General features: G+C 34.3%; 6 protein-coding genes across 6 annotated transcripts; 3 read left to right on the top strand and 3 right to left on the bottom strand.

Annotated features, from left to right (window-relative positions):
* Positions 1-17,045: 17,045 nt before the first annotated feature.
* LOC133334117 (sarcoplasmic reticulum histidine-rich calcium-binding protein) lies at positions 17,046-17,780 on the bottom strand. Its single transcript, XM_061542413.1, has one exon. It carries the CDS (start codon positions 17,778-17,780, stop codon positions 17,046-17,048), a length of 735 nt encoding a protein of 244 aa, XP_061398397.1.
* Positions 17,781-20,504: 2,724 nt separating this feature from the next.
* On the top strand, positions 20,505-23,366 carry LOC133334115 (eukaryotic translation initiation factor 3 subunit K). Its single transcript, XM_061542411.1, has 3 exons — positions 20,505-20,590; positions 20,726-21,165; positions 23,212-23,366. Exons 1-3 carry the CDS (start codon positions 20,520-20,522, stop codon positions 23,364-23,366), a joined length of 666 nt encoding a protein of 221 aa, XP_061398395.1. The 5' UTR covers positions 20,505-20,519.
* Positions 23,367-23,870: 504 nt separating this feature from the next.
* LOC133334113 (uncharacterized) lies at positions 23,871-25,480 on the bottom strand. The gene is made up of 3 exons (XM_061542409.1): positions 24,918-25,480; positions 24,582-24,825; positions 23,871-24,149 (listed from the first exon to the last, which is right to left on the bottom strand). Exons 1-3 carry the CDS (start codon positions 25,478-25,480, stop codon positions 23,871-23,873), a joined length of 1,086 nt encoding a protein of 361 aa, XP_061398393.1.
* Positions 25,481-27,513: 2,033 nt separating this feature from the next.
* Positions 27,514-39,876, top strand: LOC133334114 (integral membrane protein 2C). Its single transcript, XM_061542410.1, has 3 exons — positions 27,514-27,627; positions 37,760-38,486; positions 39,685-39,876. The coding sequence occupies exons 1-3, from the start codon at positions 27,517-27,519 to the stop codon at positions 39,813-39,815; spliced, it is 969 nt and encodes a 322-aa protein (XP_061398394.1). The 5' UTR covers positions 27,514-27,516; the 3' UTR covers positions 39,816-39,876.
* A 7,625-nt stretch (positions 39,877-47,501) lies between these two features.
* On the bottom strand, positions 47,502-49,019 carry LOC133334116 (uncharacterized). Its single transcript, XM_061542412.1, has 4 exons — positions 48,813-49,019; positions 48,337-48,736; positions 48,157-48,235; positions 47,502-48,075 (listed from the first exon to the last, which is right to left on the bottom strand). The coding sequence occupies exons 1-4, from the start codon at positions 49,017-49,019 to the stop codon at positions 47,502-47,504; spliced, it is 1,260 nt and encodes a 419-aa protein (XP_061398396.1).
* A 620-nt stretch (positions 49,020-49,639) lies between these two features.
* On the top strand, positions 49,640-52,272 carry LOC133334112 (RCC1-like G exchanging factor-like protein). The gene is made up of 3 exons (XM_061542407.1): positions 49,640-49,739; positions 49,809-50,088; positions 51,285-52,272. Exons 1-3 carry the CDS (start codon positions 49,640-49,642, stop codon positions 52,270-52,272), a joined length of 1,368 nt encoding a protein of 455 aa, XP_061398391.1.
* Positions 52,273-72,089: the final 19,817 nt, after the last annotated feature.

Here is a 72,089-nt window from a genome sequence, read left to right as displayed (position 1 = left end):
AAGGACTAACCAAGGCGTGGATTTATTAAAGAATATTTTTTCAAGGACTAACCAAGGCGTGGATTTATTAAAGAATATTTTTTCAAGGACTAACCAAGGCGTGGATTTATTAAAGAATATTTTTTCAAGGACTAACCAAGGCGTGGATTTATTAAAGAATATTTTTTCAAGGACTAACCAAGGCGTGGATTTATTAAAGAATATTTTTTCAAGGACTAACCAAGGCGTGGATTTATTAAAGAATATTTTTTCAAGGACTAACCAAGGCGTGGATTTATTAAAGAATATTTTTTCAAGGACTAACCAAGGCGTGGATTTATTAAAGAATATTTTTTCAAGGACTAACCAAGGCGTGGATTTATTAAAGAATATTTTTTCAAGGACTAACCAAGGCGTGGATTTATTAAAGAATATTTTTTCAAGGACTAACCAAGGCGTGGATTTATTAAAGAATATTTTTTCAAGGACTAACCAAGGCGTGGATTTATTAAAGAATATTTTTTCAAGGACTAACCAAGGCGTGGATTTATTAAAGAATATTTTTTCAAGGACTAACCAAGGCGTGGATTTATTAAAGAATATTTTTTCAAGGACTAACCAAGGCGTGGATTTATTAAAGAATATTTTTTCAAGGACTAACCAAGGCGTGGATTTATTAAAGAATATATTTCAAGGACCAACCAATTACCTCATAACCGACATCCTTCCATCATGAAAACCTTACCCTAATTATTATTAAATGTTAACGATTAAAGGTAATCTTATCGTATGTGTGTTTGTGTGTGGGGCTGAAACCTTTTGTCATTTCGGTGTTGTTGTTGTAGCTATTGTTGTTTACAACAATTGAACCGTTTCACACCCAATTGAAGAACGAACAACTCCATTAATTGATGTGTTTTGTACACATTTGTGAAATAAAAATGGCAATTACTCTCATCGGTATCTTTTCGTTCCTTTCATTCATTCAAGCCAGTGACTGACTGGCTGGCTGACTGCCTGGATGATTTCCATTGTACTTTGCCATGCCATTGTTACCATTGATGCGGTCAGCTCACACACACAAAATCAATGGGAATGTAACACAAAAAAGGACAATGGCAAATCAGCAGGAGGCCAACAACGAGGGAAGTATCATCGTCATCATCATCACCATCAGTATCTTCTACAACTACAATGGTTGAATAACCATTGTTGTGGCTGTGCTATTATGGAATTGTTATATCGGTACTTAGGGCGAAAAAGAGTGAACCTGGAAACATCCTCAAGCATAGCTACAAACATGTGTGTATTCCATGAATCTGTCTGCATGTGTGTGCGTGTGCTTCTGTTGGAAGTCACTTTTATTTGTGTGTTAAAGGATAGTTGCCTCGTTATGCAAATTCGAATGTATGTTTGTCTTGACGTGTCTATTGCAGGCAGTATTGATTTTCCCGTAATCACACAGAAGATACCATTCGAGTGCATTCCCTAATTGGTACACATTTTGCAGAGTCCTTTGTTGACATTAGAACAGGGAGATATAGGGGCAATTTTAACCTTGGTTGGTCCTTTGAAAAAATATTCTTTAAAAAATCCACGCCTTGTGTGGTTGGTCCTTTGAAAAAATATTCTTTAAAAAATCCACGCCTTGTGTGGTTGGTCCTTTGAAAAAATATTCTTTAAAAAATCCACGCCTTGTGTGGTTGGTCCTTTGAAAAAATATTCTTTAAAAAATCCACGCCTTGTGTGGTTGGTCCTTTGAAAAAATATTCTTTAAAAAATCCACGCCTTGTGTGGTTGGTCCTTTGAAAAAATATTCTTTAAAAAATCCACGCCTTGTGTGGTTGGTCCTTTGAAAAAATATTCTTTAAAAAATCCACGCCTTGTGTGGTTGGTCCTTTGAAAAAATATTCTTTAAAAAATCCACGCCTTGTGTGGTTGGTCCTTTGAAAAAATATTCTTTAAAAAATCCACGCCTTGTGTGGTTGGTCCTTTGAAAAAATATTCTTTAAAAAATCCACGCCTTGTGTGGTTGGTCCTTTGAAAAAATATTCTTTAAAAATTCCACGCCTTGTGTGGTTGGTCCTTTGAAAAAATATTCTTTAAAAAATCCACGCCTTGTGTGGTTGGTCCTTTGAAAAAATATTCTTTAAAAAATCCACGCCTTGTGTGGTTGGTCCTTTGAAAAAATATTCTTTAAAAAATCCACGCCTTGTGTGGTTGGTCCTTTGAAAAAATATTCTTTAAAAAATCCACGCCTTGTGTGGTTGGTCCTTTGAAAAAATATTCTTTAAAAAATCCACGCCTTGTGTGGTTGGTCCTTTGAAAAAATATTCTTTAAAAAATCCACGCCTTGTGTGGTTGGTCCTTTGAAAAAATATTCTTTAAAAAATCCACGCCTTGTGTGGTTGGTCCTTTGAAAAAATATTCTTTAAAAAAACCACGCCTTGTGTGTTTGGTCCTTTGAAAAAATATTCTTTAAAAAATCCACGCCTTGTGTGTTTGGTCCTTTGAAAAAATATTCTTTAAAAAATCCACGCCTTGTGTGTTTGGTCCTTTGAAAAAATATTCTTTAAAAAATCCACGCCTTGTGTGGTTGGTCCTTTGAAAAAATATTCTTTAAAAAATCCACGCCTTGTGTGGTTGGTCCTTTGAAAAAATATTCTTTAAAAAATCCACGCCTTGTGTGGTTGGTCCTTTGAAAAAATATTCTTTAAAAAATCCACGCCTTGTGTGGTTGGTCCTTTGAAAAAATATTCTTTAAAAAATCCACGCCTTGTGTGTTTGGTCCTTTGAAAAAATATTCTTTAAAAAATCCACGCCTTGTGTGGTTGGTCCTTTAAAAAAAATACTCTTTAAAAATCCACGCCTTTTGCGGTTGGTCCTTTGAAAAAATATTCTTTAAAAATCCACGCCTTGTGCGGTTGGTCCTTTGAAAAAAATATTCTTTAAAAATCCAAAGTCCTTGATTTATTTTAATACCAGGAAAAGGTGCAAGATACTCACCCCTCATGACTGGCCTAGAATTCCCCTTTGTTTGCCAAATAATTAATAAAAAACACACACCCGACCACTTAAATATTTTCTCATTCGGTGGCAATAATTGGTGGCATTTCAAGGTATCAAATTTCAAGGAGGTTGGGGTGGGGGACAAACGGATTCCAGCAAATTGTTGACAAACATTGTCATGTACACACATACATTCATACATATAGAATGGCATTGTGGTTTGTTGACTTATTTACATGTTCTACTCCGCAAACAATGATGGATGAGCGTGCGTGTCCCGAACGGAATAGGCCTCGCCAATGTCAATTGACATTAAATTGGAATACAATGACGAGGAGGACGATGATTTTAAAGATGACAAATATTTGGAAATTTTTACACAAATTGCACAAACATACAGACAAACACAACCCCATTAGAATTTCCAAGAATTCGACAAGGGATGGACGGGCAGGGAGGTTGTAGGACAACACAACAAACGCCTATGAAAACAGTAGCGAAAACACACACATACACAGACAGAAAGAAAGATTGTTAACTGATATCTCCATCTACATAGTATTTTCTTTCCATGCCTTTGCATCTCTATTTGTCTGCATATCCATCGTTTCGTCCGTTCGTCTGTCTCAGTGTTTGTCCAATAGGCCTGCCGGAATGAATCAGTCATTCATTCCATTAAGTAAGCAGACTTGGTTCAAAAGTAAACAAAAACAAGAATCAAACACACACACACAAACAAACCGAAGGAAAATAAAAAAATCACTGTATCATTGCTAGCATCCATTGCTTATAGAGGTATCCTGGCCATGGTTGGGTGGTACTTTTCTTAGGAGGTTCTCATACACATACACACATAAGTCAAATGGAAATTTTCCAATCAAAAATCATTCTCAAAGAAATTTAAGAATATTTTTTCAAAGGAACAAGGCGTGGATTTTTTAAAGAATATTTTTTCAAAGGACCTTTCACACTAGGCGTGGATTTTTTAAAGAATATTTTTTCAAAGGACCAAACAAGCGTGGATTTTTTAAAGAGTATTTTTTCAAAGGACCTTCCACACTAGGCGTGGATTTTTTAAAGATTATTTTTTCAAAGGACCTTTCACACTAGGCGTGGATTTTTTAAAGAATATTTTTCAAATGACCAGACAAGGCGTGGATTTTTTAAAGAATATTTTTTCAAAGGACCATATAAGGCGTGAATTTTTTAAAGAAGATTTTTTCGAGGTCTATATAAGGCGTGGATTTTTTAAAGAAGATTTTTTCGAGGTCTATATAAGGCGTGGATTTTTTAAAGAAGATTTTTTCGAGGACTATATAAGGCGTGGATTTTTTAAAGAAGATTTTTTCAAGGATACATAAGGCGAGGATTTTTTAAAAAAAATTTTTTCGAGGTCTACATAAGGCGTGGATTTTTTAAAGAAGATTTTTTCGAGGTCTACATAAGGCGTGGATTTTTTAAAGAATATTTTTCCAGGATTTTTTTAAAAAAGATTTTTTCGAGGTCCTCATAAGGCATGGATTTTTTAAAAAAGATTTTTTCGAGGTCCTCATAAGGCGTGGATTTTTTAAAGAATATTTTTTCAAAGGACCTTTCACACTAGGCGTGGATTTTTTAAAGAGTATTTTTTCAAAGGACCAAACAATCGTGGATTTTTTAAAGAATATTTTTTCAAAGGACCTTTCACACTAGGCGTGGATTTTTAAATAATATTTTTCAAAGGACCTCTCACACTAGGCGTGGATTTTTAAAGAATATTTTTTCAAAGGACCAAACAAGGCGTGGATTTTTTAAAGAATATTTTTCAAAGGACCAAACCAGCGTGGATTTTTTAAAGAATATTTTTTCAAAGGACCAAACCAGCGTGGATTTTTTAAAGAATATTTTTTCAAAGGACCAAACCAGCGTGGATTTTTTAAAGAATATTTTTTCAAAGGACCAAACCAGCGTGGATTTTTTAAAGAATATTTTTTCAAAGGACCAAACCAGCGTGGATTTTTTAAAGAATATTTTTCAAAGGACCAAACCAGCGTGGATTTTTTAAAGAATATTTTTTCAAAGGACCAAACCAGCGTGGATTTTTTAAAGAATATTTTTTCAAAGGACCAAACCAGCGTGGATTTTTTAAAGAATATTTTTTCAAAGGACCAAACCAGCGTGGATTTTTTAAAGAATATTTTTTCAAAGGACCAAACCAGCGTGGATTTTTTAAAGAATATTTTTTCAAAGGACCAAACCAGCGTGGATTTTTTAAAGAATATTTTTTCAAAGGACCAAACCAGCGTGGATTTTTTAAAGAATATTTTTCAAAGGACCAAACCAGCGTGGATTTTTTAAAGAATATTTTTTCAAAGGACCAAACCAGCGTGGATTTTTTAAAGAATATTTTTTCAAAGGACCAAACCAGCGTGGATTTTTTAAAGAATATTTTTTCAAAGGACCAAACCAGCGTGGATTTTTTAAAGAATATTTTTTCAAAGGACCAAACCAGCGTGGATTTTTTAAAGAATATTTTTTCAAAGGACCAAACCAGCGTGGATTTTTTAAAGAATATTTTTTCAAAGGACCAAACCAGCGTGGATTTTTTAAAGAATATTTTTTCAAAGGACCAAACCAGCGTGGATTTTTTAAAGAATATTTTTTCAAAGGACCAAACCAGCGTGGATTTTTTAAAGAATATTTTTCAAAGGACCAAACCAGCGTGGATTTTTTAAAGAATATTTTTTCAAAGGACCAAACCAGCGTGGATTTTTTAAAGAATATTTTTTCAAAGGACCAAACCAGCGTGGATTTTTTAAAGAATATTTTTTCAAAGGACCAAACCAGCGTGGATTTTTTAAAGAATATTTTTTCAAAGGACCAAACCAGCGTGGATTTTTTAAAGAATATTTTTTCAAAGGACCAAACCAGCGTGGATTTTTTAAAGAATATTTTTTCAAAGGACCAAAACAGCGTGGATTTTTTAAAAAAAGATTTCGAGGTTCACATAAGGCGTGGATTTGTTAAAGAAGATTTTTCGAGGTCCACATAAGGCGTGGATTTTTTAAAGAAGATTTTTTCGAGGTCCACATAAGGCGTGGATTTTTTAAAGAAGATTTTTTTCGAGGTCCACATAAGGCGTGGATTTTTTAAAGAAGATTTTTTCGAGGTCCACATAAGGCGTGGATTTTTTAAAGAAGATTTTTTCGAGGTCCACATAAGGCGTGGATTTTTTAAAGAAGATTTTTTCGAGGTCCACATAAGGCGTGGATTTTTTAAAGAAGATTTTTTCGAGGTCCACATAAGGCGTGGATTTTTTAAAGAATTATGTTTTCAAAGGACCATTCTTATATTTCTTAAGGACTTTCACCTTCATATCCTTTTTTGCCTTAGAGTTCCTTTAATCCTTCTTTAATGAGTACCGATGGTGATGTCGGCAATTTCTTTCAGCGTATTGTTAGTCATTTCAGATTAGTGGCAGGATGCCATGATGACACCTGCCTTCTTAAACCCTGTCGTAACTCAATGCCATTAAAGAGACCATAAATCCTTCTTTGTTTTGTTTCTTCCTTAAGGATTAAATGCTCTTTTCATTGTTTCAAAAATTTTTACAATATTTAGCTTTCATTTAAATTTATTCGAGCATTATCCCCAAAATTTATATTTTAAATAAACTAACTTTATAAAATATTAATTTGTTAGACTCACATATTTGTGTGTGCGTGTGTATATATACCAAAAATTTATATAAATCAATCTATCACCTACCAATATCATCACACACCTAACCTAACTGACTTATCGTATGTATATAAATATTATATTAATTCAATATACACACAAAGGACACATAGAGTATTTCGCTCTGTCTCTCTCTCTCTCTCGCACAAACACACATGCAATCACAACAGATTACATTGCACTTCGTTTAATCCTTCAATTAGTTTATGGATTTCTATTGCAAAAATACAAATCATAGCCGGAGGGGGATATTTTTGTTCATTTTTATATTAAAAATACACATACGGATCAGAACAGTTGGTAATTACACAACAACAACAAGGACATGGAGTCCTTCAGATTTTGGAATGGATAAGAGGTGAATATTAGATGCAAGAAGTTAGTAATAAAATCTAAAATTTTTTAAAATATTTTTTCGTAGCGTGGATTTTTTAAATAATTTTTTTTCAAGGTCCTCATAAGGCGTGGTTTTTTTAAAGAAGATTTTTTCGAGGTCCTCATAAGGCGTGGATTTTTTAAAGAAGATTTTTTCGAGGTCCTCATAAGGCGTGGATTTTTTAAAGAAGATTTTTTCGAGATCCTCATAAGGCGTGGATTTTTTTTATTTTTTCGAGGTCCTCATAAGGCGTGGATTTGTTAAAGAGAATTTTTTTCGAAGTCCTCATAAGGCGTGGATTTTTTAAAGAAGATTTTTTCGAAGTCCTCATAAGGCGTGGATTTTTTAAAGAAGATTTTCTCGTGGTCTTCATAAGGCGTGGATTTTTCAAAGAAGATTTTCTCGAGGTCTTCATAAGGCGTGGATTTTTTAAAGAAGATTTTCTCGAGGTCCTCATAAGGCGTGGATTTTTTAAAGAAGATTTTTTCGAGGTCCACAAAGGGCGTGGTTTTTTTAATGAATATTTTTTTGAGGTCCTCATAAGGCGTGGATTTTTTAAAGAAGATTTTTTCGAGGTCCTCATAAGGCGTGGATTTTTTAATGAATATTTTTTGAGGTCCTCATAAGGCGTGGATTTTTTAATGAATATTTTTTTGAGGTCCTCATATGGCGTGGATTTTTTTTAATAAGATTTTTTCGAGGTCCACAACAGGGGTGGATTTTTTAAAGAAGATTTTTTTTCGAGGTCATCATAATGCGTGGATTTTTTAAAGAAGATTTTTTCCAAGGACCTCAAAAAATATACCCACTGTCTATCTGTATTTCCACATTCCTTGTTTGACACACATTCTCGATTTCGATCGATTATTCATTTAATTTAATTTTTTAATCTCAAGCTTTGGGCTATTTTCATTTGAATGAGTAAAAGCTTATGCTGTTAGAATAATGTACATATGCCAAAAATATATATATGTATGTGTGTGTGCAAGACATACCAATACATATTAAATATTTTCAATATAATTGAATATTTAATATACAGATTTGTCGATACTCTTCATATACCTCATGCATACTGTATGTATGTATATGGATTATCAACGAATATATTTTCGATATTCTGACTAAGTATGTATGGGAATGTGTGTGTGTATGTGGGGATGTAAGAAACTGTTTACATGAAAGGGATTTCCTCTATATTTTTATTTTGAATATCATAATTAAATTTTATTTTTGGTTCGCCAATTTTTTGATCAAGTCCTACACAACCTTTCCAAAAAAATGTTTCTAAAATCTGCCTTCCCTCCCTTCCCTTCCTTCTCACTATATTCCCCTTGCAAAAAAAAATAATTTGGCGCCCAACATAAAATTAAAAAACAAAAACTTGTTGAAATTATTACTCCCTCACCATCTGCAGTTCGAAGGTCAACATTTACATTAATTAATGAAGCGAATAGTTAATGAATATATTATTCGTATAATATTAAACCTAGCGTTTTTTTTCCGACCATTTTTTCTGCAATGTTTTTTTTCAACACTCAGTTCGGAATACGTAAATAGTATGTTTGCAGAAAAAAAGAATTAAAAAGGAGATTAAGCCGAACATTTTATACCCTCCACTGAAAGTAACTTGATATATAGTCATTGAAAAATATTCTTCAAAAAATCCACGCCTTGTGAGGACTTGGAAAAAATATTCTTTAAAAAATCCACGCCTTATGAGGACTCGGAAAAAATATTCTTTAAAAAATCCACGCCTTATGAGGACCTCGAAAAAATATTCTTTAAAAAATCCACGCCTTATGAGGACCTCGAAACAATGTTATTTAAAAAATCCACGCCTTATGAGGACTTGGAAAAAATATTCTTTAAAAAATCCACGCCTTATGAGGACTTGGAAAAAATATTCTTTAAAAAATCCACGCCTTATAAGAACCTCGAAAAAATGCTTTTTAAAAAATCCACTCCTTATGAGGACCTCGAAAAAATGTTCTTTAAAAAATTCACGCCTTATGTGGACTTGGAAAAAATATTAAAAAATATAAAAAATCCGCGCCTTATGAAGACCTCGAAAAAATGTTCTTTAACAAATCCACGCCTTATGAGGACCTCGAAAAAAATCTTCTTCTTTAAAAAATCTACGCCTTATGAGGACCTCAAAAAAATGTTCTTTAAAAAATCCACGCCTTATGAGGACTTGAAAAAAATATTCTTTAAGAAATCCACGCCTTATGAGGACTTGGAAAAACAATTCTTTAAAAAATCCACGCCTTATGAAGACCTCGAAAATTTTTCTTTTACAAAATCCACGTCTTATGAAGATCTCGAAAAAATCTTCTTTAAAAAATCCACCCCTCAAAAAATATCCTTTAAAAAATCCACCCCTGTGTGGATGCCACGCCTATTTTAGCTGGCTTGTGACATAACTTTCGTTCCATAAGCCGATCTTAAAAACGATTTCCAGGCGCGTTGGTCTTTTGCGCAGTTTTTTTCCAATTTGAAAGACCATTTTCGGCAATGTTGTCTTCGACTTGATCTTTCCATCGTATTTGTGGCCTTCCCCTTCTGCGTCAACCATCAGCCGGTTCGTTTTATATGCCTTTTGGGCTGGGGCATCTTCATCCATTCTCACAAATTGACTTAGCCAACGTAGTCGCTGGAGCTCAATACGTCTAACAATGTCGATGTCCGAGAATAGCTGGTACAACTCATGGTTCATTTGACGGCGATATTCACCATTAACGCAGATCGGCCCATATATCTTTCGGAGAATTTTTCTCACAAAAACATTCCAAGAGCTGCCTCATCTGCTTGCGTAAGTACCCATGCTACAGATCCATATAACAGCACGGGTAATATCAGCGTCTTTTAGAGTGTGAGTTTGGTCTGGCGGGAGGTGGCCATGCTTTTGAGTTGTTTGCTCAGACCATAATACCACCGGTTTGACATCAATATCCTTTTCCGAATTTCAAAACTAATGTCATTCGGTTTATTTATGGCGGTACCAAGGTATATAAAATAGTTAACTACCTTGAAGCTGTAGTTCTCAAGTTCTACAGTTGGTATGAGTCTAGTAGACGTCTTTCGCGTTGATACCATCAGCTTGGTCTTCTCGCCGTTTACTGCCAGACCCACTTTGGCAGACTCCTTCTCAATTTGTTCAAAGGTGGCTGTTACCGCTCGCAATGTTCGATCCATTATGTCGATGTCATCGGCGTAGGCGAGTAACTGGTGGTGTTTGGTGAGCAGAGTATCATTTCTGTTCAACTTTGCCTCTCGTATGACCTTTTCCAGCAGGATGTTAAAAAGGTCACACGACAAACTATCACCTTGTCTGAATCCTCGTTCCGTATTAAAGAGCTCCGAGAGGTCCTTTCCTACTTTAACTGCTGCATAGCCGTATTAATTTTGCAGGAATGCCAAACGCAGACATGACTTTAAACACCTCTAAACGGATAGGGCTGTCGAATGCGGCTTTATAGTCGACGAATAGATCGAATGTGTCGATGTGTTTTTCGTGGGCATTTTCCAGGATTTAGCGCAGAGTGAAAATCTGGTCAACGGTGGATTTGCAGGTCTGAAGCCGCATTGGTGTGGTCCAATAATGTCATTGACCATTGGCTTTAATCGTTCACACAACACGCTGGATAGCACTTTATATGCGATGAGTAGGAGACTTAAGGGCTAAGCAGAATGCTCGCGTTGAGCCATCCGTCGCGTTATATGTTATCGAAAATACAACAACCACAAGGAAACGATAACACAAACGCATGTCGTTTCCTTGTGGTTGTTGTATTTTCGATAACATATAACGCGACGGATGGTTCAACGCGAGCATTCTGCTTAGCCCTTTATTCCTCTATAGTTGGCGCATATCGTCTTGTCTCCTTTTTTGTACTGGACACAAAATGCTGAGGTTCCAATCATTGGGCATGCATTCCTCTGGCCAAATTGTACTAATCAACTGGTGCATGCTTCTGACCAGCATCTGATCACCAGTCTTGAATAATTCGGCTTGTAACCCATCGGCACCTGCTGCTTTATTATTTTTCAGCCGATTGATTGCTATTCTTACTTCATCTTGGCTATACCGTCATCTATTATTGGTTCCGGGGTATCCTCTTTACCGCTACTATTTAATGCCAGAAGTTTTTCACAATGCTTCTTCCAGATCCTCAGCACGATTCCTGTATTTGTCACCAGGTTTCCTTCTTCATCTCTACAGGAGGATGTGCCTGCACCAAAGAATTCGGTTTGGTGTTTTACCTGTTGGTAGAATTTTTGGGCTTCATTCTGACTCCTATACATCTCGATTTGCTCACGCTCATATTTTTCTTGCTCTTTCTTCTATTTTCTAAAAATACATTTCTCCTCTCTCTCCCGATAGTTCTCTATCGGATTACGTGTTGCTTCTGTCTGCAGGGGTTTCCATATCAGTAGCATTACGACACTCCTGATCGTACCATGGGTTTCTTGTTGGTGGTTTTTGGTACCCAAGTGTTGCTTTTGCTGCAGTTTGTAGGGAGTGGGCAATTCTCTGCCATTGTGCTTCTATACTATTATCGGGACAAGAAGTGCTTTCGTCAAGCAGTTGGGTAAGTTGAGCGGAGTAGGCCTCTGCCACCTGTTGTGTTTGCAGCTTTTCGACGTCAAGTTTCCATGTTGTGTTAGATCGCACCTTTGCTGCTACATTAAGACGGGTGCGAACCTTGGCTGCCACAAGGTAATGTTCCGAATCGATATTCGCTGCCCGGATCGATTGGACGTCAAAAAACACTGGATGGAAGGCATTTCGCCTATCACAACATGATCGATTTGATTTCTCGTTGTTCGATCGGGAGAAATCCAAGTGGCCTTGTGTATATCGAGATGCTTGAATCTGGTGCTGCTAACTACCATGTTTTTTTGTTGCCGCGAAGTCAATCAACCTCATGCCGTTGTCTGATGTTTCTTCATGGGGGCTGAATTTTTCGACGGTGGGGACAAAAATATTTTTCCTTCCGATTTTTGCATTAAAATCTCCTAACAGAATTTTAATGTCATGGCCAGGGTAACGATCATATGCTATTTCTAGGCGCTCGTAAAATATGTCTTTGGTCTGTTCATCTTTATCTTCGGCCGGAGCATGGTCGCAAATGAGACTGAGGTATACGGATTATAGCAATTCGCTCATCTACTGGAGTGCATCTGGAGATGAGGTCTTTTATTCTCCTGTTAACCATAAATCCGCAACCAAATTCACGTCTCGTTTCATGGCAGCTATATCTGATTTACTTACGCCTGTCCCTCTCCATTGCATTCCCGGTAAGGCAATAATAGCGGCTTTGTACTTCTTGAGTACATCCGCCAAAGCGAGAACTGCGTCTGTTCTTTACAACGTGCGCACATTCCAAGTGCAGATTCGCAGATCGTGGTCCTTTATACGTTTGCGGGGGTCGTCAACATTTGGTGGGTTTGGTTTTCTTTTTCTTTGCTTTTTCATAGTAGGTTCGGATTTCCGAATGTGGGCAACTAACCCGACGTCTCAACCCAATTTTTTTATAGTTCTTATGTGTGAACTCGCGGCACATATTAGCTCACTATTTCATCGGGTGATGAAAATAGACACCCCAGGTGGCACCACGGGGAGGTCAGTGTCCACAATTGAGATGAAAGAGGGACCAAGATAAGCCTGGACTTCACCATGTTAAAGTCAATCAGAGCCGTTGCTTGGTATCTATCGTCCCCTACGTCACCCAGTCCTTGAAAAATATGCTTTAATAATTCCACGCCTCCTATAGTCCTTGAAAATCCTCAAAAAAAAGGTATCCTGCATAGTTCCTCTTCAGATTCGGCCAATGACTGTACAACAGTGTAAATTAAAGAAAAAACTGCTCTAGTTTTTTTGTCGAATATGTAACATAATATCCTGCAATGGATATACAAATTCCACATACATATCCCGACAAAAAAAACGGCTCAATACAAATACGAATTCACATGAATGCAATTACATATGTTCGGAGAAAAAAAATTCGCCGATTTTTTCGCCCTCCTTTTTTCCCTACTTTCCATGGCCATGATGAATACGACAATGGACATTGAGGGAAAAATATTCTGCTATGTAAATAAATTTAATGAATATGTACTTCATGTTGGTCCATCCGACGATTCTGAATAAATATCGCATTTCAGCCTCTTGCTTTGGATCCAGATTTTTTTTTCACTTTTTTTGGATACCAGCTAGGTGTTCATGCGAAAAACGCAATGCAATTAACGTAATATTCATACGAATCGAGTTTTTTTGTTTTTGTATTACCTTGGCTATTATTATGGCTACAAAAGCAGAATACATTTGTGTGTGTATGTGTGGAAATTTTTAATATCACATCAAAATGACTGGCTGCATGCTGAATATTAATGAATATATAAATATTAAATGTGATTAATTGATTTTCATATTAAAAACAATAAAAAGAAATATATTGAATATGAATAACACGTAAAAGTTCGGAAGGGGCGGACATTTTTACACCATCCCCCACCATGAGGACATTCAGTATCAATCTGGATTTTTATATAGAATACTATGCCATGTTAAATTTGGCTACCAGAAGAAAATTAAATACGAAACAACAGACGGACATTCGGGGGAGGCACATCCGCCTAAAATATCGAAATATCGGAGGTACCGTTATATGGGAACCATACTTAAATGTGTTTCGATTTTGATAATTTTTGGTAGGAAGATGTACCGTCCAATGAGAACCCCACATACCAAATTACAGCCAATTTGGCTGAAAAGTGGGCCTAAAATTCCCAAAATTCCGAAAAATGGAGGGTACCCTTATATGGGGACTACCTTGAAAAATGGTCCAATTTTAATAATTTTTGGTGGGGAGATTTTCTAACCAAAGAGAACACCAAATACCAAATTGCAACCAATTCGGTTGAAAAAACGTTCCAAAAAATTTCCAAAATACGAAAATTCGGAAGTTACCATTATATGGAGGCTACCCCATAAAGTGAATCGATATTGATAATTTTTGGTAGGCAGATTTATCAATCAATATAAACCCCTAATACCAAATTACAACCAATTCGGTTGATAAATGTGCCCAAAATACGGAAATTCGGAAAGTAGTGTTACATGGGATCTACCCTGAAAAGTGGACCAATTTTGATATTGTTTTGCATGGAGTTTTACTACCCAATGAGAACCCCAAAAACCAAATTACAGCCAACATTGGTTGAAAAACGTACCCAAACATATCCAAAATATCGAAATTCGGAAGGTATCGTTAAATGGGGACTAACCTAAAAAGTGGATCGATATTGATAATTTTTAATACGAAAATTTGCTACACCATGAGAACCCAAAATACCAAAATTACAGGCAATTCGTTTGAAAACTGCGCCCAAACTCCCTAAAATACCGAATATTAGAGGGTAACCTCTTATGGGGACAACAACGAAACATTGGTCAATATCGATCATATTTGGTAGGGAGATTTACCAACCAAAGAGAACCCCAATGAGAAGCCCAAATACCAAATTACATCCAATTCCAAATTACACCCAAACATATCCAAATTATCGAAATTCGGAAGGTTCGGAAGGCTACTCTAAAAATAGGTTCAACATTGATAATTTTTAATACGAAGACCATGAGAATCCAAAATACCAAAATTACAAGCAATTCGTTTGAAAAATGTGCTCAAACTCCACAATATATCGACATTTTGGGATATACGGTATAAGGAAGCTACCCCGAAACATTGGAAAATATTGATAATTTTTGGTACGAAGATATGCTACCCAATTAGATCGTCAAATACCAAATTAGAGCCAGTTTGGTTGAAAATCGGGCACAAAATACCCAAGATTCCGAAAAATAGAGGGTACCCTTATATGGGGGCAGCCCTGAAAAGTGGACCAATTTTCATAATTGTTGGTAGGGAGATTTTCTACCTAAAGATAACGCCAAATACCAAATTGCAATCATTCCGGTTAATAAATGTGCCCAAAACCCACAAAATTCCGAAATTCGAAAGGTATCGTTATATCGGGACTAACCTAAAAAGTGGATCGATATTGATCATTTTTGGTAGGAAGATCTACCACCCAATGAAAACCCTAATTACCAAATTACAGGCAATTCGGTTGAAGGACGTACCTAAAAATCTCCAAAATACCGAAATTCGGAAGGTACTGTTATATAGAGGCTAGCCTAAAATATCGATCGATATTTATAATTTTTGGTAGGAAGATTTGCCACCCAATGTGAACTACCTAACTCCTAATACCAAATTGCAACCAATTCGGACAGCCAATTTAGTGGACTTTTTCTGTAGAACCTTCCGAGGTTCTACGCATATTTTTAAGAATATTTTCTGAATGACCTGTCGACAAATAAACGTGTAATTTTTGAAAGATTTTTTTTTTTTTGAGAACCTGCCGTTTAATATGCATAGCTTTTTATGATTTTATTCTAAAGAACCTGCCGATCAAAAGGCATGGATTTTTTAGATTTTCTGAAGGACTTGTCTGATAACAAGTGTGGTTTTTTTCAAGATTTTTATTGTAGAATCTGCCAAATAAACTTGGATTTTTAATGAATAATTTTTTAAGGATCTGTCGATCGATGAGCCTGGATTTTTTTCTTAAGGACCTGCCGATTAATAGGCTTCGATTTTTAAGGTTTTTTCTGAAGGCCCAGTCGATTAAGAGGCGTGGATTATTTAAGTTTTTTTCGGAAGGACCAGCTGTCTACTAGGTCATTAATTTGAGATTTTTAAGAATTTTTTCTCAACAACCTGCCGACCGATAGCCGTGTCTTTTTAAGATTATTGTGGAACCTGGCGCCCAACAGAAGTTTTCTTTTTTTGAGATTTATTTGGGGAACCTAGCGCCCAACAGGCGTGGATTTTTATTTTTTGTGGAACCTGGCCAAGTCGTGTTTTTTAAGATTTTTTTCGGAAGGATTTGCCGATTAATAGGAGTGGAATTTTTAAGTTTTTGTTTTTTTGAGATTTTTTCCGAAAACCTGCAGATAGGCGTTGATTTTTAAGATTTGTTCTGAATGACCTGCCGATTAATAGCTGGGGGTTTTTTAAGTTGTTTTTTCTGAAGGAACTGCCAATTAATAGGCGTGGATTTTTTAAGGTTATTTCTGAAGAACCAATCGGCCAATAAGTTTAGATTTTTTTCTGAAGGACCTGCCGCGTGGATTTTTTGTGAAACCTGGCGCCCAATAGGAGTGGATTTTTTGATCTTTTTTAGTGGTTCCTGGCGCTCAATAGTCGTAAATTCTTTCTACCTTTTTTTGGAACCTGGCGCCCAATAGGCCTGGATTTTTTTGAGATTTATTTCTGAAGGATCTGTCGACAGATTAGATTTTTTAAACATTTTGTTCTAAAGTCGGCAAAGAATATTTTCGAAGAACCTGATTTTTGAGTTAGCGCGGACTTTTGAGTTTTTTTCTGAAGGACCTGTTGATTAATAGACATGTTTTTATTAATATTTTTCCGTAGAATCTGGCGCCCAAAAGTAGTGGATTTTTTTCAATATTTTTCTAAAGGACCTGCCGATTATTAGATTAATAAGCGTGGATTTTTTTTTTTTGAGGGACTTGGCGTATTTTTTTAAAGCGTAAATGTTTAAAGAATATTTTCTGAGGGAACTGCCAACAATCGGCCTGAATTTTTAAAGAATATTCTCCAACGAACATGTCGATCGGAGATTTTTAAAGTCTTTTTTCTGCCAATTAATTTGACCTGTATTTTTTAAGTTTTTTTTTCTGAAAGGACCTGCCAACCAATAGTCGTGATTTTTTAAAATTTTTTCTAAAGGAATTGCCGACCAATAATCTTAGATTTTGTTCAGGAGAACTGAAGGGCACAATTTAATAACATTTTAATTATAAATTTTATTTTCTCATTTATTTATTTATTTTTATTATTTTCCAAATATCAAATCTCCATCAATCCTTTTTCTTCTCACTCTCCTTTTTGGAACCACTCTTCTTGTGCTCCTTCTTCTTCTCCTCACTGCCCCATTTTTTGTGTTCCTCTCCGCCCTCGTGATGTTTCTTCTCCTTCTTGTATTTCTTGTGATCCTCGTCATGATGACCCTTCTTGTAGTGTTTCTTATGGCCCTTATGATGTTTCTTCTTACCCTCCTCATGCTCTTCACCCTTCTTCTGCTCCTTCTCTTCCTCCTCATGATGTTTATGCTCCTTACCATATTTTTTGTGATGTCCACCCTTATCCTCGTCATCGTAGAATTTCTTATCCTTTATATATTCGTCCTTGTGGAATTTCTTATGGTGTTCCAATTCTTTGTGACCTTTCTTGTGTTTCTTTTTCTCGTGTTTTTTACCCGCCTCCTTATGTTTGCCATGTTTGTGTTCCTCTCCGTATTCTTCTTCTTCGTCATGATCATGCTTCTTCTTGCCACCCTCGTGTTCGTAATGATGTTTATGATCCTCCTCTTCGTGATGTTTCTTTTCATCCTCATCCCAGTCGGAGTGTTCCTTGTGGCCCTTATCCGATTTATGCTTCTTTTCGTGACTTTCTTGCTCTTCGTATTTTTTACCTTCCTCTTCTTTCTCCTCGGAAGATTCTTCTTTGTGCTTCTTGGCCGCCACCACCATCACATCGAGTGTGAGGAGGGCGAGGATTAGTAGAACTTTCTTTAGTCGATGGTTGTGTCCCATGTCCGCGCAGTTGGTTCCGCAACTAACTTCGATTGTCTACAAAAATTTTAATTTATATTGTCGGAAGCTTAGTATTCTATGGGCGATTGGTGGTGTTGTTGCCACCATTACCGTTAACCACAACGTTTTTTTGATTCGGACCACTCTACGAAGTTTTGCAAATACCAGCAAATTGGATTATGAAAATGTCAGTGGACCGTTTATTACACTTGATAGGTGGTCATTGACTTCGGAAAATGTCTGTGGATATATTTTAAAGGTATGGGAAGCATACCTAAATACCCTAGGTCTGGTAATGCAGAAAATATTCTTTAAAAATTCACGCCTGGTCCTTCAGAAAATATCCTTTAAAAATCCTGGCCTGGTCCTTCGGAAAATATCATTTAAAAATCCTGGCCTGATGTTTCAGAAAATATTCTTTAAAAATCCACGCCTGGTCCTGCAGGAAATATTCTTTAAAAATTCTTGCCTGGTCCTGCAGACAGGTTCATTAGAAAATATTCTTTAAAAATCCACGCCTGGTCCTGCAGGAAATATTCGTTAAAAATGCTTGCCTGGTCCTGCAGACAGGTTCATTAGAAAATATTCTTTAAAAATCCACGCCTATTGGTCGACAGGTTCATTAGAAAATATTCTTTAAAAATCCACGCCTATTGGTCGACAGGTTCATTAGAAAATATTCTTTAAAAATTCTTCATAAAAATATTCTTTAAAAATCCACGCCTATTGGTCGACAGGTTCATTAGAAAATATTCTTTAAAAATCCACGCCTATTGGTCGACAGGTTCATTAGAAAATATTCTTTAAAAATCCACGCCTATTGGTCGACAGGTTCATTAGAAAATATTCTTTAAAAATCCACGCCTATTGGTCGACAGGTTCATTAGAAAATATTCTTTAAAAATCCACGCCTATTGCCTTAGAAAATATTCTTTAAAAATCCACGCCTATTGCCTTAGAAAATATTCTTTAAAAATCCACGCCTATTGCCTTAGAAAATATTCTTTAAAAATCCACGCCTATTGCCTTAGAAAATATTCTTTAAAAATCCACGCCTATTGCCTTAGAAAATATTCTTTAAAAATCCACGCCTATTGCCTTAGAAAATATTCTTTAAAAATCCACGCCTATTGCCTTAGAAAATATTCTTTAAAAATCCACGCCTATTGCCTTAGAAAATATTCTTTAAAAATCCACGCCTATTGCCTTAGAAAATATTCTTTAAAAATCCACGCCTATTGCCTTAGAAAATATTCTTTAAAAATCCACGCCTATTGCCTTAGAAAATATTCTTTAAAAATCCACGCCTATTGCCTTAGAAAATATTCTTTAAAAATCCACGCCTATTGCCTTAGAAAATATTCTTTAAAAATCCACGCCTATTGCCTTAGAAAATATTCTTTAAAAATCCACGCCTATTGCCTTAGAAAATATTCTTTAAAAATCCACGCCTATTGCCTTAGAAAATATTCTTTAAAAATCCACGCCTATTGCCTTAGAAAATATTCTTTAAAAATCCACGCCTATTGCCTTAGAAAATATTCTTTAAAAATCCACGCCTATTGCCTTAGAAAATATTCTTTAAAAATCCACGCCTATTGCCTTAGAAAATATTCTTTAAAAATCCACGCCTATTGCCTTAGAAAATATTCTTTAAAAATCCACGCCTATTGCCTTAGAAAATATTCTTTAAAAATCCACGCCTATTGCCTTAGAAAATATTCTTTAAAAATCCACGCCTATTGCCTTAGAAAATATTCTTTAAAAATCCACGCCTATTGCCTTAGAAAATATTCTTTAAAAATCCACGCCTATTGCCTTAGAAAATATTCTTTAAAAATCCACGCCTATTGCCTTAGAAAATATTCTTTAAAAATCCACGCCTATTGCCTTAGAAAATATTCTTTAAAAATCCACGCCTATTGCCTTAGAAAATATTCTTTAAAAATCCACGCCTATTGCCTTAGAAAATATTCTTTAAAAATCCACGCCTATTGCCTTAGAAAATATTCTTTAAAAATCCACGCCTATTGCCTTAGAAAATATTCTTTAAAAATCCACGCCTATTGCCTTAGAAAATATTCTTTAAAAATCCACGCCTATTGCCTTAGAAAATATTCTTTAAAAATCCACGCCTATTGGTCGACAGGTTCATTAGAAAATATTCTTTAAAAATCCACGCCTATTGGTCGACAGGTGCCTTAGAAAATATTCCTTAAAAATCCACGCCTATTGGTCGACAGGTGCCTTAGAAAATATTGGCTGACAGGTACTTTAGAAAATATTCTTCAAAAATCCACGCCTATTGGTCGACAGGTCCTTAAGAAAATATACTTTAAAAATCCACGCCTATTTTTCGACAGGTCCTTTAGAAAATATTCTTCAAAAATCCACGCCTATTGGCCGACAGGTCCTTAAGAAAATATTCTTTAAAGATCGACTTAAAATTGCTTAAATTCATTTCAAAAAGCCAAAAAATAACCCCATTTTAACATCACGTTCCATTTAGGCGTTTTAATTATCGATAACAATCGATTATTTCGATTAATGGCAATTGTGGCGTTTTTCTCAGCAAACTGCAGTGGGCAACACTGCCGCTCTTCCCTTTTTCTCTGAAACGTCAAATTTGTTGGTATTGTGTACTTTTTTGCGACAAAACTTTGTTAGATTTTTTTGCTAAAATCCCAATTTTCTTTTTTTACGGACCACAGAACAGGAATACCCCAGAACTAAGACAAGATGCCGCACATGGTTACAATGGGTAATGGCCAAAGCCAATCTATACAAGAAATGTTGGGATGCATTGAAAGGTATGTAAATGACAGAATGAGTGAGACAGGCCGCAACAAAACTTAACACGCTAGCAATGGGGGCTCGAAAGCAGAAAAAACAACGAAAACATAACCTACAAAAATATATTAAATTAATTTTCCATCTTCTCACAGATACAACCCGGATCATTTGAAGACCCTGGAAGCCTATGTCGAGGAACAGGCCAAAAACAACACCTACGATTTGGAAGCCAATTTGGCCGTCCTCAAGCTATATCAATTCAATCCACATTTGTTGAACTATGAAATTACCTATACGATCCTGTTGAAATGTCTGACCAACCTGCCACACACCGATTTTGTTATGGCCAAATGTTTGTTGTTGCCACAACAAATGAAAGATGAAACCGTTCAGACTATCATCGAATTGGCTGATATTTTGGAACGTACCGATTTTGTATTGTTCTGGCAACGGGCCGATGTCAACAAGAGCCTATTCCGTCACATCAGTGGTTTCCATGATTCCATCCGCAAGTTTGTCTGCCATGTTATTGGCATTACTTTCCAAACGATTCGCAGAGATTTGTTGAAGGAGCTTTTGGGTGGTATTGAAGGTAAGTTTGTGGATTGGAATTTAGTTATTAACAATAAATGTTTTGAATTTGAATTGAGTAGAGGAGGAGATTAGATCAGAGCATGGATTTTGAAATAATATTTTTTTTAAGGAAATTACCAGGTATAAGCATAGATTTCTAGAGAATATTTTTGAGAGGATTTCGAGAGATTTTTAAAGAATACTTTTTTTAGAAAATGTCAGTGGTATATGAGTTGATTTTTAAAAAAAATTGTTATCAGAGCTAAAGGTGAGGAATTTTTAAAGAATATATTTTAAGAAAATAAGGGAAAGGGGTTGATTTTTAAGCATTTTTGGTTTAAGTCTAGCTTAAGGCATGATAACGGATCATATTTAAATTGTCATCTTAAGCAGATCTACGATTACAATAATGCAAAAATCGATATTTGTTCATAATTTTTAAAATTTACTATAGCAATATGGGTATTAATTTAAAGCGGTTGAAGTAAGGATTGCAAAAATCTAATTACTTAATCGAATAAGTTCTCTGTTATTGAAAATGAGACTCTGTCCCACAAAACTATTCAATTTTTGAAAGAGATGATGTCGTCGTTGGCATCTGTCCATAGGATCCCGCGGGTTCCTAGACTTAGCTTGTTCCGAATATCTTTTAAGAAATGGCGAAGAGATTTAAAGATTTATTATGGATGCAATTGGTTATTCCGTTCGCTCTCTATGAGGTTTAGCAGTTTTCAAAATTGTTGACCTCTTGTGGGGGAGATACTAAAAGGAGTGCACCGATGAGTCCCATCTTCCAACCAAAGAGAGTGGACCCTATCTTTGAATCGGCTTTGAGTTTGAAAAAAAAAACATCCCGATATGGGGTAGGTACCAGAAGGGGTGGACCGATTTTCTCCATCTTAGGACTTGAACTAAGTATGAAAGAAGTGTTAAGATTTGCAAACTTTGGATGAAATCGGTTACTCATTTCGAGAGTGGTCGTAAATCGACTCCTGAAACGGAATTGGTCCAAAGGAACATGGGCCTAAAACCATAATTTTAATGAGGAACATTAGCCATAAGGTTGAGCGTATAAATAATAATTTCGGTAGTTAATATTCCTACTAAAAAAATTATAAATATTGTACCAAGTTTCACAATAGCCCCATACAATGGTACCTCCTGCATTTCGATATTTTAGAAGTATGAGCACTTTTCTCAACGGGATTGGCTGTAACTTGGTATATTGGGTTATCATCCTAATGTAAATATTCCCACTAAAAATTATAAATATCGGACCATGTTTTGGAGAAGCTCTCACACAACGTTACCTCCCAAAGTTTCGATGTTTTGGGAATTTGGGCATATTTTCGAACTGAATTGCCTGTTGGCTACCCATTGGGTGGTAAATCTGCCTACCAAAAACTAGCAATATTGGTCCACTTTATCTATCAGTCCTCATATAAAGGTACCGTAGATTTCAAGATATTTTAGGTCCTTGGTAGGTAGTAATTCTTCCTACCAAAAATCAATTAATATTGATCCAAGTTTCGGAATAGCCTCCACACAACGAATCGTTCTAAATTTTGGGAGTTTGGGCATTTTTGACATATTTTTGATTCTCAGTAGGCCGCAAATCTTACTACCAAACTAAAAGTCCCGGCTGATTTTAGGTATTTTGAGCTTTTTATGCTCTCCCCTCTGGCCGTCTATAAAGACTTCTTGGAACACTGCTATTCAGCCAGGCTGTATAGATAGATTTTTCTAAAGGAAAACTGCTATTCATCCCGGCTGAATGGTATTTTCTTTAGGAAAACTGCTATTCAGCAACTCTACTCAGCCAGCCTGAATAGCAGTTTTCCTAATGAAAATACCATTCAGCCTGGCTGAAGAGCAGTTTTCAATTAGAAAACTGCTATTCAGCCAGGCTGATAAAGTTTTATGAAGGAAACTGAGGCTGAATAGATTTTTTAATGGAAAACTGATATTGAGCCAGTCTGAGTAGTTTTTTTTTAAAGGAAACTGCTATTTTGAATTTAAACTATTTTCTCAATTCAATTTAATTTTCTTTTCTCCATTTTTTCAGATTCCACATTGGACAAATGGGTAAAACAAAATGGCTGGAAGAATCAAGGACATTTGGTTATGATTGCATCCCAGGATGAGAAAATCAAGACCAAAAATATTACAGAGAAAATTGAATTCGATAATTTGGGTGGTCTAATGGCTCAGTGTTTGTAAAATAAAGTAACAAATCGAATACCCCCAATAGAAGCATCAAAGTAATTTAGAAAATCTATATTCCACTACAACAACAAAATTGTGTATTTCTGTAAGCAAAAACCAATAACAACAAGAAGAAAACAAGTAAAATAAATAAAACATAAAACACCATTATGTGGAAATTTTTTTATATAGAAAAAAATTGTATTTCTTTTTCGTTTTTTGTTGACTACAAATACACGACTAACTTATAAACTACAAAGGGGTAGGATGGGGCATGGTGGTGGGCAAAACAAGTCTTAACTAATTTAGCAGCAAAAAGAAGAAATATATATATAAGAAATTATTTTTTATAATTGGAAACATAACAAAAGGGGGAAGAGAAACATAAATAAGAAGGAAATTAAATATTACCAAAAAAATTAAATATTTCCATAAGAAAATTAAAAAAAAAAACAAAAATTGCCTTAATTATTCGATATACAAAAAACACACAAACGCAACTATTTTCTGTTTTTATTTTTAAGATTGTTTTTTAAATTTCTTTAAAATAGGGAATATCTTTTCAAATGCTTCATAGATTTCACTGCGCACCTTGGCACCGGTTAATACCACTTTACCCGAAACGAATATCAATAATACAATACGTGGACGCACCATACGATAAATGAGGCCAGGGAAGAGTTCGGGTTCATACGAACTGAAATTACAATGGGTAAGCACCAGGCCTTCCAGACGTATAGGGAATTTCACATCACAGGAACCAACCATATTTTGGATTTTGAAATCAAGGAATTTTGCCTGAGAGAAAAGAAACAAAAAATAAAATGGGTTAGAAAAGGTAGAGGTTCGTAGTTGGAAAGTCTGAGTAGAGTTTTCTAAAATAAAACTGCTATTCAGCCAGACTGAGTAGAGTTTTCTAAAAGAAAACTGCTATTCAGCCAGGCTGAATAGTATTTTCTAAGGGAAAAAAATCTATTGAGCCAGGCTAAATAGTATTTTCTAAGGGAAAACATCTATTCGATGTTGTTTTCTAAGGGAAACATCTATTCAGCTAGGCTATATGGAGTTTCCTTAAGAAAATCCTATATTCAGCCGTGCTGAATGGAGTTTTCTGTATGAAATCCTTTATTCAACCAGGCTGAATGGAGTTTCCTGAAGCAAAACATCTATTCAGCTTAGCTGAACTAAGTTTTTTTAACAGATATCGACTTAAAAATAGTGCGACCTTACCGGAAATCCCAATTTCTGTATAATACGAGCATATTTACGAGCCGCCAGTCTCGAATCATCTTCACTTTTGGCTCCGGTACACACCATTTTGCCCGAGGAAAATATCAATGCTGTAGTACGAGGTTCCCTTATACGCATAATAACAGCCGCAAAACGTTTTGGATTATATTCAGCATTACGGGCATGTAATGCGATTTTCTTTAAATCCAATTTACAATATAAATTAACTGTGGATACAATATTTCTGAAAAAAAAGCCAACAACAATAACAATAACAAAAATATTAGTAGCAGTAAATCCTGCCCCCCACAAATCTGGGTGGCGATTTGTACTTACTGTAATTGTGGTACAATGCCCGGATCCGCTGAACCCGGCGTCATTGGTGTCATGGGTGTGGCTGGACCCATTGTCTGGTGAATATTACTTAGATTATCGGCCGCCCGATCACTCATCGGTACCATGGGGGACATAAGGCTTTGCGGTGTCTGTGGTTGCATTAGGGATTGAGGTGCCGTCGTCGATGTCGTCCCCGATCCCATCTGATGGCCATTCGTCGATGACATGGAACTTTGGTATGATGGTTGATATGATTGCATCTGTTTTTGGGGCACTGGCAGTGTGGGATGTTGTCCCATGGTGGTGGTGGTGGTGGTATTACTATTTGTTACACCCATGCCACTGCTGCTACTGGATACCGCTGGTGCGGGTGATGCGCCCATAATTGCATTCAAGTCATAGTGGTGATTATTTGGATTCATATCATGTTGTTGTTGTTGCGTCAGGGCAGCTGGTGGATGATAGACAGGATTGGCGGCCACAATTTGTTGATCGGGATCCAATTGATGCAGTGGCGTTCCAATACTGGGTATTGAAAAGCCGGGACTTAGCATTTGGTCCATGTTTCAATGTGTTGTACCTTCTGCTAACCAAGAAGGAATTCTAGTGGAAGGGCGAGTGGCGGGGCTGGTTCAAAGAAGTCACCTTAATTTGGAGTCAACGATATCTGCCAATGATGATGCTGATGTTAGCGCTTTCAGGCGCGTTGTTATCTTGTTGTGGAGTACCCTTATATTGGCAAGTTGTTTTCTGCCTCCTAGGGTTGGTGAAAAGCTATACCTTTATAACTGTACTTTGCAATTGTTCGGTGGCGAGAGGGATTTTCCAGCAGGTGATTGCAAATTTTTATTTGATTTTGTTGGGAAAATAATTGAAGAAATCGAAGCAGCTTTCTTGTCAACAGAACCAACTGGTAAATGTTTTTACACAAAATTCACAACACAGCGTTGCCATATCGTTTACGTAATTGCGTTTTGCCGCGTAACCATTGCCGTATTGCCGGGGAAAACAATGCGATAATCGATAAATGGCATAAGTGGTGATCGAAGGGGATATGGTGAGTTTTTGACAGATAATTAATAAAAAATATTAAAAAATAAAAACAAGACAATTTAATTTTTTGCTCAAGTAAACGGTACAATTCGGTCTGTTCCAGATACTGCAAGAATGAACAATTCTTCACTACGGTTATAATATTTATGTTATCGGAGAAAATAGTAATATTTAATTATTTGGTCTGTTCCTGTGCTGCAAGAATCTACGAGTTTTTACTATTTTTTTTTCGATGTTATAAAGGAAAAAAGTTTTATCGCAATAAAAAATAGTAGATTCTTGCGTTGCGCCATCCGTCGCGTTATGTTCTATGGAAAATACAACAACCACAAGGAAACGATAACATCTACGCTTGAAGTTGATGTGTATTGCACTTCAGAGTTAAATATTGATCTGTTCCCGTACGGCAAGAATGTACTATTTTTTTACTACGATAACCATTTTCCCCTTACGATATCGAAAAAAATTGTAAAAAATAGTAGATTCTTGCAGTACGGGAACAGACCATATATTTTAAATTTTTCGTGTGTTATGCGGTGTACACACTAGCATTTTTGAATGGCACTCTTGCCCAAATTTTCCTTTTTTGATAGTGTGACCTCACATGTTTGTCATTCATCAGGCAACCACAAAAATATTTACGGTTGTTGGACAGTCACTAATCGATAAAAAAGTTGACAGTCAAAAATGATACTGTGTACACCGCTTAAAGGAAAATTCGTTATCGTAGTAAAAAGTAGTAGATTATTGCAGTACGGGAACAAACCAATGGTGGATGAGTGGAGAGTTCCGCAAGTTACGTATAGATTAAAATAGGATATAGGATACCGCAATGCAAGAGTCAATTATTTTTTTACTACGTTAACATTTTTCCTTTATGATATCGAAAAAATAGTAAAAACTCGTAGATTCTTGTAATACAAGAACAAAGCAATATTTTTCATGTTGAAATAAAAAAATTGGTTACAATTTGTATATGTGTTGTAGGGCTTAGCCACTTTTTTCCTTTTTTTCGATATCGTAGTAAATATTTGAACATTTTACAGGTTTTTGGACAGATATTTAATAATTGTCCTTTTATTCGTTCGGTGTAATTACTTTCCATTCAAAAATTCATTTCTGTGTCGTTATTTCAACTCTACTTTCAGAGATCTCCAGTTCGTTTCTAAAAATCGATTATTTATTATTCCCTTAAAAGTCGATTAGTAAAAAGTCGATCTACAGAGCCCTAAATTCAATCAAAATAATAGAGAAATTATTTGTGTGTCGTTCGTTTGTGACGAAATTAAAACTAAAACTTCGCGAGCGCTAGACGAAAGAGAAAAAAAATACAAATAGATAAAATTAAATAAAGAATTAATTAGAGGTGAAAAAACTATAAAAGTGTAGAAAAGTTAATTGAAAAAAAGAAAACAACGCAATAAAGTTGGAGAATTAAAAAATAATAATAAAATTTCTTTTTATGGTTTTTTCTTTCTTTTGTAAATAGAAAAAATACATAGAAACAAAGAAAGGATAACAACGAAATACCAAAAAGACAGACACGATGACCATTTTACCCAAACCCTCAATTGATAAGAAGGGCAATTTCAAATTGCCATTGCCCCTAGGCCTTGGGTCATTTGGTAAAGATCATATGGAGAAATCCTTGTTGGGGGTAAGTAATGGATATATAATGAACTGTATTTGAAATTAATAGATATATAATAATACAAGTGTAGTATTGTTATTATTTTATTATTTTTCTAGAAACGTAATAAAGCAATTTCGTAAGCTTTGAGGGTTTTTTTCTTCTGTTGCTATATACCCCGCAAATATCCTTGTAACTTATATGTGCAGGAATTTTAATATCCATTTACTTTGTCGCTTACTTTTTTCTTCTTTCTTATCATGGCCATTCAATTCGTGTTCATGGTCTCTTTTGTGTTAGCTCCCATTTAAACAAATATATATCCTTGTGTCAGGTTCTGTCTGTCAAGACAATTATTGATTTTTCCTCAGAAACGTAATAATTATTGCGGACAAATCGTTATTTACGTGTTGTGTTATTATTTAAGACACAAATGTGTCAAAGGATGTAAATGCTTCCACATACCTACTATACCTATGTATGTATATATAGTATATAAGAAAATTATATACTATATATATTTACCCCAGTTGTTATTGGCATTGATTTTCTTGTTGTAGTTGTTGTAGCCTTATATCCAGTAACATATTTTTGTTTACATTTTTAATGTTGGGTATACTGACATCGCAAATAACCATGACCCGTCTTTTTTATTTACTTTTGGGATGTTTCGAATTTTTTTTTTTTTTTTTTTTTTTTTTTTTTTTTTTTTATTTTTGGGGGGGGGGGGTGGTGTTGTAGTTAAAATATATTTGAAAACAAATTAGTATTTTTGGGGGGCTTCAGAACGGGACTACCCCAAAAAGAGGGGCATTAATAATTTTTGGTAGGGAGATTTGCTACAATATACGACTACTAAATGCCAAATTACAACGAATTTGGTTGAAAAACGCGCTCATGAACTGAAACATGCCGATAATTGGGTGTAGCATTATATGAGAGCTATCCGAAAAAATTGACCTATATTCATAATTTTTTGTGGAGAGTTTTGGTACCCAACAAGAACTCAAAATACAAAATTACAGCCAATTCAGTGGTAAAATGTGATCAAAATTAGGGGGTACCCTTATATGAGGGCTATCCGAAAAAATTGGCCTATATTTATAATTTTTTGTGGAGAGTTTTGCTACCGAATAAGAACTCAAAATACTTAATAACAGCCAAATTCGTGAAAATAGATATGATCAAAATCTCCAAAATACCCAAAATTGGGAGTACCCTTATATGAGGGCTACCAGAAAAAGTGGACCTATATTTATAATTTTTTTTAGTACCCAATAAGAAGCCAATGTATCAAATTTCAGCGAATTCGGTTGAAAAACATACTCAAGAACCCCATAATACCGAAATCATGAAAATATTTTTCGGATTTTTTTCTGATGTTATCAGAGTTTTTAGATTTGTTTTAGGTTTCGATATTTTTATTTTTGTTTTGGGATTTTTTAAAAGATATTTTTTTGACCTATAGGCATGGATATTAAAATATATTAAATATAAAATATAAAAATATATTAAAATATGTTTTGGAACTTTTTAAATTTTTTGGTGCCTACTAATAGGCGTGTAGTTTTTAACATTTTTTTCAGGAGTGGATGTTTTTTTAAATATTTTTTTGGAATTTTTTAATAGTTTTTTTAAAATATGTTTTATATTTATTTTACATTATTTGTTTTATATGTGTGGGATTTTTTTTAAATATGTTCTGGGATCTTCACAGGGTGGCCTGGATTAAAAATATATGTTCAAGGTTCAACAGAAGCTTGGATTTATTAAAAATATTATTTCATGGTCCAAGAGAAGCGTGAGATTTTTATACCCTTCACACTGTCGTACAGACACATGGTTCCTTTCGAGAATATGCATAGAATCACTTTCTAAGTCGATTTATGCATGTCCGTCTGTCATGTTAAATTGTAAACAAAGTACAGGTCGCATTTATTATTTGAATTGGATGAACTTCGTCACAGTTCATTCATTTGGCCCAAGGACGATCTCTATTGAAGTTGGGAAAAATCGGTTCAGATTTCGATATAGCTACCATATATATTTTCGTCCGATAAAAGGTAAATGGTGCACCATGGTCCCTAAATAGCTTTCGATTTGCACGAAATTTGGCACAGCGTACTGAATATAGTCTCGAATGATGTGTGTTAAGTTTCGTAAAAATAGGTTCAGATTTAGATATAGCTCCCATATATATTTTCGTCCGATTTAATGTAAATTCTTGGATTGGCACGATATTTGGCATAGCGTACTATATTGAGAGTGATGTGTGCTATGTTTCGTGAAAATTGGTTCAGAAATTTGGTTCAGAAAATTGATACATATGCAAGTGGTGAAGGGTATCATATAGTCAGCCCAGGGTATCCGACTTTTCTACTTTCCTTACTGGTTAAAAACTGTTATTAAACATATTTTTTAAAGGTCCAACAGAAGCTTTGATTTATTGAAAATTTATTCCTTGACAACGTGGATTTTTGAAAACTTAGATATTTTTTTTAACAATTTCTACGGGATGAAAAATTAAAATTTTTTTTAATTAATGTATTTTTTTAAATACTCCCTATTTTTTATACGTGAATATTTAGATGACGTTGGAATACTCCAATATTCCAAAAAAAAAAAACGTGCAAAAAGGAGGATAAACTGTTTTTTCTACGTTCTTTGCTTATGTACTTGAAAGTGGGTTAACATTTGTATAATGTTGTAAATTGTATAACGTATTTGTTCCCAATTTTTGTCTCTTAAACTATTACATACATATGTATATACATATATATTCGCATATCTATGCTCTTAATAGCAAAAGTGTTCACTCATTTTCTTTTCAACAACATGCAATAATAAGTTTTAAGGTTTCAGCACATTTTATTGCACTTTCTTTTCTTTTTTATTATGAAGGTCACAGATGATTCGGTCGTTTGCTTTTCTTGCTTTTGTAGACGAATTCCTGTTAGTAGATAAAGACGCTTCATAATTGTGAAATAAATAATGGAATGTATTTTGGAGGATATTTTTATGGGTCCTAAACTAGAAAAGACATTTAAGATTACTTTTTTTAATTATAATTTTTTGATTCTATTTACAATAACAACAATAACTGTATTTATTTGTCAATGACCAAGAGTGGCTCTAAATTGGACTGTATAGTGTTTTTCCTTCAGGCTAAGAAAATATGTTTTGTCCACAAGTCCACAGGATCTGCTGAAGGGTATTTTGTAAGACATCATAAAGGATTTGAAATAGGGTTCCAGAAATAAAGTAATTGTGAATAATATTTTCCTACGATTATATATCTTGATCGGTCTATTAATAAAATAATATCTCTCGTAGCCACCAAGACCAAAATATTTTCTTTGTGGTTAATTACAAAATTTTATTTTTGTTTTATATCTTTTATATGCAATATTTTTAATCTGCATTATCAGCTGTAATTATTCTTTATCATCATGCAATTTTATTGCACTATGTTCATTATAATAAATATTTACACACACACATATGTGTGAAAATTGTTTGTTTTTAGGAAAAATTGTGACTTTGGATCGTGACTTTACAAGTCATCATTTTTATGTATGTGTTCTGTCTTATAATCACATTTGCTTGAACTTCTTTAAAGATAACTAAGCATTATTTTGTCCAGATTTCTTTTTGGAGTTTTGAAACAAGTCAACTGACATGTAATAAAATATATTTAAAAATTAATGCTTCGCTTTAAAAAAATTATAATAAGAGGCGACCTTTTATCTTAATAAAATCGTGAATTTTTAATGATTCAGACTTTAGTTCAAAATTCCACCATTTTTTATAGAAACCCGTTTATTTTGTCACTTTTCACATATAGGTCATCGTAAAATATGCAGTTGTACTGAAGTTTCCAAACGCAATTCATGATCAGGATCATTGTAAACAAAAGTTCATATTCCGACATGTTTTTTTTTAAGAGACAAAATTGTAGAAGTGTTGGCAGTTTTTTTGGGATACCATTTTTATTCTGTTTTTACAAAATAGTCAGGCTGAATTTTGTTAAAATCTTCAAATACAAGCTGTTGTACCGGTGCCGCCAGTCATTTATAGGTGTGGACTTCAATATTTGTCAAGGTTCAAGGTCAAACAGATACGAGGATTTATTGAAAAAAATGTTCAAGGTCCAACAGGAGCGGGGATTTATCAAAAATATTTGTTCATTGTTGAACGGAAGCCTAGATATATTAACAAAATTTTTTCAAGATCCAATAGAATCGTGGGTTTTACAAACGTTACTAAAAATGTGTTTTCAATGTCCATCAGAAGCTAGGATTCATTAAAATTATTTTTTGGAAGTCCAACAGAAACCTGGATTTATGTAAAATATTTTTTCAGGGTCTAACAAAAGCCCGCATTTAATAAAAATATTTTTTATAGATCCAGACGAAAAATATTTTTTCAAGGTCCAAGAGAAGCCTGCTTTACATAATACTAAAGCCTTCAAGGCCAATGAATTTTTCATCAAGATCCATTCAGGATCCCGTTTACTTTTTTCAAAGAAACAAAATTTTCTAATATCACGTAGTAGGTATTTTGCAAGAGGTTGTACCAGATCCAAGGGCACCTGACACCCGCGGTACGAATAACCTCCGATCAGGCTCGAGACCGATGCCTCTCTCAGTTTGACACAAGTCCAGGCTGCTGGTATCCCAATACAAAAACGGACGACACAATGCACGTACCACGTGCTTCCGCAGCAAGCAGAACACTGCCGCTGGTAGCAACAACAACGAACAAGAACACAGACCCCAAACAATTAACATGTTGTCCTCACAGACTGTACCAAGGGCCCAAAGGACCGCGACAACGGACAACTCCACACAAACAGTCAACAAAACCGCCCTCACAGACAGCCTACTCGACATCCACATAAGGCAACGATAGTCAAACTGGTCCCTACCGCCCACTAGTGGGCGATACGGACTTTTTGGTGGGCGGTAGGATTTTCCTAAGTATATTATATATTTCAAGACATTTTGAATTTGAAGATATTTTGAACTTAGAGGTGTACCAATGGATGAAAAATCCATTTTCAGCTAATGCCAAGGAAGCTGATACAAAATTTAAAAACCTAATAATTAAAGCAGTTTATTAATAAACAAGAAGAATATTTTTCTATCACTCAAGGTGAAAAAGTGGGCGGTAAGTAAAAAAGGTTGACTACCCCTGACATAAGGCATGAACCTCGTGGAAACAAGTGAAACCATGAAAAGCCAAAGACGCAACAGCCATCGGCCTCGTCAATTACCGCATTGACACCCACCACCACTCTATGCAAACGGCCGAGACCACCTGTAAGGGGGTTACGCCCGAGGATCACATCCATTAAGTGCTGTCCTTCTCCTAAATGATTCACGAGCAAACATCTAAATTTCCGATCGTCTTCAAGAACCCTACATAAATCCCACTCCGTCCCTCCATTCGATAAACCTATAGTTACTAAATCTCTAATGTCCTCATAGTAGCAGCATTCCGTCCGTATATGCTTCTAGTTAGACAGAGTTGATTAAAGCGCTTTGGAAAATGGGGTTTCTTCTTCGGACATTATAAATAAAACGTACAACAGAATTCACAATTCTGCGCTAACGAACAAGTTGAACACCACTAGTTCCATACAACCGTTGTCTGATAAAACGAGGAATATACATATTTGTTGCATATATGCTCCATAGTGTAGACCAAATCTTTCCAAATACAATATCGATATGGGACTTAAAGGATAGTTCATTATCAATTTCCACACCCAAACATCTGTGGTGAGTAACAAATTCTAATGTATCATTCAGCAGGGTAATATTTAACGAAGGATAGGTGTTCCTGAAATTTCCGAATATCATGGCTTCAGCTTTGGAAGTATTGATGGTATGGAAATTCGCTTGGTCCACTAAAAAGTAAAAAAAATGTCATCAGCGAACTGAAAGGTCTCATACAATTCCGAGCTGCTGTAGTTTTCTAAGTCATTTACATATATGACGAATAAAAGTGACCCTAATACACTGCCCTGCGGTATGCCACTGTGAAGCGTATTAGTACCAGACTCACAACCGTTTACAGACGCAAACTGCGATTTGCCACAAAGGTATGAATATATAAGCTTGCAATCCGTCGATGAAAAATTGAATTGATTAGAGAGTTTTTTTTTATGATATGGACATGATTAATAGAATTAAAGGCCTTTGGTAGATCGAGAGATATAAGAACACTCAGTTCGCCATCATTGGTTTCTTACGTATACAATCAGTTGCTTTTAGAAGTAAGTGTGTGGTGCTATGTCCGCGGCGAAATGCAATTTGGTTATCACATATCAATCTAGATGTATATTCCAAAATCAGGTCTTTCATTATTATTTCCACAATTTTAGTTACGGTTAGAAGTATCGAAATCGGGCGAAGATCATCAGGGCATATAACATTTTGTGTTTATACCCTTCACCACACTGTGCTACAGGGTATTATGTCTTTGTTTTTGGAATTGGGACAATTCGAGCTTTTCCCCCAAAACTGAGGGAATGTGGAACTCATAAGGACATAATCCACAATATGCAACAAAATATCCGAAATGTAGGAATAGATAAATTTTATAAAATCGATAGGTATTTCGTCACCTCCCACAGACCTACACTTTACTTGATTTAGAGCTTCAAAAACTAAAACATTTTTTAAAAGACTGAAAATAAAAACAAGAGTTAGAGTCAATATGTCGGCTAAAGTCAATTTCCTCTTCAGACCCCGAATCGCAACTAACGAAAGCATTATCAATATCGTTTACATCAATATTAAAATCAGCACTGTCACATTTGATGCATCCCGAATTTTTCAATAACTTCCAAATGCCTGACGCATTCATCTTGCCAAATAGAGTTGCATAGTGTTTCGAAACAGGGCCAGAACTGTTATTCGTAAGGCTAAATAACAGTTCTGGCCCTGTTTCGATATTTACAATAGGTTTACCAACCAATTTCTGCCACAGTTTGGAAAGCTAGATCCCTAAGTGATCTCGCAAAGACAACTTCCCTGGCCTCAATCCAATCAACCACCCGTGATTTAATTAACTTCCTTACAACGGGTACACAAGAATATAACTTTTGAAGTAAAATATTTATATAGGAATATTTTAAATTAATATCAGACTCGCCCAATAAGACATTCATGTCAAAATCATTCAAGAAGAAGAAAACACGTTCTCAATTTAAATTGTTATAGTCCCGGTATTCCATAAATTCTGATGCCTGATTATAGTTGAAACAACATGTCGCAAATATGAGAGCGTGATCTGATACGGACGGACATTGGACCTGATCGTGATGATTTACAAGAGAAACTACACTTACCAACATATAGTCTATTAGAGAAGTCGATCTTTTAGCCAAATCAAAGTACATCGGTTTAGAGTTGTGGACAATAGACATGTTATACCTAGTGCAAAGGGATGGAAAATGACTAGCTTGAGACCCATCAAATAAATTGAAATTAAAATCGCCCAAAATTACAATGTGTGGGTAGTCAGAAAATAGATTTATGTGATGGCTTTCGAAATCATATATATTACCTGCTGGTAAGTAAAGAAGCTTAGTATTTCCAAAACACAATTCTATAAACAGCGATTCACAACCAGGAAGAGAACATTTAAATACTGTTTTGTAAGTCCATTGCCTATCATTTCGACAGAGTTTATCCAGTCCCTTTTGACCTAATTTTAGAAAATTTTCTTTGAGGTTATTGCCTTCCCCTAGAACTGCATTAATCGAAAATTGAAGTAGCAGTTACAACAAAAATATTTATTTTTGATTGTAAACAATGCTCTCTATGAAAAGAAACAAGAAATTATGCGAAGTATCCGCCTATTAATATAATGACAATAAAATCGATTTTTTTGTTGTTGACCGATAGCAAGAGTAATAAAAATATTCAGATAATACAAAAGTAAACAAAAAATGTGTTATCTTTTTATTGGGAGAAAAAAAAAACAAAAATAAATGTCATATACACTGGTCAGAATGTACCTTTGTTTCTCGAGCAATATAAGAAACCCGGAAATAGCCGATATATTCATAATGGCCATATGTTTCTAGTGGAAAGACTAAACTTAGTCCCCTGAGTCCTAATCAACCTGAGTCCCAAAAAATATTATAGATTGAAGATGAGCTCTGCTTATCAGTATAGAATCTGTACCCAAACATTTTAAAAAATTGCATTCTGATAATAACGAAGTAATTCAAATACCCAAAAGTCAGTTATGCTTCTCATACCATGACATATTTAAGTAGTAATGCCATGTCACCTAATAATTACATCGTAAAAAAAAATTCACATTTTCTGTATTCAATATATATGTCGATCTACAATAACAACACCCAGCTCTACTATGGCTGGAAAATGAAATGAAATAATGCAGCTCGAACTGTGTATTAAATTCTATTTACGTTTTTTCCCCGATAGTATGTCTTGGTGTGTTAATTCAATACAATTGCAGATCAAATTCCACAACAAAAGAATATTCTGGTCGCTGTGCTTACCCCCGCGATACACAGTACAATAAAAATATGGTATGAATCACATTTCGATAAAATAAAACAAAAATAAGAATAGGACCGCAAAATAAATACAGAAAATAGGTTTATTAAATACAGTTAATAAACATTGGCAAATGTAAACAAATATTCGAATATTTTTGCATTTTAGAATCAGTGAGTATTTGAATTTTATAAAAAAAAACTCTATGGGAGTTTTAACAAATTTTCAAAAAAAGCAGGGCTGATAAATTTTTCGAATTAATAAGATGTGGGTTCACAATTCTCTCTACTCTACTATGGCTTCTGATGATAAAAGAGAGTTTTTGAGGCTAGGTCTGTGGGAGTTGACAAAATACATATCGATTTTATAAAACTTATCTATTCCAACATTTCGGATATTTTGTTGCATATTGTGAATTATGTCCTTATGAGTTCCAAATCCTCTCTGTTTTGGAAAAAAGCTCGAATTGTCCCAATTTGAAAAGCACAGAATGTTGCATGCCCTGATGATCGATCTTCGTCCGATTTCAATGCTCCTAGCCGTATCTAAAATTGTGGAAATAAAAATGAAAGACCAGATTTTGGAATATACATCTAGACTGATATGTGATACCCAATTTACATTTCGCCGCGGGCATAGCACCACAAACTTACTTTAACCTTTAATTCTATTAATCATGTCCCTATGATTGAAAACCTCTCTAATCAATTCAAGTTTTCATTGACGGCTTGCAAGCTTTTTTATTTATACCCTTGTGGCAGATCGCAGTTTGTGTCTGTAAACGGTTATGAGTCTAGTACTATTACGCTTCACAGTGGCATACCGCAGGGCAGTGTATTAGGGCCACTTGTATTCATCCTATATGTAAATGACTTAGAAACTACACCAGCTCGGAATTATGTGAGACCTTTCAGTTCTCTGATGACATTTTCTTATTTTTTTTAGTGGTCCCAGCGAATTTCCATTGTTGTTCGAAAGTCATGCGACAATATGTCTCTCCAATGTTTTTCATTTTGGGCATCCACTAACTTTATTACCATCAATACTTCCAATACTAAAGCCATGATATTCGGAAATTTCAGGAACACCTATCCTTCGTTAAATATTACCTTACTAAATGACACTTTAGAATTTGTTACTCACCACAGATATTTGGGTGTGGAAATTGATAATGAACTGTCCTTTAAGTCCCATATTGATATTGTATCTGGAACGATTTGGTCTATACTACAAAGATTTGTGGGAGTTGCCAGAAAGAGTGGATCGATGGGTCCCATTTTTGAATTCGATCTAGGGTAGGTAAAAATATTACGATTAGCACAGTTTGGATAACCCCTTATGGGGGAGGTACTAGAAGGAACGGACTTATAAGTCCCAATATAGAGGCATGATTAAAATAATAAGTTGTGCAAAGTTTGCTTTGAATCTGGTGCTCTTTTCGTTATATTATATAATTCAGTTCCAGCAAAACTTGTCTGGATCCATTAAAGTATCTGAAGTAAATCTTATGATTAGTAGCAATGGACTCTTTAAGGCAGACTAAATTTCTATACATTTTGAACCTTTTCGAGAATTATTTAATTCAAATATTTTTCTTTCTTCCTTTTTTTTGTTTGCAGAAACAAGCATATATTCCACAAGGCGCCAGTGATGTTGAATCCGTAAACTATAATCAACATCCAAACACAGCATTCAGCTGCATTAAGAATGGCCTAACCGTCCTGCTAATATTGGTAACAATTCTATTGGGCATCTTTGGCGGTTATATTATTTATCGTTCGTTTGGTAATCCCGATAATGCAACAAAATACCATTATCGCACCCTTTGCGATGTTCCCTACGAAGCTGCGAACAGCGATAAGTTATTTGCACCACGTTTCTATCAACAATCCGATGATATGGATTTAAATTTAAATTGGCTTCTGCCCCATTTGAGCGGTAATCGTATTGTCCCACTGGACGATAGTAACTTCTTCCGTGAAGAAATCGAAATCGATATGAGTGACGATGAGAGTTATACGAAAATTAATGTACCCGATTTTAAAGATGGTCGTCACGGACGTTTTATGCATGATTTCAAGGAGAATCAATCGGCCATCATTGATGCCACCGCCAAACGTTGTTTCATCATGCCATTGGATCGTAATACCACCTTACCGCCAAAGAGTTTCATCGATTTAATGGAGAAAATGGGTTCGGGATATTATAATATCGATACAGATCGTGTTCGTCGCAATATGAGAGTGGTCATCCCACCCATAACAGATTTGACATTAATATCGGAACGAATTGCCAATGAATGCTATGACATGAAGGTGTATATGTTGGAGAATTATGTTTCGGGTGGTAAGTGTTGATCGAATGTGATTTTTTGATATATATTTTGTGAATTTTTATTTTAGGATGTGTGTGATATAAATCGAAGCGATTTTCAATTAAACAAGGATCAGGTTTATACATTTCGTGTTTTCAAAAGGAAATGGAAATAAAACACATATAATTTTTAGGGACTAGTCCAAGGCGTGGATTTTTTAAAAGTAAATTTTTAGGGACTAATCCAAGGCTTGGAAATCACTTTCAAATTTTCTTTAAAAAATCCTAATGTTTTTAACCGAATTGGCTGTAATTTGGTATTTTGAGTTGCCATTGGGTAGCAAATCTTTCCACCAAAAATTATCGATATCGGTCCACTTTTTAGGATAGCCTCCATATAGCGGTGCTCCACATTATTCGGTATTTTTGTCGCATTTTTTAACCGAATTGACTGTAATTTTGTATTTAAGGTTCTCATTTGATAGTAAATCTTTCCACAAAAAATCATCACAAATCATCATCATAACGGTACCCCCAAATATTCGGGATTTTGTAACGTTTTTCAACAAAATTGGGTAAAATTTTGTATCTTGAATTCTCATTGGATTGAAAATCCCTCTGCATAAAATTATGCATGTTGGTTTACTTTTGAGGATAGCCCCCATATAAGAATTCCCCAAAGTAATCGATATTTTAGGGAGTTTGGGCACGTTTTTTAACAGAATTGGTTGAAATTTGGTACTTTGAGTTCCCATTGGGTAGGAAATGTTTCCACCAAAATTTATCGATATTGGTCCACTTTTTAGGATAGCCCCCATATAACGATACCCTCAAATATTCGGTAGTTTTAAGATTTCGAGTAAGTTTTTCAGCCGAGTTGGCTCTATTGGTTGAAATTTGTTACTTTGAGTTCCCATTGGGTAGGAAATGTTTCCACCAAAATTTATCGATATCGGTTCACTTTTTTGGATAGTCTCCATATTATAGTACGTCCCTAATGCCATATTTTGGGGAGTTTGGGATCGTTTTTTAACCGAATTGGCAGTAATTTGGTATTTTGAGTTCTCATTGGGTAGCAAATCTTTCCACGAAAAATTATCAGTATTGACCCACTTTTTAGGGTGAAGATTTTCGACCTAAAATTACCACGATTCCATTTGTAGCACACACTCCTAAATATAACCCTTCTCTCACTTTTAATAATTGATTTTTTCTTCCTCTTCTCTTCTAGTTTTCAAACGTGAGGCAAAACCAATCTCATCGAATGGCAAATTTGCCGAATATTCGGGTAAGGGTGTGGTAGAATTTGATCTCATTAATATTGCCGATATTGAAGAATACGAACGACAACATCCGAAATAAGGATAATTATTTTGAAACAAATCAAGTCGTCGTCGTTATCAATTATCAACAACAACATATGACAACAACAAAAATACAAAATAGAAAAATAATACAAAATTATATATTTGTAAACTAAACTGAAAACAAAACAACAAAACAAAAAACGATCTCGTACCCAGGGACGAGTGTATTTTCAATATTTTTTAGTAGTTTGTAGATTTCCTAATTGTAATTGAAACACAAAAAAACACATAATATGGAAAATTATATATACATTTTTTTTTCTAAACAAAAATAATGTGGTACGCTACAAATAATACCAAACGAGGAAATGTTTAAAAGAAACGAAGATAAAGGAAGTATTCGGTCTTTTTAATCTGGCAAACGAATAAATTGTTTAAACATTTCTGAATTAAGGTGTTTACCTTTTATTATTACAATAACTTTAATAATATATAATTTTTTATTAAATTGTTGGTGGATTTTATTTTCATATTTAACCATAAAACCTTTAACGAAATTATAAATAATACAAACATTTTCTTTTTGGTGCAAATAAATTGTAAAAATATTTTAAATTTGTTTTTATTTTTTTAATGCTACACTGTTGTTCTAGCTAGTAAATGGCGCTGCTGCTACATTGAAAAAAATTTAAAATATTTATGTCAAAACTTCCTCCCCCTCCCCCACAAGTGGTGCACACAATACTAACATACATGGTATTTATAATGAAGCTTACATTCCCTTCAATATTCTCCTAATTTTGTTTCTTATTTTAAACCACAATATATTAAAAAACACTCTGGTACCTTTAACAACAACAACAAAAATACCAAAACAAAAAACATATATATTTTTTTTTTAATTTCATTTTCTATCCTCTTATTTTGATAGGGGTTTTTAAAAGGGCATTTCCTCTACAACTTTCAATCCATTGTTTTTTTATTATTTTCTTTTATCAATATTATGAGCTTTTTTTATATAAATATAAAAAAATAAAAACAAAATATTTATTCCATTTTTCAAAAACAATGATTAGCAAAACAAAAAAAAAACACACACACTAATAACAAACACAGTTTTTGAACTGTACTAGTATTACCAACTTTCAACATACAAAACAAAAATGAATTATTCAATAAATGTTATAAACGAAAAAAACAACAACAAATATTATGATGGAAAGATGATGTGTATAATGTTAAAAGATCAGACAAAGAATTTAGAATTTAAGAATCTAAATAATAAAAAATATGTATTTAAATGCTATAAATGTTAATAATTTATTGTGGTATTTCTTTTATTGCAACAAATAAAATTTGTTTGGCTGACAAGGTAAAGTTTACTAAAAACAAGTAGTTAAGTTCGGCCGGGCTGAACATTCTATATCCTCCACCATGAGGTGAACACCAGAAAATATCAATAATCGTTAAGGAACTTCGTAGATTTTCGATAGAATTTTTTGACACAAAATGAGAATCAAATTACAACCATGGTCCAATTATCAGGTCGTGTAAGAGGCGAAATAATTTCATCCGAACTGTCAAAATTTGCCTTAATCGTGTGAAAACGTAAACAAAAAATTTTACAGTTTAAGGGATTTTATACCAAAATGGCCCGTAATATTCGCCTCTTACACGAGCTATTAATTGGACCATGATTACAAAATTTGCCTTAATCGTGTGAAAACGTAAACAAAAAAATTTACAGTTTAAGGGATTTCATACCAAAATGGCGCGTAATATTCGCCTCTTACACGAGCTATTAATTGGACCATGAACAAAACTCCGTTAAAAAAAAAAACTCAAAAATATCGAAAAATGGGGAACACCGTTATATGGCGAGATATCCAAAAAAATCGTTTTATGGAGGCTATTGCAAAATGAGGTCCAATTTTGAAGAATTTCATCGTGAAGATTTGATACCCAATCAAAATTCCAAATCTGAGTCAATTCGGTTAAAAATCAGCCAAACATTTTTAAAATATCGAATATTTAGGAGTAATAACAATGTTTGTGCAAAATTTCAAAGCTCTATCTCAAATATTGCGACCTTCCATGACCTGAACGATAGATCGATAAATCCCATCTTCTATTATAATATAGGCATAGCGAATCGGATAGTCCGGTCGCATGATATTACAAAAATAATTTTGAAAAATATTTTGACTATGAAATTCTAGTATAAAAATCTTAATGTACAACTAATCTAAAAATCCTAATAAATTTATTATTCCAAAATTCGATATCATAAATGAAAATTGTTAACGCAAAAGGCGTATATTTACCTTTAGCCTATTTCAATGTTCCCCTCGAATTAATTTATTTTTGGTCTGTTCCCCCCGTACTGCAAGAATTTTTTTTAATATTTTGTTCCATATCATAAGGGAAAAAATTGTTATCCCTAGCCCAATAACATGGTCGTCCCATAAGGCCAGATGATTTCACCTGAGCTGTCAAAATTCTTTGCGTTTACACTCTATGAAGTCAAAAGTGTGAACTCAAACAAAAAATTTTGCAGCTTGGGGGATTTTAATCCAAAATTGCCGACATCAATTTTTATTCCTAATAATACCACATAGAGTTGTATTTTCTTTGGAGTTTTTTTCGATTCGTCACACCATAATTTTTTCAAATCCCTGTTTTAAAGTCTGTATAAGCAACCGCTATACTTATATTGTTTAAATAATACACTTTATTTACATTTTATTAATATATTAATTTAAAAAATATTTATTTTCATTCATTTATGCTCTCTGTGTTATAAATCGATAAGCCTCAACAAAAAATATCATTGCCGACTATCGATTTTCTTATCTCAATAGAAAAGACCAAAAGTCGATCTACATATACCTATAAAGAAAATAAACAAATTACTTGGTTTGCGTTTACATTCGCTCAATACTTAATGGTATACTGGATAGAGTAGTTGTTTGAAACCCCGTTTTAATTTATTCAACATAAAATAAAATGAACAACAGCACCTTAAAAACACATTCACATGGTCTATTAAAGTAAAGACACGTTTTGTTTCATTCCTAAACAAGTTACATTACGCCATTTGCCAAAAACAAAACTCAATCTATAGAACCCTATAACGCAACTTAAACATAAACAAATTACTTTGTCTAGCGTTCACATCCACTTCATATTTCGACAAATAAAAATCAAATAATTAACAATGAAAAGAGCACGACGTTCTGTGACCGGTACATCCGATACCACCAAACATTCAAATAGTTTTGAACATAGTCCCCAGTCAGATGAAAGAGATATGTAAGTTATATCCAAAAAAATATATATATTAAATGAAATGCCTATATGTAGTATAAAAAAAATTTGTTGTATTACTCTTTTGGTCAGCCGACGAAGAAAACGCTGGAATGATTACTCTGAAGAATATTTAATTCAACTATGGTATCACAATGTGGATATATTACGCGGCAATCGACGAACCGGTGATGTCTATGAGGAATTTGCCAAAGAAATGGCAAGCGAGGGATTTAATTTTACAGCTGTTGAGATACAATGTAAACTGCATAATTTAACAAATAAATACAAGTAAGTAGATGGTTGTTATGAACAACAAAAACGAACGGTGGCGGCATGATGTGTTGTGGTAAAACACGCCGCACACAACACAACAAACACATGGGAGATATAAAAGGGGCATTAGAACAGTGTTCATATCTGTACGTAAACACATGTGAAATGATTTCACATAAAGCAATGTTTTTATTTGATCACGTTTTAAAAAATGTTAATAATTGTTCCCTCAACTCAACAAGTGATAAAACCTTTCAAATTTATAGTGGGAAAATCGAAAACAATTTCTATTGGTCCGGATAACGCCGATTTTTTCTTCAAAATCTTAAATTTAATTTTAAAAATTATTTTTATAATAAATACATATTTTTATACCCTTCGCTATAGGGTGGAGTGTATATTAAATATGTCATTTGCAACATATTCACCGGAGACCCCATAGAGTAAAATTCTATGTAGATTTATGCATTCCCGTCTGTCTGTCCGTCCGTCCCTTGAAATCACTGTAAAGCTCGCAACACTTACATTGTTCCTATTTAGTATTTTAAATTCTCATTGGATAACATCAGTCCACTTTTTATGATAGTCCCCATATAACCAAATATTCGGTATTTTGGAGAATTTTGTTGCGTTTAATCGAATGAACTGAAATTTGATATCTTAAGTTTTCATTGGGTAGCAAATCTCCTGATCAAAAATAATTGATATTGGTCCACGTTTTGGTATAGCCCCCATATAACGGTACCGCCAATATTCGGTACTTTGGAGATTTTGGCACGTTTTTTCAACCGAATTGGCTTTAATTTAGTATATTGTATTCCTAATGGATAGCAAATCCCCTTACCAAAAATAATCGATATCGGTCCACTTTTTAGGATAATGCCCATATAAAGGTACCCCCAAATATTCGGTATTTTGGAGATTTTTGGCACGTTTGTTAACCAAATTGGCTATAATTTAGTATTTTGAATTTTTATTGGATAACAAATCTCCTTACCAAAAATTATCGATATAGGTCCACTTTTTAAGATAGTCCCCATATAACGATACCTCCAAATATTCGGCATTTTTGGAAATTTTGGTGCGTTTATTAACCGAATGAACTGAAATTTGGTGTTTTGAGTTCCATTGGGTAGCAAATCTCCTATTAAAAAAAATTGATATTGGCCCATGTTTTGGTATAGACCGCATATAACAACCCCCCGAATAATCGGTATTTTTGGGATTTTTTGTGCCTTTATTAACGGAATTATTTAGTATTCTGAGTTATCATTAGATTGCAAATATCCCTACCAAAAATTATTTATATTGGTTTACTTTTGGGGATAGCCCCCACATAACGGTACCTCCCAAATTTCCGTACTTTTGGGAGTATGAGTAAGTTTTTCAACAGAATTGGCTATTATTTAGTATTTTCAATTTTCATTGGTTAAAAAATCTACCTACCAAGAATTGTGGACATCGATTCACATTTGAGGATAGCCCCCATATAACCATACTCCCTATTATTCGGTTTTTTGAAGAGTTAGGGCACATTTTTTGAACCGAATTGGTTGTAATTTGGTATTTTAAGTTCATATTGGGTAGCAAATCTCCATACCAACTATTATCGATATTGGACCACTTTCTAGGATAGCCTCCATGTATAGGTACCACAATTATTCGATATTTGTGGAGATTTTGGGTAAGTTTTTCAACCGATTTGGCTGTAATTTAGTACTTTGAATTCTCATTGGGTAGCAAATCTCCTTATCAAAAATTATCGATATCGGTCTAATTTTTAACATAGCCTCCACCTAACGGTAACATTCAAATAATATGATTACTAGGTACATCTAGCGAATGCAGTTCAAATAACTCAAAACAAGTCCCGCAGATAGATTTTTTTTACTATTTTTATATCATATCCAGAAGTAATAATTAATTGCATTACATCATTCCAATATATTTAGATTAGAAAAACGTAAACTTGCCCTTGAGGGTGGTAAATCGGAATGGAGATTCTATTCGATTGTAGATAAAATATATAAAGCATTAAAGAGTGAACCCACAGAACCACTACCCATAAATGATCGAGTTGCCGAGGAAGAAGAAGAAGGTATGTGTGATGATAAACTATTTTTCATTATATTTATAATTATAATTTTCATATTTAAATCCATTTCAGATTCTAAACCGTATTACCATGAAGATGATACCATAAACAGTAACGAAGACGAACTGGACGATAATAATCCCGTAAAGAAAATTGAATATGAAAATCATAAAGACGAAACGTCATCGTTAAATTATAATGAGGAAACAATTAGTGATACTAAGCCAGTACGAAAAATAGAACAACCTCCAAAGTCATCAAATCGTAATAGGCGAGATGTACAAAATAACAATAAGGAAATCTTGGAATTGCTGAGAAATTGTCAAGACATTATGCAAATCGAAGCTGAAGAACGTCAAAAGGCGGATCAGAAAATGTTACAATTGCAGAAAGAACTAGTCGCCATTGAAAGGGAACGTAATGAAATATTAAAGGAATTATTGGCATAATTACGATAAGACAAGCTGACAGAGAGTAAGACAGACAAGTGGACAGATACGGTCAATGTCATGTAAGAAAAAATATTTCTTAGCGGAGAATGCTAACAAACATTTTTGCACCTACTGACCCATAAACTATTTAACTGTCATGGTGAAAATGATTGTATCTGAACCTCAAGTAAACAAAAAATATTGAACTGTTGTAGGTGTTAATGGAAATTTCACAACACCAACATTTTTTAGTTATTGTTTTTTTTCTTATTGTATTTCCACTCAGTTTAATTTTTCACTCTTTATTTTTTAAAAATTATTTTTTTACTAAAAATGTTTGTAGTTTTGAAATAATATTCCTTATTTCGCATGTATTTAAATTTAATATATGACAATTTTTTTATTAAAAAAAAAGATGTTAAAAAATCTTAATGAATATACTGAAATTTGTTTTTGTATTTCTTTCTATCCTCAAAATCTCAAAAGTAAACCGATATCGATAATTTTCGGTAGGAAGATTTGCTATCCAATGAGAATTAAAAATACTAAATTATACAAAATTTGGTTGAAAAACGTGTCCAAACTTCAAAATTCCGAATATTTGGTGGTATTGTTATATAGGGGCTATCTTAAAAATGGGACCGATATCGATAATTTTTGGTAGAGATATTTGCTACCCAATCGGAATTCAAAGTACTAAATTACAGCTAATTCAGTTAAAAACGTGCCCCACATCTGCAAAATATTGAATAGTGAGGGTTAGCCTTATATGGGGTCTATCCTAAAAAGTGGACCAATATCGATAAGTTTTGGTCGGGAGATTTGCTATCCAATAAGAATTCAAAATACCAAATTACAGCCAATTTGTTTGAAAAATGTGCCTAAACTACCCAAATATCGAAATTTGGGAGTAACTGTTATACGGGGGCTATCCTCAAATGTAAACCGATATCGAACATTTTTGGTAAGGAGATTTGCTATCCAATGTTAACTCATAATACCAAATTACAGCCAATTCGATTGGAAAACGTATCAAGTCTCCCACAAAATACCGAAAATTTGGTAGGTACCGTTATATGGGGATTAAAAAGTGGACCTATATCGATAATTTTTGGTAGGGAGATTTGCTACCCAATGCGAATTCAAAGTATCAAATTAGAGCCAATTCGGTCAAAAAATGTGCCCAAACTCCCAAAATATCGAATAATGGTGGTACCGATATCGATAATTTTTGGTTGATATATATGCTACCCAATGTGAACTCTACGTAACATCGTAAATATTGAGTGCTGTGTGGCGATTTCATTAGACGGGCAGACAGGTGCATAAATGAACATAGAATTTTATTCTGATCAAGCATATAGGGTCCCCGGTGAATATTTCGAGGTTTTGTAAAGGGAATGACAAATTTAATATATACTACATCTTATGGTGGTGGGTTTTGTTCCCTTAAAAATTTAGGATCGGCAATATTCTCCACCTCATCGCTAGTCCAAGTATTATTGCGACTCATTTTCAACTAGACGAGACTGTGACTTACTGACTATTTGCGATGTCTTATCAATATATAAAATCTCTTATTATATTTAAATAAATAATAAAAACGATATTTTTTAATTAAAAAAAAAAACTTTTACTCAGTCTTCAATTGTGTATCGTACATATAACTTGCCAAACAGTTGCGTATTTCCTCTGCACGAAAATCAAATTCGATTGTTTCAAATTCTTGCAGCAAACCACTGCTATTTGGCAACCTATCTAAATTACTCTGCTTCTCAATCCATTCGCGGGGAATTTCATAATTTTGTTCGAGTAAAAAATTATGTAGAATACAACAAATGTAGATTGTATTACGGCCATTGGCAATATTCGATGGTATACCATTTGTTAGACGACGAAAACGTGCCTTCAATTGGGTGAATGTTTCGCCAACAACCTGATGGCATTTCAGCAAGTTATTGTTGAAGATTTTTTCCGGATCTGAAGAACTAATACCATAGACATATGGTTTCATTACATGTTCAGATAGATTAAATGATGTATCGGCAATCATGAAAATCGGAACTTCAATACCGTTGATATTTTTTGACATAGTTTTGAGTATTTCGCCACGACGGGAGAACATTTGTGGTAAATCTGTTTTATTATAAACTGAAGGATAATTCCAGCCATCATTGCTATCCACATAGGCGTAGCGGATTTTGTGACTGCAAAAAAATAAAATAATTATGATTTTTATTTATTTATTTTTTTTTGAAAAAATATATTTAAATAAAAGATGTTCTTACTTGTGATCTACCAAGGCCAATAGAGTTAAATAATCTCTACCTTCACGCATGTTACAGCTGATATTAAAACGATGACCATCTAAAAAAGAAAAAATAATTAAATGAATTTAAAAAAAATCAATATTTAAAAAAAACACAAACACAAAACAATTATTAAGTTGTTTACTTCCTTCTACTTACCCAGTACCCCACAACATTGTGGTACACCTAATTTTTCAAAACCTTCAACACATTCCTTCAAAACCTCGGGCGTTAGAAACTCCTTTGGCATATATTTCTCATGCATCGTTTCCACAACAAATTGTATAAGTTCTTTCAATAGAATGCATACCGTTGATTTTCCAATACCAAAAACACTACCAACTTCCGAATAAAATGTCGAATGTCTCAGAGCGTATAGACATATGGCAATTCTCTTGTCCAATGGTATACATTTACGAAATTCACTATCCAATTTTGTCATTGGCGTCAAAAATTCACATAGCTTGTTGAATGATTTGCGATTTACACCAAATTTGTCCTTAAATACATCCTCCGGCATTTGTTGGGCTTCGATTTCCCAGAAATTGGTCTCTTGGGACTGATAAGAGAAAGAAAAAAAGAAACTACCTATATTTAATTGTTTTCGATTTGGGTTTTAAAAAAACTCCACTTACATATGTCCATACAGTACGATAGGGACGAGGTTCTTCCAGTAAGGCACATAGTAAATGTAGTTGCTGCACTTGTAACATTTGCAGCTTCTTTATGGAGTTATTTCGGCGCCGTCTATAGTAGTCCAATAGAAGCTTGGTTCTGGTTACCCGGGAATCTAATAAATTTAGTTTTAAAACAATTTCCTGTTGTGTTGAAAGATGTTTCATTTTGTTTATTTCTTTTATTCAAGATTTTGGTTATCGTTAAACAAAGTTTCAGCAGTTTACATGGGAGTTTTCTTGTTGGTATGTGGTTTTGTGCAAACTTATATTGTTTACACTGTTATTTTATTTATATTCATTAAAGGGGAAAAGGAGGTGTTCTATTCTTTTCTACTTATTAAAATAATTCAAATATTAAACACAAAACACATTAAAATCAAAGCCCACATTGATTTGTAAACACAGCTGATGGACGATTATTCACTTATCGATAACTAGGATTTATTTACCGCCAACAAATATAAGTATACATACTTGGATAATGCTTTCTATTCCATTTTCCTTCTTATTTATCAATCATCAATCGTGTCATAGAAAAATAACAACAACAAAAAACCATTAATTAATTATTTAATTAAAAAATAATTAAAGCAACTGTTTGCAGTCTGTTGACATCGATAACTCTCTCTCTCTTACCATTTGTGTTATCATCTCACAGTACCACATGCAATCATTTGGGGGAACAAGAAGAAGACTCTCACTTATTAAATATTATATGGAAACAACATAATCAAAACAACTTAATTAAATAATCACACGTAAAAAAACACATTTTCTAAATGAAAATGTTAAGACAACTATTAAAACAAGAACTAGTATTTATACGGCCATATACAACAAAGGCCAAACGTAGTTTACTTAAGCAGGATGAGTCCGAAGTGCCAGGTAAGTAAAATCGGAACATACTCACTTGAACCATAACATTAACTAATTTTATTTGATTCCCATTAATAGTTCTGGATAGAAAATCTTCCGACCAGCATAAGTTACGTGTCTATGGCTGGGGCTATCAGGAGACCGGTGCATTGGGTAATATTATAAATATTAAAAAGGCCCAGGAACGTTACACTGCCATGGTACATCATCCAACCCGTATGCAATTTTCCGTTAACAATGAAGTTTTGGATATGACTGCCGGTTATGGATTTTCCGCTTTTGCTGTTAATCGATCGGATGGTGAGACCTTGTTTGGCACCGGCTTAAATACCGACTCACAATTGGGTATGCAAATGAAGTAGGTATTTATAATTATCCGATTTATATCCTACACCACACAGGGTATTATGTGTATTTGTATGTATCACGTAGTAGGGAAGAAGATGGTGACATTGGTACTTTTGCGGAGATGCTTAGAATACGTCTTTTGAGAGCATTAATTTCAATTGGTCCAAGGACGTACTCTTATGAATTTTGCGAGAATCGTTTCCGATTTAGATATAGCTCCCATATATAATTTCTCGGATTTCAGGTAAATGGTGCACCAAAGTCCCCACGTTTGGTCCGATTGACTTGAAATTTTACTGAATTGGGTCTAGAATAACGAGTGTTAAGTTTTATCAAAATCAGTTCAGATTTCGATATAGCTCCCATATATAATTTCGTTCGATTTTATGTAAATATTGCACCAAAGGTCCAGTGTTTGGTCCGATTGACATGAAATTTTGCATAACATACTGAATTGGGTCTAGAATAACGTGTGATAAGTTTTATCTAAATCTGTTCAGATTTCGATATAGCTCCCATATATATATTCGTCCGATTTTATATAAATGTTGCTCCAGAGGTCCAGCGCTTGGTTCGATTGACATGCAATTTTGCATAGCTTACAGGATTAAGTCTAGAATGAAGTGTGTCAAGTTTGCTTTTAATCGGTAACGATTTATATATAGCTCCCATATATATTTTCGTCCGATTTTATGTAAATGTTACACCAAAGTAACTTATTTTCGTAAGATTAACAAGATATGTTGCATATCGTACTGAAATGGGTCCAGAATGATGTGTGTAAAGTTTGACTTGAATCTGTTCGGATTTGGATATAGCTCCCATGTATAATTTCTTCGGATTTATCGTATATGGGTCCCCACGTTCGTCCGATTGACCCCAGGTTTGTCCGATTGGCAGGAAATGAGCATCGACTACGATGTTAGAGGGCTATAATGACGTTTGATGAGTTTTATTCAAATCGGTTTAGGTTAAAATATAGCTCCCACACATATTTTCGTCCGACTTCATGTAAATGTTGGTTCGATTGACTCGAAATTTTGCATATCATACTGAATTGAGTCAAGATTAACGTGCGTTAAGTTTTTTTGTTATATGTATAGCACCCAATGTGGTGTAGGGTATTACATAGTCGGCCCCTTCCGTCTTAAGTCCTACCTTTCTAATTTTTTAATTTTCATTAACATTTCTTCCCACCCCCCTTAGAGGTCATCCAAAAGATCCACAAAATCTCGATGTAATCATTTATCCAACCCCCATAAAATTACCCCGCATTGAAGGTGAAACCGATGAGGATATGATGATACGTTCTATGTCAGCGGGTCGTGCCCATTTGGTAGTGGTTACAAAAAATGGCACCATCTTTACCATGGGTAACAATTCATATGGGCAATGTTGTAGAGAAATTATCGAAGATGAACAATATCGAGGAAGTACGCTGATACACCGTCTATCGGAAAAAGATATTTGTGGCGAGATGGATACAATCGTAAATGTTGTATGTGGCCAGGATCATACAATGTTTCTGACAAAATTGGGCCATGTATATACCTGTGGTTGGGGAGCCGATGGCCAAACCGGTCAGGGACATTATATGACAAATGGTCGGATTTCACAAGCCCTTGGTGATATATCACGTGAACATATTGTAAAGTTAAGCTGTGCCTCCGATTGCGTGCTAGCCCTCAACGATAAAGGCGAAGTTTTCGGTTGGGGTAATTCCGAATATGGTCAACTAGATGATTCCGAAGATGCTGAAAGTCAAATAAATTCCCCGCGTCATTTGTCACTGACCAAAGGAATTGGTAAATTTAAAGATATTGCTGCGGGTGGTTCATTTTGTATGGTCCTCAATGAAGAGGGTTTGGTCTATACCTGGGGGTTTGGTATTTTAGGTTTCGGACCCTATGTCGAACAATCCTCAAAACCGCAACATCTTTTGCCAGCATTATTTGGTCGTAATGATTTCAGTGAAACCACCTATGTTACCTCAATCGGCTGTGGTGTATTTCATATGGGTGCAATTAATTCCGATGGTGATCTATTTATGTGGGGTAAAAATCGTTGTGGCCATTTAGGGCTGGGCCATAAACAAGATCAATTTTTCCCTCTAAAAACGGCGGTAAATGGAAAAGTTACCAAAGTTGCATTTGGTGTCGATCATACTTTGGCCATGTGTAAACCTTTTATGTGATTAATTTAATTAACGTAATTTAATTTTTTGTTGAGTAATTTATTTGCGAAGAAAATTGTTGTTTTAGCTTTAAGTGAACCAAAAAATAAAATAAATGAAAATGGGCTATAATATAGCCTAAATGACTATAAATTAAAATGTTGAAGTGATTTGTTGGAATCAAATGAAAAAAAATACCTTTAGGCTGTATAAATATATGGACCAATATAGAAAAAATTCTGTCAGGAGGAACTGGTGCATTATCTGAAAATGAATCTTATTTTAATCGATTTATATCAAAGACATACAATCGTAAAAACTTGACCAAGGCCAGTTAGCGAAAGTCAACTGTTTTTTCTCATGTCAAATATCAAAAATTTGGACTTTGCTTACGTTTTCATAATGGGAGTCAATTCACAGTAATGGATTTTGACAGCAAAATCCATTATTGGCATTTGATATCCAGTTGATTTCCCTAGACGACCTTATTTATAGGACAAGACAAGACGCATTTTCCAAAATTATGAAATTATTATTATGTCTTTTCTATAAAATTATAACATTTTTGTAATCAGGATTTTAGCTGCTTTAAATTGATACTCATATTTCAACAAAACATGGACAATGAAAGGAATTTTTTTGAAATATTTCCCACATATAATTTGCCGCTGTTTACAAACGCCATGATTGTGCCCACATTCATAACGACGCCGATATACCAAAAAAGCTAACGCCGTTAAAAGTTTACAGTGTTGATCAGTGGCCAATTTGTTCTACTGAAATACATAATAATTAAGTATAATAATAAATTATATTTGAAATATTTTCAAAATGTCTAAAAAATCCAATCTTTAAATCAGAATAAATACACCATTTAATGCTCTCTTTTAACAGAGAACGACGACGACAACAACAAAATAATCGATTACTCTATAACAATTGTCGCCTTCTGTCATTAGCCATCGATTAGTTGTAAAATCGACCTAGCTAACCCTAACACATTGCATATGACAGACAGTTTTGTGTAAAACGCAAGAGGTGTCTGATTCGCGTAGACGACAAGAAATACGAAAGTGGTAGAGAAGCGAAAGAAAGAATATTTCTTTTTCTCATAGAAATAAAATTAATTAAATATTAAAACCAGAAACCATTTGGAAAATTCTAATAATTACCAGTGAAATTAAAAGAATTATATGTGAAAGAAAATAACAAAAAATATATATTTTTTGTATCTCTCAATAAGGTAAAAAGAAAAGAAACGAAAAATTTGTTGTCTCCCATCCCACAATCAAACCCCAACAACAAGCAGCCAGGCAGGCAACCGAGAGAAATAGAAAAAAGTGAATCGAGCAAGAAAAATCGCGTTTGTACAAATAAAACAAAAAATTGCAAGTGAAATTTTTGCCAAGGCAAAATATGTTTGGATAAATTTTGCACAAAAATTTGCAAAGTGATTAATTAACAACAAAAAGAAATTAAGTTGAATTTTGTGTTGAATTGTGAATTGTGTTAAGAAAAAAAAATTGGAAGAAACCTGTGTGTGAGTGGAAATTATATACATATATATGACAGCAAATTTCCACCCATAATAAATCATTGATATTTTGTCTGTCATCAGTGCGTTTTTTCGTTTGTCTGGAATGGAAAAAAATTTCAACATAAAAATCAAAATTGTTTAAAGAAGAATTTTTTGTGAAAAAAGAAAAACAACAAATACTAACTTTGCAACACCCAACAACCAAGGAGGAGGACTTTGCCAAAAAAGAAAATCCCCGTAGCAGCCGCCTGGAAATTTGTTCGTCGTAGTTGTGAAAATGCATTAAAGGGCTGGGGCTGCTTTTTCCGAAACGAAAGAAAAAAACGCAGAGAAAACAAGGAAAACGCATTTTCATCGTTCCTTCGTCGTCTCCGGTAGGTACACACACAAAATATCCATCCATCCAACCAACCGCACACATATATATCTATGTATATCTCCAGTCATTTTTATCCCTATTTTATAAATATATATCTAAAGTCTGTTGTAGAGTACGAAAGACGAAAAAAAAAATCGTGTTGAGAAGTTCAGTTGCTCTATTGTGCTCATCCACAACAGAGCAATAATACTCTTGTATGTACAAAAATACGATGACGACGACCAGTTCTTCTACGGTCGTTTCATTTCATATTCCATCATCGTGAATTTCTTCCTTGTGCTCCTGTGGCAGGCAGGGTATATGCTCTCTTTCTCTATGCTATTTTATACTCTTGATGATAGCAAAGGTGACAACGAATATTACAACTCCCATGTTTTGTTGTCGTTGTTGTTATTATTTAGGGATACAAAATCTTTCATGCTGCTCCCTGTTTTTTTCTCCTTGTTGTGGTTGTTGTCGTTTGTGTAGCCTTTCTAGAGTTCTTTTTTTTTCCTGCCGTGTATGTTTTGATTATTCCCTTTATGTGCCGTCGTTATACGTTCTCTCTGTCTCTCGGTGGTTCATACAACGGGAAATTTGAAAGCACCACCCAAATACAACAACAAAAACAAATGAAAAAGTTTACCAACCCAAAAAATGCAAAATTCACCTTGTCTTTTTTTGTTTAGATATCCCTTTGCCACATTTCCATATTCACCATTACTGTGTGTGCCTCGTTGTCTCTTCTCTCTCTCAACAGGATTTTACGTCAGTTCCTGTTGTCACGTAAACAACTCCGTGTTTCATTTCATTTTGTGTGGTATTCGTCCTTTGTGTGCATTGGGGAAATTAAATTCCAATTGCCCAATTGAGAATGATGTGTGTGCCTCTCTCTCTCGTTTAGGTTTTTTTTGTTATTTGCTCGCCCTCTCACACTCTTTCTTTCGCTCTCCCTTAAATTGTTGTTTTATTTTTATGCATTTGTTTGAAAGGAAGCCGGTATATTTACCGTTACACCGGTTGTGTGTGTTTATTTCTTTCCGTATCACACTACAATATACTCCCCCCGTTTTGTGTGGCGGCCGGCAGTCACACACACACACTCGTACGCACGCAAGCACGCACATGACGTGCCAAACAACCTATTTCTGTGTGATTGTTGTTCTTGTGTATTTTTCTCTATTTAACACCCCTTTCGGAAAACAACCACTTTTCCCAATTTTGTTTTTGTTGTTCTGGCCGTTAAAAAATGTTCTTTATATGTATTTTGCAATATTGTGGAGGGAGGGTTTATCATAAAACGTTTTTGTTGTTGTTATGATCATAAAAACTTGAGTTGTTTAATTATTTGATTTTAGAGCGAGAGTTCGCTTGGGCTTTTATGGGGGCTGAGAGAACTCAATTTAAAGGAGATCAATAATAATAATATTTAGCCGGAATATTTCATTTGTGTATACGAGGACTACTATAAATAAAGTATGTCAAGAATGAGTTTACACATGGTTAATTATTAAATAAAACACAATTTTCAAATGTAGAAACTTGAAATTTTATCAGGATAGTATAAAATGAAAAAGTTCGCAGTTGCAGACATAAATTTACTGTGAAAAAAGTCATTTCGGGCCGCCCCCTGCGTACGTCCATGATCTGGGTCATAGACTTCCTCCGCCCTAGCAAGTGAATGAATATCTTTATTATCTAAAGACTAAAGTCCAGAGGGGACTTACTATTCTACATATATTTTTTTGTATTACAACATGTAAAAAAGTGTCAGTCGGTGTTTCCGACAGATATGTAACCTCTTCAGAATTCTTTAGAATTACACACAGGCTTTATTATTCGCTTTATATAAAGTATGTTTTTGTTTTTATCAAAGAGGCTTAAAATGCACCCCTAAGTATTCCGAATTTTGAGGATCTTTAGATCGAGTTTTAACAGATTTGATTATAATTTAGTATTTTAAGTTCCCATTCAATATTTTGAATACGTTTTTAAACCGAATTGGCTCTAACCTTCCATATTTCCATAGTATAGCCCGTTTATGAAGATCCCTAGCGACTACTGTTATTTTAAATATTCACCTCATAGTTCGGCTTAACGACGTATTTTAAATGTTCACTTAATGAGTATAACAAGTCCGATGCGACCGATCATAACGACATTTTAGTTTTTGTAAAAAAAAACTCTGGTTTTAAATTTTTTTCCTAACAAAATACTTGTGCCCCACGTTGGGTGCCACTTTTTATTTTCTAAACATTTGAGCAAAAATATTGAGAAACACAGAATATTGCAGTTTTTTTACGTTTGCAAATATTTCCTTTAACTTTTTTTAACGATGTCCCATGTTGGGCGCCATTATTTTCTCATTTAAACTATATCAATTAATGTTAAAGGTTTATATTCCCTTTTCTGTTAAGAGTCATTAACAATCAAATATTTATCTTTAACACGTGTGGATCTTACTAAAATACTTGTGCCCCACGTTGGGCGCCCCTTTTTATTTTCTAAACTTTAAACAAAAATATTGATAAAGACAGAATATTGTAGTTTTTTTTTCGTTTGCAAATATTACCTTTAACTTTTTTAATTATGCCCCATGTTGGGCGCCATTATTGCTACATTTAAACTAAAACATTTACTTTTTAAGGCAAATATTTCTATTTCTGTTTAGAGTCATTAAAAATCAAATATTTATTTTTAACACATATATGGACCATAACAATCAAATATTTGTCTTCAACACATGTGGAACTTACCAAAATACTTGTGCCCCATGTTGGGAGCCACTTTAAATTTTCTACATATTTTAAATCAAAATATTGACAAAGATGGAAAGAATATTGGAGTTTTTTTTTTCGTTTGCAAATATTGCAAACGGAAAAAAATTTAAAGCCACCATTGTTGGGCTTGGTTCCGATGATAACATTTACCGAAATTGATATTAGTAATTTGTATAGCAACATTTGTAATTGTTTGTCTGCATTTAAATTTTTAATATTTTAGAGAAATTTTCATGATTCCAGGCCGCAGGTTGGGCGCCAATTCCACATGATTTTTTTCCTTTAACAAATTTTTATGTTAAATAAAATATCATTGAATTTATGTTCGAAATCAAATATTTTTAATAAAAATCAACATTATTAAGAAGGCAGATTTTTATGTTTTCAGGACCTAAGTTGGGCGCCAGTGACATTAAATTTTGTTTATACACATTAATTTTCAATTTGTTCGCATTTTTGCGGACCTCATTCGTGGTCATTTTCTTGATAAACATTAGGCGCCATGCTACAAAAAAAAAAAAAAAAAAAAAAAAAAAAAAAAAATTGGAAATAAATCTTAATATTTGTATATTTTCTTATTACTCATGTTGGGCGCCAATAAAAATCCATTTCAATTCATTTTTGAGAATAAATAATTTCAACATTAACGTTTGGTGGGTGTCATTCCAGAACCAATCATAAGGAATTATTGCGCATACTCATCAATTACGTTGGGCGCCACTTTTATAAAATGATAACAAAATAGAATTTTCAAACAACCTGGGAATTTTATAAGGACACGATCCTACATACTTACCATATCAAATTGTCAATAACATTAAAAAATTTTGATTTAGCATTTTTTACATTTCACACCAATTTTATGATTTCTAGGTTCCAAGATGGGCGCCATTTCCATAAGAAAATTGTAAGGCAAATTAAATATTTTTGCATTTGTGTTTGATAATTCGAATAAAAATCAGTATTCTTATGAAGACATATTTTAATTTATCATGACCTACGATGGACGCCGTTATTAAATTGGCATTCATTCTTGCTAATTTTCTTGATAAACATTGCTCCATGTTGGGCGCCATTTTTTCACATTTAATTTAAAACATTGGCTTTTAAAGGCAAATATTCCCTTTTTTCTCTCTAAGAGTCATTAACAATCAAATATTTATTCTCTCCACGTGAAAAAAAGAAATAAAAATAAAACTAAATCCTTTTCGTTTGTCACAGGACAATTTGTGTATGTCTGCATTTCAAAGGATTTGTTCAAAATTAAAACTCATTGCTATTACGACTACTAACATACTCTGGCAGAAGTCATTTATAGCCAAAGGGTTAATCAACGGGATTTTTTTGGGACAAAGGAAAGCAGAAGCAGAACTATTATAACAAGGATCCAAATATTGAGAAGGACATACAGACGTACGTACGTACATCGTACTGCACCCATATGAACTGATGACCAACAACCATATGGTGTGTGGTAATGGAAAGAATGGACTAACTGCTGGTACAACATAATGACTGGCATCAAATGTAACGACACACACACACAATCATTCAATGTCCTTTCTCTTTATCCTTCTCCTCCACATTGTCAGCAACAAAAATCGAAAAAGCTAAAACAAAATCAACAACAATAAAGTTTCAACAGGAGTACATAATCATTGTTAACGTTGCTTCTTTTTTGGTCCTTCGATCGTTCGTCCTAACACCCGGCACTCCCTACATAGTCCATCTTCTCTTCAGTAAAAGTGGACGACAACAATTCGGGTTTTTGTGTATAAAGTTGATTTTGAAATTTGTTGTTGTTGTTGTATTTACCCCACTACACTACTCTCCAAGCGCCATGCCATTCTCCTTGTATCCTCTCCTGTCCGCTTGCTTCTTCTTCCATATTGTTGTGCCTTCTTTGTTAATTGTTTGTTGTTGCCGAGTGAATATTTTCCGATTTTGTTTTTTTTCGAAGCTTTCACTAGACTTGGTTCGTTTCGTTTCATTTGTGTATTTACCATGATGACGATGATGGAGCCGGTGTGGTTCGTCCATTCGTTTCGTTTTTATGATGGTGGAGTTCGTTTGCCCATTCGTTCGTTCGCTCGTTCATTCGTCGAAGGACTAGAAAGGCGTTTGCCGATTTTTATCAATTGTTTTCATGTTTTTGCATTTGCTTGTGTATGTGTGTCGCTTTTGTTGTCCTGCCTTAGTTAGCAACTGTGTAAGTGTGCAAATGGTATACCGGATGGGTGGGTGGGTGAGTAGATGAAGGGAGCTTCTGGTGAAAAAATCACTACCAAATTGTTGTTAAGCTAACGACCGAAGAAAATTAATGAGTTTGTTAAGCTGTTATTGTTTGCTTCGCATTGAATATCAGGGCTTTTGGTATATGGTGGGACCATAATAGAGAAGGTATTTTCTCCATGGTTACTTGTATGAATTTAAAGCCACTATTGTTGGGCTTAGCTCCGATTATACAATTTACCGGAATTGATATTAAAAATTTGTATAGCAAAACTTGTAATCGTTTGTCTGTATTTAAATTTTTAATATTTTAAAGTAATCTTCTTGATATCGGGGAGCTCGTTGGGCGACAATTCAATACGAAATTTTTCCATAATAAAATGGTTAAGTCAAATAAAATATCTTTGAATTACTGTTTGCAAAATCAGATATTTTTAATAAAAATCAAGATATTTAAGAAGACAGATTTTTAAATTTCCATGACTTACGATCCTACAAAACTTAGCATGTCAAATTGACAGTAACATCAGCAATTTTGAATTTGCATTTTTTACATTTCACAATAATTTTATGAGTTTTAGGTTCCATGTTGGGCGCCATTTCCATAAGAAAATTGTTAGGCAAATGCAAAATATCTTTGTTGCCGTTGTTAAATTAGCATTAATTCTTGGTTATTTTCTTGACAAAGATTGGGCGTATGCTGAAAAAAACTAGGAAATTCATTCTAATATTCGTATATTTTCATTAATTACGTTGGTCGCCACTTTTATAAAATCATAACAAAATATAATTTTCAAAAAAACAAGGTAGGAATTTGATAAGGACACGATCCTACAATACTTAGCATATCAAATTGGCAATAATAATTTTGAATATCCATTTTTTACATTTCACACTAATTTTGAGAGCTTCTGGTTCCATATTTGGCGCCATTTCCATAAAAAAATTGTAAGGCAAATGAAATGTGTTTGTATGAGTATCTTTGTTTGATATTTTGAAAAAAAAAAAATTTGAATTCTTGTAAAAACATATTTTAATTGTTCGTGTCCTACGATGGGCGCCATTATTAAATTGGCATTAAGTCTTTGCTATTTTCTTGATAAACACTGGTCGCAATTCTGGAAAAAACCCATTTCGTTTGGGACCCTAACCAATCAAGTTAACCGTTAATGCGCATATTCATCAATTACGTTGGGCGCCACTTTTGTAAAATTGCATCAATTTATGGTACCTTATTATGAAAAACATATGGCGCCATTATAGTTTTTGATATTGTTTTCTTTTATGTCAATTATCATTGTTAATGTTGCTAATTATATGTGAGGTCATGTCTCCACATTGGGCGCCATTATGCAAATTATATTACAAGAAGAAATTTCAAACAAATGTTCGCGCCGTAATGATAAACATTTCGGTTGGCAGAGTAACATCAACGAATTTGTATTTGCATTTAAATTTTCACAAATTTATGAAGTAGTTTTATGCATTTAGACTCTACGTTGGGCGCCATTCTCAATGAATCCTTCTGATATCATCTGGACAAAGTGTCTAAATTTTGTCGATTCAATATCAAGATACCAGCCAGTCATAATATTTTTTCCAAACCTAAATTAAATCCCGAGATGGGGGTCTATAGGCCAACCACTTCTGCTACCTCTCCAACGATTGACAACTCTTGGATATAACATATATCTTATATAAAGCGAATAATAAAACCTCCGCTAACCACAGGCAGAGGGTATATATGTATTTGTTTTTCTTTTTGCGCATCAATTTTCATTTTTAGGGTTTGGAAATTATATGCGAGATCAAGTCCTACGTTGGGCGCCACTTTGAAAGTTTGATTACAAAATTGAAGTTCAAAATAGAAAAATGATTTATGTGTCAATAAGAAAAAAACAAACTTCAGCGACTTTGGTAAGCAATTTAATTTCGATATTCATAGAGTAATATTTATGTGATCCGAGTCCTCGTCGAGCGCCATTTTTTGCAAAAATATTTAATCTTATATGTAAATTTCTGACATTTGACCATTTCCACGAGCGGCATTCTTGGGGCATTTAGCGGTTGATGTAGGCTGGTAAATTACATATATGTGAAATTTTGCTCTACGTTGGGCGCCAATAACCAAAAAATTAAAGAGGAAAATTAATTTTTTTTTTTTTGAGAGTCTAAAATATTAAAATGTCTATATGCCAAACTCTTCTGGTACATCTCATCTCTTTGATGCAATCATAAACCTTATATAAAGTGGAAAATAAAACCTGTAGACCTCCGCAAAGACCGAGGGTGTCTGTCGGCAAGCAATATTGACTGAAAATTTTTACTTGGTTTTCTTTTTATGAACATCAATTATCATTTTAAAGAGTTCCGAACTAAATGCGAAATCAAGTCCTACGTTGGGCGCCAGTTTTTTGCAAAAACAATATAATATGAAATATTTAATCTTAAATTTATATTTCTGATGTTAGCAGTGATTTTTTTGAGAGTCTAAAATTTCAAATGTCTATAGACCAACCTCTTCTGGTACCTCTCTCTTTGATGAAATCATAAACCTTATATAAAGCGAAAAATAAAACCTGCAGACCTCCGTAAACCATAGGCCATAGAGGGTATATGTCTGTCGGCTAGCAATATCGACTGACACTTTTTTTGAGCATTAATTAGCATTTTTAAGGTTTACGAGACCAGTTACTACGTAGGGCACCATTGCGAAAGTTATACAAAAGTTACAAAATAAATATTCTAAATAAAAATGATTCATGTTTCAATATAAAAATTGTCATCATTTATAGATTAATATTTATATACTCCGACTCCACGTTGGGCGCCAATTTTTGTTTTAATTTAATTTAATCTTAAATTTATTTCAGACATTAGATCAATTCCACGAGCGGCATACTTATATAAATCGAAAAATAAAACCAGTAGACCTCCGCAAACCATAGGCAGGGGATATATCTGTCGGCAAGATATATCGACTGACAATTTTTTACTTGTTTTTCTTTTTTTGAACATCAATTATCATTTTTAAGAGTTGCAAACTATATGCGAGGCCAAGATCTACGTTGGGCGCCACTTTGAAAGTTTAATTACAAAATAGACGTTCAAAATAAAAAATGCTTCGACGTTGGTAAGCAATTTATTTTCAGCATTTATAGATTAGTATTTATATGATCCGATTCCACGTAGGGCGCCAGTTTTTTGCAAAAACAAAATAATATTAAATAATTAATAATTAATTAATAAGTAATTAATTTCCACCAGGGGTATTCTTAAGGGAATTTAGTGGATGATTTAGTCTGGTAATTACATATATGTGAATTTTTGCTCTACGTTGGGCGCCAATAACCAAAAATTCATGAGGAATATGGTATGCTGGGAGTTTTTTACCCTATGAGAGTCTGAAATGACAAGTTGGGGAAAATTTCAAGTAGGAAAATAAGATATATATTTTTTGTGATATCTACTAAGGCGTGGATATTTAAAAAATATTTTTTTAGGGCATCCACTTAGTTCGCGGATTTTTCGAAAATATTTTTTTGTTTTGATATCCACTAAGGGCGTGGATTTTTTAAAACCATTTGTTAGGACTTCCATTTAGGGCGTGGATAAACACCTTTTTTTTTTGGGATATCAACTTATAGATTGGATTTTTTACAAATTTTTTTTAGGAATCAACTTAGGTCGTGGATCTTTTAAAAGTATTGTTTAGTACATCCACTAAGGGTGTGGATTTTTTTAAAATATTTTTTTTTGATATCTTTAGTTTGCAATGCATTAAGAAACGTTGGCCGATAATGATTAAAGAAGTGATTCAAGATGAATGGAACCCCATTTTATCTCCGATAGAAATTTTCAATTTCGTTGTCAAAGAGTTTAGCCGCTTTTATTTTTAATTATTACGAACGTTTGCCAAACCATTAACCGTTTTTACAGCTATATCCTCATTAAACCACCCATAAAATCTTGTTTTTATTAAATGTCAGAATATTCCGCTCGTCTATAAAAAAAACCCTTCTGTTAAAGAAATTAAAAAATAAAATTCCATTTAAAATAATTATTACCCCCAAAAAAGGAACATTTAGATTGTAGTTTAGGCCAAAACGAAAAACTTTTTCAATTTTCGGTTTGTACGAAAGCCGCCAAGAGCAACAGCTATTGGCATAAAATGACAACAACAACAAAATATTTAAATAATTACTACAACGATGATGGTGATGATGATGTCGAGGGTGATGATGGGTCTAGGCAATGATTTCAATCTCTTGACAAATATCCATGGCTTGTTTATTGTTATTGCCATTGTTGCTCTGATGTTGCTGTTATTTGCCAGGCTGGATGTCATTATGACTCTTTGTGCACTTAATGACACTTTTGGTTGGTTTGTTAATGGCCAATGAACTTCATCTCACAAACGGTTCCAAGTAGTACTATGAGGCGACACAAACCGAGGGCCGACCTAGCAAGCCAGCCAGCCAGGCAGGCAGGCAAAGTAGGCGAACAATGAAGCAACAATCATAACTAACGAATGGAAATAGCAACAACAACAAGAAACAATAAGGCAAGTGACATTAGTTACAGCAGCAACAACAACAACGACAACAAGCTCTCATAGAGGATAACAGAGAAAATAGTACAACGACAATAATAAGAAGTCGATGAAAATTACAACGACGACGATGATGATGACGACGACAATGGTCGATGGTCCCTTGGGAGGTACCTCACAGCAACAAGAACAACAACACAATACAATACACAAGTGCCGGGTGTATGTCATTATTTTGTTGGAAAAAAATTATCGAAGAACGAGCAGAGAGTATTTATTTGTTGTTTTTTTCTTTCATTATTAATAGAGTTTAGAGTTTTTTGCTTAGTATTTCCATAGTATTTTGATAGTAGTCGATGGCTGATGATGATGAAGATGGGAGTACTACAATGAAGTTGTAGAGTAGAGTTGTACATAATTGCCACAATATTTGTGGGTCGGTCGTTGGCCTTTTTGTTGAATGATTTTCTTTCTTTTTCATTTGTTGAGATTTCGATGTCATTGGCGGCTATGCTTCAGTGATACGTTGAGAGATTATTTTTTGTGTACTGTCATTAAAATTTTATTTTTTTTTATGTTATAATGAGATCTATAAATCTCTGGATTTTAGAGATATTTTGATAATTTAGAGGCCCTGCCCTACGCAGTATAACACTTTATAATAAAACGGTAGATGTTTTAAAAAACATGTTTACACCCTACACAACTATGTTGTCGGGGTATTATAGCTTTGTGCAGCCCCAAGAGTTTGTAATGCCGCGAAATATTGGTCCTAGCCCCCACCTCCAAGTATACCCAACGTTATATCTCGAATAGATGAGTCGATCTAGACATGTGTGTCCGTACGTCCGTCCGTCCATCTGTCCATTATAATTTGCCAACACGATACCGACCACAGTTATGGACCAATCCTCACGAAATTTTGCATGTAGGATGTGTTCTGGCCAATGAAGATCCCTATTGTATTTTTGGTAAAGATCGGTTAATATTTAAGGGATGAAATGAACCAAATTCGGCTTCAGATGCCGCAAGTATGACCCGAACATTGCAATTGCTTTTACATATAGAAATAGATCGGACCAACGAATAAGTATACCTGTTTGCGATAAAGATTGGTCAATATTTAGCGGGTCAAATGGACCCCGATTTTTGTGTGAAAAATTACAAAATTTGTATTCTATGTTATATATAGTTACTCCTGAAGGATATAGACCCGAGAAGTTGATAGTATAGCCAAGAGAAGTTGTTGACCTTTAAATTGATACCAATTCTAAATGTCCTATGTACTCGGATGTGAGAGTTACACTTAAATATTAACAGCTGCTTACATATTCATATATTATGTAGTAACCCATTACCACACACACACTAGGGGGAGGAAATATAGTGCCGATCGCTTTGAAATTTTCCGTGAGGTTCCAGTTATGGTCAAGGGCAACACCTATAATTTTCGATGATCATCAGATAATAATATTGGGATGAAGTGGGCCGAAAACTTTTTTTTTTGTTTTTTTTTCGAGTCGATCTATAGAAAACAATTATAAGCCGAACATCACAACACATCCATCGGTGAAGGGAATCTGGACAAGTAATTAGAAAATCTTTACTGAATATTAGTAATATTTGTTGACTTCTAGGAGCGTCAAGAGTGTGCAAATATCGCGAAATATTAGCATAGCTCAGAATGTAGTGATTTTCGTGGAAGTTGTGTAGGGTATCAGATGGTCGGCCCCGTCCGACTATACTGCTCCGAAGGAATTTTGATAGGGTGCTGAAATTTGCATAGGTTTGTCTTTTGTCAAGTTCGAAGATTGGCTATATCGGTCCACATTTAGGCATAGCCCCCATATAAGGGTAACCCCACAATTTTCGATATTTTGGGGTTCTTGAGCGCACTTTTCAACCGAATTCGTTGAAATTTGGTACAATGGGTTCTTATTGGGTACAAAATGTCTGCACAAAAAATTATAATTATAGATCCACTTTTTTGGTAGCCACCATATAACGGTACCTCCTAATTTTCAGTATTTTGGGGGTTTTGATCGTATTCCTCCACCGAATTCGCTGTAATTTAGTATTTTGAGTTCTTAATAGGTACCAAATCTCTCCACAAAAAATTATAAATATAGGTAAATTTTTTCGTATAGCCACCATATAAGGGTAACCCCACAATTTTTGGTATTTTGGGGTTATTGAGCGCGCTTTTCATGCGAATTCGCTGCAATTTGGTATTTTGTAGTCGTATATGGTAACAAACCTCTCTACCAAAAATTTTTAATATTCCCCCCATTTTGGGGTCGTCCCTATATAACCCCCTTTTTATATTAAAATAGTTATCTGATTTGTTCCGCGTTTTGAGATTGGTTCTAAGACTCTTTTATAATCATTTCATCTGCGTAAGATACGAAAAAAAAACTAGAATAAAAGGCTCGATAATTAACCTCATATATAAATATGAACTGTAACCCTCATTTAGGCCTAGCCCTTGCGTGGGAGGCACCAGAAGGAGAGGACCGATATTCCTCATGTTCGAACTTGAACTAATTTTGCAAGAAATAATAAGATGGTCAAAGTTTGGATGAAATCAAAAATTTTTGAATCAAATTTGGTCCAAAGAAACATGGGGTTTAGAACCAATATTTAGAACCATAATCGGTTTGTAGAAATGTCGGTATAGGTACACTTTTTGGTATGTTCCCTATATTTTTATTTCATGTACCTGTCTGTATATCTATGGTGGAGGGTATCCAAAGACCGGCCGAGCTTAACGCTTTTTCACTTGTTTTTTTGGAATATCCACTTTGGTCGTGGATTTTTTAAAACAGTTTTTTTATTTTTTTTTTGAATTTTTACTAAAGAGTGAATTAAAAAAAAAAAAATATTTTTTGATAAATCTACCGATTTCAACAACCTTAAGTTGTTTAAAAATTTAGTTTCTTTTAAACTCCAACATACGTTAGAACATGGTAATTTCAATTAGAATTCCAAACACAAACACTTGAAATTGCTGTAAACATTTAGCCAAATTTTAGCTACGTGAGGGAATTTTTATATTAATTTCCTCCCCGGTCGTCCCAACTTCTTGCCAATTATAAAATTATTAAAAAAGTAACACATTTTGTAAACGATGACGACGACAACGTTACCATAATTAATTAATGTTTTGCCAATTTTTACCACACCTTTACCACAATCAAACAAACATACATACATTTGAACATTACCACCACCCATACAAGAGAGTTTACAAAAAAACCTATTCGTTTATTTATTTACCCACCAAATAAAGCAGTTTTTATTAATTTACCCAAAATAACAACAGCAAACAAAGTGTGGATGGAGGTAGAAAAAAAAAAACAAAAAAGTTAACGACGACCTTCACCTTAAGTCTTTAACGCTCACACCAAACAAACATACAAATTATATCATTTTTTTTAATATAAAATTTCAAACATCAGCGTATTTCCAGAAAAGAAACAAGAAAAAAAATGCTTTAAACAAATAATGGCAAAAAAGATGTGGGTTTTGCACATTTTTCGAAATAAATAAATTTTTGTATATAAATAAACTTCAAGTAAGCAAATCATACAAACATTTATTTTATATATATATTTTTTTTTGAAAACACTTTGTGGGTGCTTATTTTTGCAGTAACGGATCTTTAATGTTCATTAATATTTTTTTATGAGGTGCATTTTTTATACCCTCCGTTTGCAATGGATTAAAAAAAATATATTTTTCAAGGCCTCCCAAAAGGCGTGAATATTTTAAAAAATATTTTTTCAAGGCCTAACAAGAGGCGTGGCTTTTTATACCATTCACCACACTGTGGTACAGGGTATTATGTCTTTGTGCATATGTATGTAACAGGCAAAAGGAAACGAGATAGACACATGGTTCCCTTTGAGAATATACATAGAATCACTTTATGAGTCGATTTATGCATGTCCGTTCGTCTGTCCATGTTAAACAAAGTACAGGTCGCATTTATAATTCGAATTGGATGAAATTTGGCATAGCTCATTAATTTGGCCCAAGGACAAACCCTATTGAAATTGTTGAAAATCGGTTCATATTTAGATATGGCTTCCATATATATTTTCGTCCGATTTTAGGTAATTGGTGCACCAAATTCCCTGAAAATCATTCAATTTGCACGAAATTTGGCATAGCGTACTGAATTGAGTCTAGAATGATGTGTGGTAAGTTTCGTGAAAATCGGCGGTTCAGATTTTGATATAGCCGATTTTAGGTAAATGGTGCACTGAAGTCTCTATATATCCTTCGATATGCACGAAATTTGGCATAGCGTACTGAATTAAAAATAGAACGATGTGTGTTAAATTTCGAGAAAATCGGTTCAGATTTAGTTATAGCTCCCACATATATATTTTCGTCCGATTTAAGGTAAATAGTGCACCAAAGTCCCTATATATCCTTCGATTTGCACGAAAGTTGGCATAGCCTACTGAATTGAGTATAGAATGATGTGTGGTAAGTTTTGGAAAAATTGGTTTACATTTAGATATAGCTCCCATATATATTTCCGTCCGATTTTATGTAAATGGTGCACCAAAGTACCTATATATCCTTCGATTTGCACGAAAGTTGGCATAGCGTACTGAATAAGGTCCAAAACGATGTGTGTTAATTTCGTGAAAATCCGTTCAGATTTAGATATAGCTCCCATATATAATTTCGTCCGATTTTATGCATATGGTGTACCAAAGTCCCTATATATCTCTCGATTTGGCATGGCGTACTAAATTAAGTCTAGAACGATGTGTGTTAAATTTCGTGAAAATCGCTTCAGAATTATATACAGCTCCCATATATATTTTCTTCCGATTTAAGGTAAATAGTGCACCCAAGTCCCCATATATCCTTCGATTTGTTCGAAATTTGGCTCAGCGTACTGAATTATGTCTAGAACAATGTGTTTAAATTTCGTGAAAATCCGTTCAGACTTGGATAAAGCTCCCATATAATTTGGTCCGATTTTATGCATATGGTATACCAAAGTCCCTATATATCTCTCGATTTGCACGAAATTTGGCTCAGGGCACTTAATTAAGCCTAGAATGATGTGTGCAAAGTTTCGTGAAAATCGGTTAAGATTTACATATAGCTCCCATATATATTTTCGTCCGATTTAAGGTAAATGGTGCACCAAAGTCCCTATAAATTTTCCGATTGGCACGAAATTTGACAAAACGTTCTGAATTAAGTCTAGAATGACTTGTATGTACCCAAAGTGGTGAAAGAGGTTATCATATAGTCGGCCCCGTCCGACTTTTGAACTTTCCTTACTGGTTTCAAAATAGTTTATCTTGGTTTTTGTAAATAACTTTTTTCCAGGGTCTACATGAGGCGGAGATTTTTGAAATATTTGTTTTTATAAGCTCTACCAGAAGCGTGAATTTTTTTTTACCAATTTTTTACAGGGTCTCTATATCAGGCGTGGATTTTTTTTTTAATTTTTCCAGGGTCTTTATTAGGTGTGCATTTTTTAAAAATATTTTTTCATTGTCATGAAAAATAAAATATCTTGAAATGCCAAGATTCGTCACATAAACGTAAACCGTGACTGCTCACTTAAATAGACATATCATTACTAAATATACATATTTATGTGAGTATGTTTATAGATACCGCAACAATTTCTAATGAAATTAAAACAATTAACAATTACCGCCGCCGTCATTCACATAAATTGAAAATGAAAAAAATTTGAAATGAAACGACGACGATCTTCAAAGGCGCGCGAACAAACTCACACACACGCATCGTGAAGATTTCCAGACTCTCAAATGGTATGTCAGCGTTTGCTTGCCTGCGGTCGGTCGGCTTTTAGTGGCATGTCGTCGTCGCTTTTGTGCAAATATTTTTGAAAGTGAATTTTTTTAATCCAACGAGCAAAACAGCTGCCAAAGCCATCATCAAATTTACAGCACCAGTTGTCGATGACATTTCACACTTGGTGATAGGTAAAAGCTAATGATTTTTATACCCTGCACAACAACTATGTTGTCAGGTTATTATAGCTTTGTGCTGCCCAAATGTTTGTTACGCCGCGAAATATTGGTTCTAGACCCACCTTTAAGTATACCGATCGTCATATCTCGACTAGCTTAGTCGATCTAGACATGTGTGTCCGTCCGTCCGTCTGTCCATTATAATTTGTAAACACGAAATTTTGCATGTAGGATGGGTTCGACCCAATGAAGACCCATATTGTTTTTGGTAAAGATCGGTTAATATTCAGGGGATGAAATGGACCAAATATTAATTTTTGGCTTTTTTTCTGGTCGCTCCATAGGCCGCAATTATGGCCCAAACATGGCGATATTTTACATGGAGAATGAGATCGGGCCAAAGATCGGACATGCATTTTTTTGATAAAGATCGGACAATATTTAGCGGATCAAATGAAGCCTGTCTTTTGTGTGAAAAATTACAAAATGTTAATTCTATAGCGTATAAATTTACCCCTAAAGGACATAGACCCGAGAAGTTGATAGTATATTCAAGAGGAGTGGTTGGCCTATAAATTGAAACCTATTCACCCCTATTCCGTATGTCGTCGTCGTTGTCGGCGACTTTTCTCTTTCGACATCACTTCGCATCGACATCACTTCGACACTGATTTGGTATTCTGTAACACTCATGCGACGATGTCGACTATTTATCTATAATATCAATAAAAACAAAAAACACATCTCGAAAAATTTGGTCAGCTGTTTATTTTGTTGCATATTTTTGGGCAAAAATATGTTTGTATCCTTCACCGCACTTTGGCACAAGCCATTATGCCTTGGTAAGTGTGTTTGCAACGACCAAAAAGAAACGAGATAGACCCATAGTTACTTTTTAGTATATATGTACATAGAATTATTTTTCAGTCGATTTATGCATGTCCCTCCATCCATGTATTATTTGAAACAAGTTACATGACACCATTATGATCCGAACGGGATGAAATTTGGAAATCTGCATCCAATTGGGATGAAATTTTATTTGGCGCATAGACGATTCCTGTTGACATTGGTCAAAATCAATTCAGATTTATATATAGATCCCATATATTTTTCTTCGTTTACACTTTATTCTACATTTCGTATTGAATGATGTAACCTGTTCTTGTCCGGTCATGCTTTTTTTAATTTCTTAAAAAAAAAGTTGTTCAAACACTTCAGTCGTCAACAAAAATAATGACGAAGAATCTTCGACATCGTCGTCGTCACACTTTGTTACGGAATACCAAAAATGTTTCAATAGTTATCGATAAATGTCGACAACAACATAGGGAATACCAATTTGCAAAAGACGACTCTCTTCGACGCCGTTTTGTGTCGACGACGACATACGGAATAGGGGTGATTATATTGTCCTATGTACTCGGATGTGGGAGTTAGACTTAAATATTTAGAGGTGCTTATGTATTCATATATTATTTAGTACAGCAACGTACACAGGATTTCATTTACTGTGAAAAAATCATTTCGGGTACGTCCATGATTTAGTAACCCATTACCACTCTGGAGGTCGGAAATATTATAGCTCTGATCGATTTTTCCATGAGGATCCATGTAGGACAATGTCTATAATATTCGATGATGATCAGATAATAATTTTGGGATGAACTGGACCGAGAACTTAATTTGTTTGCGTGTTTTTCGTGTCGATCTATAGGCCACAAGCCGAACATCACAGCTCAACCCACAGTGAAGGGAATCACGCAAAGGGAATCTGTAATGAATATTGGGAATATTCGGAAAATATGTCAGTGTAAGGAAGAGTTGATGTGTTCATCTCGAATCGGCAATATGGTGCAAATATCACGAAATAATACCAAGGCTCGAAATAAACATCTGCAGGAAGTAAGAGTTCCGTGGTAGTTGTGTAGGGTATCGTATGATTGGCCTCGTCCGACTATACTGCTCCGCCTACTGGTTTCCAATTGAATTGGAAAAAAAACTGTAGGGAGTCATCAATCTACGCCTATTGTAAACTTAAAAAAAAGATTTAAAAAATCCACGCCTCATGTGGACCCTGGATAAAATGATTTAAAAAATCCACGCCTCATGTGGACCCTGGAAAAAATGATTTAAAAAATCCACGTCTTATGTGGACCCTGGAAAAAATGATTTAAAAAATCCACGCCTCATGTGGACCCTGGAAAAAATAATTAAAAAAATCCACGCCTCATGTGGACCCTGGAAAAAATGATTTAAAAAATCCATGTCTCATGTGGACCCTGGAAAAAATGATTTAAAAAATCCACGCTCATGTGGACCCTGGAAAAAATGATTTAAAAAATCCACGCCTCATGTGGACCCTGAAAAAAATTATTTAAACAAATCCATGGTACCTGCTTCT

This window comes from Musca vetustissima, unplaced genomic scaffold (genome assembly GCF_032173495.1).
Source record: "Musca vetustissima isolate MV318-11 ecotype Yass unplaced genomic scaffold, APGP_CSIRO_Mvet_v1 utg28702, whole genome shotgun sequence".
NCBI lineage: Eukaryota > Metazoa > Arthropoda > Insecta > Diptera > Muscidae > Musca > Musca vetustissima.
Note: the sequence above shows the minus strand (reverse complement) of the source record. Positions and strands in the feature narration are given on the sequence as shown.

Coding starts and splice junctions, on each gene's coding strand:
- LOC133334117 (XM_061542413.1), bottom strand. CDS start 17,780: ATGGGACACAACCATCGACTAAAGAAAGTTCTACTAATCCTCGCCCTC.
- LOC133334115 (XM_061542411.1), top strand. CDS start 20,520: ATGCCGCACATGGTTACAATGGGTAATGGCCAAAGCCAATCTATACAA. Junction 20,591..20,725: donor ATGTTGGGATGCATTGAAAG/GTATGTAAATGA, acceptor ATCTTCTCACAG/ATACAACCCGGATCATTTGA. Junction 21,166..23,211: donor GCTTTTGGGTGGTATTGAAG/GTAAGTTTGTGG, acceptor CCATTTTTTCAG/ATTCCACATTGGACAAATGG.
- LOC133334113 (XM_061542409.1), bottom strand. CDS start 25,480: ATGGACCAAATGCTAAGTCCCGGCTTTTCAATACCCAGTATTGGAACG. Junction 24,826..24,917: donor GGCATTGTACCACAATTACA/GTAAGTACAAAT, acceptor CTTTTTTTTCAG/AAATATTGTATCCACAGTTA. Junction 24,150..24,581: donor TACAGAAATTGGGATTTCCG/GTAAGGTCGCAC, acceptor CTTTTCTCTCAG/GCAAAATTCCTTGATTTCAA.
- LOC133334114 (XM_061542410.1), top strand. CDS start 27,517: ATGACCATTTTACCCAAACCCTCAATTGATAAGAAGGGCAATTTCAAA. Junction 27,628..37,759: donor TGGAGAAATCCTTGTTGGGG/GTAAGTAATGGA, acceptor TTTTGTTTGCAG/AAACAAGCATATATTCCACA. Junction 38,487..39,684: donor GGAGAATTATGTTTCGGGTG/GTAAGTGTTGAT, acceptor CTTCTCTTCTAG/TTTTCAAACGTGAGGCAAAA.
- LOC133334116 (XM_061542412.1), bottom strand. CDS start 49,019: ATGAAACATCTTTCAACACAACAGGAAATTGTTTTAAAACTAAATTTA. Junction 48,236..48,336: donor ACAATGTTGTGGGGTACTGG/GTAAGTAGAAGG, acceptor TTTCTTTTTTAG/ATGGTCATCGTTTTAATATC. Junction 48,076..48,156: donor TTGGCCTTGGTAGATCACAA/GTAAGAACATCT, acceptor ATTTTTTTGCAG/TCACAAAATCCGCTACGCCT.
- LOC133334112 (XM_061542407.1), top strand. CDS start 49,640: ATGTTAAGACAACTATTAAAACAAGAACTAGTATTTATACGGCCATAT. Junction 49,740..49,808: donor GGATGAGTCCGAAGTGCCAG/GTAAGTAAAATC, acceptor TCCCATTAATAG/TTCTGGATAGAAAATCTTCC. Junction 50,089..51,284: donor CAATTGGGTATGCAAATGAA/GTAGGTATTTAT, acceptor CACCCCCCTTAG/AGGTCATCCAAAAGATCCAC.